The sequence below is a fragment of the Cryptomeria japonica genome, chromosome 5 (assembly GCF_030272615.1).
Source record: "Cryptomeria japonica chromosome 5, Sugi_1.0, whole genome shotgun sequence".
NCBI lineage: Eukaryota > Viridiplantae > Streptophyta > Pinopsida > Cupressales > Cupressaceae > Cryptomeria > Cryptomeria japonica.
The window spans coordinates 806817735-806889823 of NC_081409.1; the positions used below are offsets into that span (position 1 = coordinate 806817735).

The window sequence follows — 72089 nt, forward strand, 5'->3', positions numbered from 1 at the left end:
CTGAGATTCCGATGGATGTCCCAATTGTCCACCCTTACATTGATCCCATTCTATGGGGTAGGGAGTTTACATGGTCTAAGGGTCCTTCAAGTGGACGGCTTGGATTGAGAGAGTTGGGGATGAAAAAGACCTAGATGGGGATATTATCCATTGACCTCTTTATCATACTGTGGTAGTTTTTTGGTTGTTTTTTGTTCAATCCAAATAACACTTGTTCACACTAAACTATTCACTGTTGTATATGTAACAGTTGGTCTTTTTTTTTTACCGTCACTCATGATACTCTTTAGTTGTAATGCTACTCTCTTATAATTAATAATTCTTTTTTTTGGGAAAATATCCCAAATTTTCTAAATCATGAGAAAATCCCTATTTTGTAATCTCTTTCAGAATAGAACCTTTCAAATTGGGTGTTCCACTCCCAAATGGGCATGTGTCCTCAAGGACACATGTTATTCCTTCCAATGACACATGTCCTTCTTAAATACACATGTCATTTGCTTCCATGATACTTGCCCTTCTCAGCGATACATGTATTCCACTTATCGCTCTCCATATCTCCCTCTAGTCTATTTAAACCACCCATTTTCATTCATTGTTAATCTACTTTAATTTTATTTCATATTCTTATAATGCAGAATTGTTTATCCATTTCCATTTTCATAACCTCATAATGCACAAATATTTACTCATCCCCATGCATTTATGGTGCAGGGTAACCAAGACTATTTCAGACCCTTGAAGATCGCTAGCTTGTAGTAAGAAGTTAAAAGGGTGTAATCATGGTGTTGATTCTTTGGATCCACCTAATAATGTTTTTTGGTCCAACTTGTAAGGTTAAGAGTCCCAAGGGTACCTTAAGACAACCTTGGGCCTCATTAGACCAATACGACCTTAGAATAGGATGTCATAGGTGTTTTGATATTGTTTTAGTAAATAAATGACTTTAGAATAGGTCCTCACATGTTTAAATCTTGGAAGATGCAAATTGCCTAAAGTTGCAAAATTGTCAAAATGTTGTCAACAACTTTTTGCAATATTGCTCTGAGAAGTTGCATTTTGGTTCTAACAGTCATAACCATTCAAAAAGGTGGTTAGGTTCATTGGAAAGGGTCTATGTAAGCACGTGAAGTGAAGGTTAGAGTATATTGGATGATACTTTTGGTGGAAAATTAAATGAGAAGGACTGAATTTCCTGAGCAATTTTCTTGTTTCTGAGATAGTACGGTCCAGTACGGATTGCCAGACCAAAAATATAGGAATGGAATGTTAGTAAATTGAATCAAATCTTAATTTCCTATGTTTGGAGTTCACTTGGTGACCGGAGAAGAGATTTTATCTTTATTTTGTTCAAACTGGTCTAGAAACCCTTAATTTCAGGGTTAGTGCAGAGATGGAGCCCTAGCTTGCCTTTTCTGTATTGGAATCTCATGACCACTTAGAAAATGAAAGTTAGGAGAGTGTCTAGTAAGACCCTGAAGGCTCAAGACTAGAGGAGTTTTTCTATTGCCTCAACCAGCAAGTCCTAGGCTAAATATCTCTATGTATTTAGCCTAAGCAATGAGACCATTGTGTGGATAGTAAACCCAACAAGCAAGGTGATCAGTTTGATAGTGGATTCTATTCATTTGGAGGTAGGAGAACCTAACCAAAGTGATGCATTGGTTCTACTCACCCATTCCTTGATACTTACTTTGTTAACCAAGCCTAATTAGGCCTATTAGGTTTGTGAACATAGTAAGGGTTAGGGTCTGATGGAGTAGGGTAAATTCTTGCAATTTTGGGATCTTTTGTAAGTCTAAAAAGGGTATCCGAAACAATGATTTATTTGTCTAGTCCTTTGGAAGTTTACAAAGTTGTTGCCCATAAACAAGTTAAAGATACCTACTAGGATCCTCTACCCCTATAAAAGTTATTAGCCTTGTGGAAGTCCCAGAGCCCCATTTGTGGTTGATTATCATTATATTAGACATAAGTAAGCTATCCCAATCATCAGATAGAGAATTTGTAGACCGGAGGTCAAGTTTCCATATTTTTGTCAAATTTAGGGAAAGTGTCCCTAAATCCCAATCTTGGTTGGAGTTGTGTAAGGTCCCTAGAACCTATGGAAGAAGTGTGGGGTGTGAAAAAAACTTAGGAGATTAGTCCTTCCATCTAGGAAGCCATTGGACCACCTAGGAGTGGGAAATCAATCTTTGGGTGTATAAACAAAGAAGTAGGCCCATTAGAACATTTCTTGCTATGTACTTTGCATCAGGTGGTATTAGAGCCTCAGAAGAACCTTGGTAAAGATAAAGAAATGGAAGAAACAATAGAGAATAGTGAGGAGATTCCCACTAGACCCATTAAAAATATGGAGTTGGCCAAAATAGTGAGAGCGCAGGCGGCCAAGAATAAAAAGATGGAGGAAGAGATAGAGAAGTTGAAGAAAGAATAAGTAGGAAAAGAAGTTGCATCAAATTTTGATGGAGAAGGTGAAGAGGAATTAGAGAGAAAAGAAATGATGGCAGACCAAAGACAATTTTTTGAAGCCCTTAATAGAGTGGGAAGAAGAGACAATAGAGCAGAACTACCTACATTCTCTAGGAAAATGATTCCAAAAGAATGTATGGATTGGATAGAGGCAATGGTGAATTATTTTGAATGTGAGGAGGTACCTAATAACGAAAGGGTGAAGGTAGCTAAATCCAAAATGAAGGGTCTGACTCTTAGTTGGTGGAACTTCCTCCAAAATGAAAGAGATGAAGAAGGAAAGAAGCCTATAACTTCATGGAAAAAAATGGTGGTAGAGATCAAAAGATAATTTGTGCCTGAGGACTATGAAATCATTTTAAACAAGAGATTACAAAACCTAAGACAAAGGGATTTTGATTTAGTACCTACACTGAGGAGTTTCACTGGATGACACTCAAGACAAAGATTCCATAAAGTGAGACACAAAAGCTAGCAAGGTACATGAATGGTCTTAAGTTCAACATTCAAGATGAACTAAGTTTGTTTAATTTGGAATCAATGCACAAGTGTTATCAAATGGCACTTAGAATTGAGGAGAAGAAAAAGAGGAGAGGAGAACACAATAATAGAGGAAGGGGTGACAATTTCAAAAGTAAGGGTAGATTCAATGGTAGGGGACCATCTCCTAAACCCCAAGGAGAGTCCAATCATTAGGAACATGAAGGAGAATCAGGGGATAGAGGTAACTTTAGAGGAAGAAGGGGGAACGACAGAGGAATATTTGGTGGAAGAGGACCTAGTGTCTTCATCGGTAGGTGTTTTTCATGAAACCAAGTTGGGAATTAGTCATTTCGGTGTCTAGAGAAGTTGAGAAATATCGGCCAAGGAGGTGATAGAAGAGCACATCTAATACAAGAATAAGATAGTCAAATTATGACCTCCTACCACACATCTACCTCAAAGTCTGCTGACCTAGAGCAAGGAGAAATCTTGATGATTAAGAGGATCCTCTTGAAGATACCAACCACCAAAGAACCCCCTAAGATGAAATCACTTTTTAGAACCTCTTGCAAAGGTACAAGGCAAGGTATGTAAAGTCATTGTGGATTCAGGGTCCATAGATAACATCACTTCTATTGAAATGGATACTAAACTTAACTTGCAAAGATTACGTCATCCTCATCCCTATAAGGTTTCTTGGTGGAACAAAGGTCAATAAGCCTTGATTAGTGAACAAGTTGGGATAGAGTTTTCAATAGGTGAATACAAGGATAGAGTGTTGTGTGATGTGGTAGAGATGCTTATGTAATGGAAAGTCTCAAGAAGAGAGAGGATGAAAAAAGGAATAAACTCGCAAAAATTCTAAAAATAAAAGAGGAAAGAAGACAACAAAAACAAGAAAGACAAAACACGAAAGAGTAGAGATTGCAAAAATTAGAATTGGCGACTACTCCAGAAGAAGTGAAGAACCTAAAAAGGGAATTCAAGCTAGAAGAATAGAAATATGATGTAGATTCTAGGCATGAAGGTAGGAATAATGTATATACCATCACCAAAAATGGAGAGAACTTCACCATGAACCCTCTCTCGGATGACAGTAAGGATACGCATATTGTGACTAGTGTAATGCTAGTAGATGAGAAGGAGTTCATGAAGGTCTTGAAGGAGGAAGATACCCCTTCCTTTGCAATAGTTGTCAAGTCTAAGGATGAACCTAAGAAGCAGCCTAAGAGTTAAGAGGCAAGGAGAAAATTAGGCCCTAAGGAGGTTCAAGATCTACTAAACAAGTATAATGGAATACTTGCACACGGTACCACAGATACTTTACCTCCTCAAAGGGAAATCAGTCATTGTCTTGATCTTATACCAGGTGCTACATTGCCCAATAAAGAAGCCTACAAACTGACCCTTGAGAAAAATGCAGAAGTTACAAGACAGATCCAAGAATTGCTAGAGAAAGGGTTCATTAGGAAGAGTATAAGTCCATGTGCAGTCCCGAAAGTGCTAGCTCCTAAGAAAGAAGGAACATGGAGGTTGTGTATATATTCTAGGACTATTAATAGGATAACAATAAGATATAGGTTCCCAATGACAAGAATAGAGGATTTGATGGATTGTCTAGGAGGGACCAAGTACTATTCCAAGATAGACTTGAAAAGTGGTTATGACCAAATTAGGATCAGAGATGGAGACCAATGGAAGACAACATTTAAAACCAACAAAGGTTTATTTGAGTGGATGGCAATGTCATTTGGGCTTTCCAATTCCCCTAGTACATTTATGAGGTTAATGAATGAGGTTCTTAAGCCTTTTATCAATCATTTTGTGGTAGTATACTTTGATAATATACTGATTTTCAGTCAAGATAGAAATGAACATCTAATGCACTTGGATTTGTTGTTGAAGAGGTTGCATGAGGAGCAGTTGAAGATCAACTTGGACAAATTTGTTTTCTTGTAGGAAGAACTAGTGTTTCTTGGATTTTTTATTTCCAAAGGTAATCTAATAATGGATCCATCTAAGGTGGAGGCCATCCTCAATTGGCCAACACCTAAGTCTGCAAGTGAGGTAAAAAGTTTCCATGGCTTAGCAAGATTTTATAGAAAGTTTATTAATTATTTCAGTGGGGTTAGTGCACCTATGATCGACACCATTAAAGGAGGAAGGAAGTGTCAATTTGCTTGGAATGATGAAGCTAATGAGTCTTTTGAGTTCTTGAAAACAAAAATTGCCAAGCAACCCATCTTAATCCTCCCTGCTTTTCATAAAGTCTTCACTATTGAGTGTGATTCATCTAAGAAAGCTATAGGAGGAGTCTTGAATTAGGAGGGTAGACCTGTGGTCTTTTTCAGTGAAAAGTTAAATGAGGCAAAACAAAAGTATTCATCCTATGATCTAGAGATGTATGCTTTGTTACAATCTCTTAGGAAGTGGAGGCATTATTGATTGCCTATGGAATTTGTTGTATATACTAACAACCATTCTCTAAGGTTTTTGAATAGGAAGGAGAAACTAAATCATAGGCACATGAAGAGGATGGAGTACCTTCAATCTTTCACATTCACTATCAAGCATAAGAAAGGAGTGACCAATAAAGTTGTGGATGCTCTTAGTAGGATAAACTTGATCGTCCAAGAAGTTCAATTGTATAGCATGGGAATTCACTCCATGAAGGACATGTATGATGATGATGAAGATTTCAAAGAGGCATATCAAGTTTGCAGGTAAATGGGAAACAGGTATCACACTGATTTTTCTAAATTTATTTTGCAAGAAGGTCTGTTATTTAAGGGGAGTCAAATTTTTGTTCCAAAGGGATCTATAAGGGAAAATATCATAAAGGAAAAGAATTGTGGAAGTTTGGCTAGGCACTTTGGGGTTGATAAGACCCTTGAACTAGTTAGGAGATTCTACTTTTGGCCAAGGATGCAAATAGATGTGAGGAGGTATGTAGAGGGTTATTTGATTTGTCAAAAGACTAAAGGAAAAAAATCTAATGCAAGATTGTATACACATCTCCCAATCCCTACTAAACCATGTGATTCAATGAGTATGGATTTTGTAAAGGGACTCCCAAAGATTAAAGCATAATATATATGTTGTTGTAGATAAATTTTCCAAAATGGCACATTTTTTGCCTTGTAAAACCACAAATGATGTCTCTCACATTGCATGTATATTCTTTAAGGAGATTGTTAGATTTCATGGGCTACCATTGTCCATTATCTCAGACAGGGATTCTAAATTCATAGGGCATTTTTGGAAAACTCCGTGGAAAAGGCTAGGTAGAAACCTGTCATTCTCATCCGCCTACCATCCTCAGTTGGATGGTCAAATAGAGGTAGTTAATAGGTCCCCTGGTAATCTTTTGAGGTGTTTGACAAAAGAGCATGGAGCCACTTGGGATGTCATTTTTCCTCAAGCAAAGTTTTCATATAATGACTCGGTCAACAGGAGTATTGGTCTAATTCCTTTTCATATTGTCTATGGAACACACCCAAGGGGTGTCTTGGAATTGAGAGATGTTAGAGATTTGGACAAGAGGAGCACCCAAGCATAGGACTTTGCAGAGGTGATGGAAGATATCCATGAGAAGGTAAGAGCCAAATTACAACATACCTCTGAGAAATACAAAATAAATGCAGACAGGAAAAGAAGAGAGTTGCAATATCAAGTGGGGGATATGTCATGATTCATCTTAAAAAGGAGAGATTTCCTAAAGAGAATTATACTAAACTAATGATGAAAAAAATTGGTCCTTTCAAGATTCTCAAGAAATTTGGAAACAATGCTTATCAAATTGACTTGCCCTCTGATATAGTTTTATCTCATATCTTTAATGTTGTTGACATGTATGCCTACACGAATTTTGTGAATGATGTTGGTGATGCAAGTCCTGTTGATCCACCACCCCCTGATATGATGGCAGATGTCCTTTCTTAGCCTACACCTGAGATTGAATACATTGCAGATAAAAGAGTTAGAAAAAAAACAAGGAGACAAAAATATTATGAATTCCTTGTCAAATGGAAGGGAAAACCTTTGGAAGATTCCACATGGATGACGACAGAGGCCATTAAGTTGATTGGAGCTACAATTTTTGACATAGCAACTCAAGGGACTTAAGTTTTTTTTGACATAGGGAGTATGGTGCAGGGCACCCAAGACTATCTCAGACCCTTGAAGATCACTAGGCTGTAGTAAGAAGTTAAAAGGGTGTAATCATGGTGTTGATCCTTTGGATCCACCTAATAATGTTTTTTGGTCCAACTTGTAAGGCTAAGAGTCCCAAAGGTACCTTAAGACAACCTTGGGACTCATTAGACCAATAAGACCTTAGAATAGGATTTCATAGGTGTTTTGATATTTTTTTAGTAAATAAATGACTTTAGAATAGATCCTAACATGTTTGAATCTTGGAGGATGCAAATTGCCAAAAGTTGCAAAATTGTCAAAATATTGTCAACAACTTTTTGCAATATTGCTCTGAAAAGTTGCATTTTGGTTCTAACACTCATAACCATTCAAAAAGGGGGTTAGATTCATTATAAAGGGTCTACATAAGCACATGAAGCATTACATGTGAAGGTTAGAGTGTTTTGGATGATACTTTTGGTGGAAAATTGAATGAGAAGCCCTGAATTTCCTAAGCAATTTTCTTGTTTTTGAGATAGTACGGTCCAGTATGGATTGCCGGACCAAAAATATGGGCATGGAATATTAGTAAATTGAATCACCTCTTAATTTCCCGTTTGAAGTTCACTTGGTGACCAGAGTAGAGATTTTGTCTTCATTCTATTCAGACTGGTCTAGAAACCCTTAATTTCAAGGTTACTGCAGAGATGGAGCCCTAACTTGTCTTTTCTGAAGTGGAATCTCATGGACACTTAGAAAATACAAGTTAGGAGAGTGTATAGTAAGACCTTGAAGGCTTGGGACTGGAGGAGTTTTTCTATTGCCTCAACCACCAAGTCCTAAGCTAAATATCTTTATGTATTTAGCCTAAATAATGAGACCATTGTGTGGAAAGTCAACCAAACAAGCAAGGTGATCGGTTTGATAGTGGATTCTGTTCATTTTGAGGTAGGAGAACCTAACCAAAGTTTTGCATTGGTTCTACACACCCATTCCTTGATACTTACTTTGTTAACCAAGCCTAATTAGGCCTATTAGGTTTGTGAACATAGTAAGGGTTAGGGTATACCGGAGTAGGCTCAATTCTTGAAACTTTGAGATATTTTGTATGTCCAAAAAGGTTATCCAAAACAATGATTTTTTTGTCTAGTCCTTTGGAAGTTTAGCAAGTTGTTGCCCATAAACCAGTTAAAGAGACCTACTAGGATTCTCTAGCCCTATAAGGGTTTTTAACCTTGTGGAAGTCCCAGAACCCCATTTGGGGTTGATTGTCCTTATATTAGACATATGTAAGCTATCCCAATCATCAGATATAGGATTTATAGACCAGAGGTCAAGTTTCCATATTTTGGTCAAAGTTATGGAAAGTGTCCGTAAAACCCAATCTTGGTTGGAGTTGTGTAAGGTCCCTAGAACCTATGGAAGAAGTGTGGGGTGTGAAACAAACTTAGGAGATCATTCCTTCCATCTAGGAAGCCATTGGACCACCTAGGAGTGGGAAATCAATCTTTGGGTGTATAAACCAAGAGGTAGGCCCATTAGTACATTTCTTGTTGTGTACTCTACATCAATTTAGCATAGCATTTTGTATCACATCTTGCTTAGTTTCTACTTTGCATTCATTATCATGGAGCATAATTGGGTATCTATCATTCAACAAGCACACATCAAATTAGGGGACTATCAAGTTGAATGATAAATGTAGAGTTTGTATTTTAACTGCTATTATGTTGTTTATCTAGTTTTCCTTCTCAATCATCCTAATCTTGAGTGTTTGAATGGATTTTGTATAGTTAGATTGTTAAATAGATTTCATTTTATTTGCCCACATTTTCTCTCACTATATATATGCATGCTCCACATTTCAAATACAACCACTTTAGTAGATTTTTATGGCTTTTTGCAGCTCTCTTGTAAGGCAAGCAATATAGAAAATGATTTATAAGTTGAAATAATAAATATTAAAACTACAGATAAAAATACTTAGAAATGATATAAATGGTTTCTAAAATAAGAATTTAATATTTGTTTATTAGTATGTATTTTTTAAATATTAAGTATTTTATTGTGTCAATCTTGATCATACCATTGTGATATATCTTTTCCATAATCTTTATATTATCATTTATAGAAGATATGTAAATTCATAATAATTCCATTCAAAAAACTTCATCATTATGAATTTAACTAATTCAATTAATAGAACCTCTTTGAATTCATAATAAAAATTAGTATTTAATATATATATATATATATATATATATATATATATATATATATATATATATATATATATATATATATATAAAAGTTTGGACATTATGACATTTATATCCATCCTAAAACTTATTTAAAAAAAACAGATACATTATCTAAAATTATATAAAATCAAGAACAACTTGTAATGTGACAAGTACATGTCCAAGCATTCACTTTCTCTCTAATGATATTAAATTCTTAGTGACAATGACAAAAAATGACTATTCTTTTTGGGTTTGTGGAAACTGCCATAACAGTCCATACGGATACTGAGTATTTTTTTTAATAATAGATTAATTAATTTAAGAAATGAAATAGACTGAATGTATTAATTAATATTTTAATAATGGTTGTTAAACGTTACCTTGAGATGCAAGTTTACAAAATATATCAATATAAATTTGATGTTTCCTGCATAATCGAATCAAATAGATAGCGTTCCTAGATTCATTCAAGCACTAAACATCAAGGATTTATGTTTTGACTGAGTCCACCCAGTCATGAGCATTGTATTATGCTTCTTAGAAGTTACAGAAGGCATCCGAAAACGAAGAACCTTTAAAATTTATTAATTATACTATTTTAATATGAAAAATATCCAATCTAAGTGTGGCTCATATCATTTGACGAATTAAATGAAAGATTAATTGGATGAATCAAATGCAGAACCTTCATTGCAACTTCAAATTCACTATCTTGTACAATCATACATTCCAATGTAGTGTGCTAAGTAAGGTATATAATCTATAAATACTGTATAGAAAAATAGTACATCAGATGTAGTTTATTAATTGAATCTTTATATGGAAAGAAAGAATAAATCTGTCTTTTTAAAAAAATAAAAAATAAAATATGATGAGATCATTAGTCCAATAAAATTTCATGTATAATTTAAATGTTTATTTATTTAAAAAATAAATTAAAAGTGTGGTTTTCTATATAAGGCTTTGTCTCTTATTATTAAGAGCATCTATAGAATATTCAATGAGAATATTGAAGAACTTTTGACAATTTGATAGTTGCTGTATAGATTTTATAATCGTAGATAATATTATAAATTTTAGTCTAGAATTTATAAGATGTTGGTGGTAACATAATTGATTAATGAAATACCAAAAACTCTTGAAAATTCTAACCATTGTTTGGATGAGTGGGAATAATCCTTATATTATGACTTTGAATATTTTATTGTCAATAATGATTTACTATGTTTTACTTTCTACCTCATTCCAAACATCTATGAATTTTGGATCAATAAAAGTGAAAATTTCTAATACAACAAGTGGATGTAGATCTAAAGTCAGACAAATTGAATTTAACACATATATTTTACTTATCCAACATCTATTATATCGTGATTTGCCTCTAAATAGAAGTTACATTTTGATCTGCATAAACAATACAAAAATATGCTATTTATAGAAGTTTTAGCCTCTAAAACACAATAATTCACTGAATCACCAACAAAGAAATTTCTAAAACATGATAATTGCCATCTATGAAATTTTACCAAAACCACTAAAAACTAATTTAAAATCTTTGCCCAACACCTTAATTGAATTCTTGGAAATTACTAATTCCATTTCAAGTTACACGCTTGAATCACTATCCTGTCTCCACTACTTCTACCCTAAGGCCTTATGTACCGTTTGCCCCTTCGTTATCCTTGGGTTTCATTATGGAAGGAGGTTTTCCAAGCTATCATGTAACCATAAATCACAGAGGGCCTGATGTAAAGAAAACCCTTGCAAGTCTTATCTACCGCAATCTTAGAAAATATGGACTGCGCGTGTTCCTTGATGTGGAGGAGCTGCAAATAGGAGATTCTTCACCTCTTGCGATTGAAAGAGCAATTCAAAGCGCATCCCTTCATATTTGCATTTTCTCTGAGACCTATGCTGAATCTGCGTGGTGCTTGAATGAACTGGTTTGGATATTGGCCTGTGAGAATGCCAAGGTTATCCCTATTTTCTATGGCATCCAACCTTCAGATCTTCGCTATACAGTCACGGGAGCGTATGCCGAAGCCTTTCGCAACCATAGAATCCGCGGAAGGGTTGACACCCAACGACTGAAGATATGGCAAAATGCGCTCAACAAGGTCTCACATATTTCTGGCTTGGTATTCATCAAGGAGAAAGAGTAAGTATTTTACATTATGCAGCATATGTAGTAACCATATGGTTGACTTAACTAATACGCGCATTTTCAGTGTTTAAAATGCTAAAAGTTTAAGAGTGTTGAATCAGTTTGAGTCTGTTGGGTTCCTTTTCAATAGAGTTCATCTATAAGTCTGTTTTAAGATGACCCACAATCCCTTTTTCAGTAGAATTCATCTATTAATCTGTTTTAAGATGACCCACAATCCATTTTCAATAAACCCATCTATTAGTATGTTTTATGATGATCCATGTAAACTGAATCAGAATCAAATAAAAGTGTGATGGTTTAATTGAATGAATAAGAACTTGAGCAATAATCTTGTGGTTTTTTTCAATGTTTTAGTGACCTTGGAGAGCTTATGGATAGAATTGAAGACACCGTGCTGAGAGAGGTGAGAAGGGAAGCATTGGATGTAGCTAGATACCCTGTGGGCCTCGATAAAGCCGCAGAGCACTTTCAAAATGAGGTTCTCTATGAAACTGAATTAAGCGATATCAAGGTTGTGGGTATCGTTGGACCTGGGGGATCGGGGAAGTCAACTCTAGCTAGACATCTCTACAACGCAAAGCGTTTCGAATTCAGTAGATGTTGTTTCTTGTCTGAGGTGAGTGAAAAGAAATTATCATCTGTGCAGCAAAAGCTGGTGACAAAACTTGTGGGTTTTCAGCCACATGAGCATATTGACAACACCAGTGAAGGGAGAAGCACGATTCAACATCGTCTGGCTGGTTACCGGGTTTTCATTGTTTTCGATGGTGTGGATAACATGGATCAAATGGAGAATCTCTTATTCGTAGTGAAAGAAGTTATAGGATCTGGTAGTTTGATTTTTGTTACTTCTCGTGACAGAGGTCTGCTTGCATCTTCTGAGATAAAAACATTGTATGATGTAAAATTACTTAACGTAAAAGACAGCCAAAAGCTGTTCTGTTTCCATGCTTTCCAGCGCCCCGAACCATCAGAAGGCTTTCAAGATTTGGTGCATGAGCTGGTTAATCTGTGTGGTGGCTTTCCTTTGGCTTTGAAAGTTTTAGGTGGATATCTCTCTGGTAAAAGTGACAGAAGTTACTGGATCCGGCAGGTGGGAAACTTCCGAAAACAACTACCAGAGAACATTTTAGACAAGGTATTAAGACAAAGCTATGACTCTCTTGAAAGAAAGGAGAAAGAAGCATTTTTGGACGTTGCCCACTTCTTAGTAGGAGAGAATAAAGATCTGGCAATTAGGGTTTTGGAAGGATTGGGTCACAGCGGCAAAGACTGTCTGGATACTCTTCATCAGAAAGGCCTTGTGGAGTTCCAAAGCCTCAACGTGGACTTCAATATTAACGTGGAGGACCAATATATCATGCCATTCGACGAGCTGGGGAATCCAATATGCGTAAGATTTGTTACTCTTCTCTTTTACACAAGATTTAATTTCTCAGTGTTTCTTCTGCAATTCAGATATTAAATTACATTTATCTCCAGGTAAATATTATGTATATTTTTAGTCAAATGTAGTAAATATTCGTGATAGATAGACTTAGTCAATTTATATATATACAGATTTGTAGTATTTAATATTATATATATATATATATATAAAAGTATATAAGTTGTCTTTAAGTGAAGCATATGTCTTGATTTAAACATATTTACAATTAAATATTACAAACACACATGGTAGGTAAGACTACTGAAACCATTCATACAACTTAAGATTCATATGCGTTTACAACATTTGGCTATAAATTATTTGATGTTTAAATAGAGCCTACACCTCAATTTAGAATATGGCCATGTTTAAAGTCAAAGTCAATCATTTTTTTCATATAATTTAAATGTAATAGGTGTTTTCAATAGCTAAATACAAGCATGCATAATATTTAAATTGAAGGCATAGCCTCAATTTTAAAATCAATAACTAACAAATCTTTATTTGGATGCACCAGAACTTCACCCAACCTTTTGAATTGGAAGGCTTGAGGCAATCAATGGGAAGCTTCAAAATTATTATGCAGGATTTAATAAGGGAGTCAGCAAGACAAATTGGAAGAGAACAATCTTCCATTCGTCTTTGTTGCTCAAATGATCAAATCATCTGTACACAGGTATTGAATGCCATAACTCTTTATAATGCTTTGGCTTTAATTAGCTTTCTTTCTTCACAATTTATTTATTATCAACTTAGTTCATTTGTTTGAAAAACTTTCAGTTATCAATTCAACTTACATTCATGGTTACATATTTGTTCATCATTCTTTCCAGTCAGGATGTTTTCATGCATATATTTATTGATGTTAGTATTATTTTAAAATTATTAAAAACTTCTAAAAGTATTATCAAATAATTGACCACTTATAGATATTTATCACTTTTTTATCATATATAATATACATTTACTTTTTTGGAGTAATAATATGTCTTATTTAGTTGAAATATGAATTTTTATTTATTTTGGATATAAATAATAATTTTATTGGTGAATCTTTTATTTTTTTAAAGAAAATGTTAATTTTATTGGCAATTAGTTTTACATAAATTCGTATTAATTAATATTGCAAATAATTTCATTTTAAAAAATAAATCATTAATTTTAAAGGGAGGGTAGACGTTTAAAATTCATAAATCTTATGGGGCCAAAAAAATTTCTATACCATTGATTTCTATTGAGGTCAACAATTCAAAAGCAACTCAACCACAACTTGTAAGTACAATTTACATCATGGAATGCAATGCTTGTAAGTACAATTTACATCATGGAATGCAATGATGGTCATTAGATTATATTTTGAATCAATTTTGGCAACTAAAAATTGCCAATAAAACTCTAAAGTAATAAACTCTTCGGCCAAATAAATAAGACTAAACTACACTTTTGTAAAAATGTGGCGATTTATGTCACCTTGAATTATTAGCCCAGTTTTGATCTTTAAATTTAAAAAAATAGCCAATTGACAAATATTAACCAGTAAAAAAATCAATGATAATTATAATTATTTATATTGATTATTATATCAAAAATATTAAAAAAAAATTATACCTTCAACAATACACAAAGATCATAATAGTGTTCTGATAAATTTATATGATTATTTTCCTCATTTTATTTTTTAGAAATGTAACAATATCTTTCTTTTATATATATAAGCATTTTACAAGGACGTCAAATTTAACCTGGTCAGTGTCTGCCTGTTGGACCTTCTGGCAAGAAAACGCGTCTGCCGGCAAAATGACAGTTGGCAATTTGAGAGAAAACACAAATCGTTTGTGTTTTTATCGATGATAGTAAGCGATTACGATGAAAATTACTTACTATTGAGAAGACCTGGTATAAGGATTTTGTATGTATATTTAATTTGGTTGACTAATTAAACATACAAATTAATTATTGAGTAATAAGATAATAAATTATCAAAATTGAGGTATCAATTTATTTATATAGGGGTGTAGTTTTTATCATATGTAAATTTTATCATTGTATTATATAAAAGTAATCTTTAAAATCATATTTAAATTATTAAGAACATTCAAAAGTCTTATCAAATGTATCTATTTAAAATGATATATCAATTAAATAAATAAAATAAATTTAAAGTTGTAGTTTTCTTTATATATAAGTTTCATCATTTTGCAATATAAAAGTCATCTTTAATAATATATAAATCATTAAAAACATTCAAAAGTCTTATCTAATGTTCAATAAGTACATGTATTATTGTTATGTCAACCAAACACTATATAAAATGACTCTTAATAATATGAGCTGTGAATATATATGTCTATAATAGTACCTATAAATATTATTATTAATATTTAAGAATTTTATGAATGTGATAATTTAAGAGATATTTGATTATTAAATAAGAAAGATGTAACTTTCATAATATTTTTCATCTAGTAATATTGGTGATATTTTCCAACTTATCATCTCAAATAAAAACATAAAATAATTGATTTCTAACAATTTTATTGAACCATCTTATCTTAACATTATTTGCACATGATGGTGAAATATCTTATTTTCTAACTACATTGACAAAAAATTGATAGAGATTCATTTTGTATTTAAAAATCACCTTTTTCAATGATTTTACTATTCTATTATAGCATCATACCTTTAAACTGTCCTTTAAGTGTTTTATTTTAATGAGACCTTCTCCATGACATGAAAGTTAAAATAAGATTAAGTTAATAGCTCAAAATCAGTTGGTTACTCAAATTATTTGTACATATGTTTGATACATTTGGTACAACTACAAAAAGTGACACTAAAAATTGCAATGTGACCAATGTGTATTGGTGGGTGAAAAATGTGTGAATGAGAGATCAAGAGGAAAACTACCCTTTCTCTCTAAGAAGAAATGGAGTTTCACTATGGATTTCCATTCAAACACTTTTCACCTAAGTACATTGGAAGAGGAGAGGAAAATTCACTAAACTCAATTTCCAAAGAAGATAGAATTATGAGTGAAATGGGAATGATAAGCTAATCCCCTCTTCCTATTTGAAATGGAAAGAAATTGATTGAATAATGTGGTGCAAAAGTGACAAAAAATTGATTATAACTTGAGATCAAAGTATGGAATGAAGTTGTGCACCTGGATCTGGTAGTAATATGTCGAGACGAAGTCGCCCTGCGAATTTGAGGAAAAGTTGCCTGAACCGTGGCGGGAATTTACATGGTCCTCCAAAAAATCCGCGAAACAAAAAGGGTTTTTCCGCTTCTGCAGATGGAGCCCGAGTGTAAAAGTAGAGTTTCACACCTACAACCTACATACAAAAAAGAGAGGAAAATGGGTTGGGATTGGGGGTTTGCCTTTAGGTCGAAACCCAGTTTTGGAATTAACCAAGTAATGAAAGAAAGTACTTACAAGTAGATGTAAATGAAAGACTGAAATGTAAATCACCTCAAGGGAGGTTGTGATAGAAATGTTGATAAAAATTGTTGTGTGGAATTGAATTTTGGAATCAATCTTCTCTTCAATGGTTGAATCCTTGACTTGAATGCAACACCTAGCTTTGAAGGGAGACTTGAGAATGCTCAATGCAGGGAAGGAATGCTTGAATGCTCTTGAACGCTTGATCGTAAATTTTTACCTTATTGAACTTATTGAAATGAGAGGGAAAATTCTACTTACATACATATCAATTAGGGTTAATGAAACTAATTTTCATCACAGGCTTACATCGTGGAAGTTTCCTCTTCACTGCACAACCTACAATGCATGCTTAGGAAAGGTCCTACCCCAAAATAGGGTAGGGACAGGGGCGCCATGCCCCTATCCTACCCCTTTCTCTAGGGAAAAGTGCAGATAGTGTGGTGTAGAGGCCAAGGGAGAAGCAAATTTCGAGGGTTGAGCAATCTCTGATCTCCAATCAGGCTAGAGGATTTGATCTCACATGCATGAGGACCCTAATGTAGTCGAAAATTGCTAGGGTCACAATTTTATGACACTACAAAAATAAAAAAAATTTGTCATAATAATTTGATTTGGTGTGGTTCAATAGTTTTTTCTATTTATTTATTAATGATTAGTTAAGTTTAGATTAGAGTTTGTTGGTTTTTTGTCATTTTCTTTTCAAGAAGATCTACCTTCAAGAGAAGTAGCTATCCAACATGCTTATGGAACCATGCTATCTAATTATATTTATTTGCCCCATGTCAAGCTTGTAAGATACAAAACAATATTTTTGGTAGCAAGAACACAGGCTTGCTCGAACTCGAAGGGGTAGTTCGAGCAAATAGGCCTATTTCGCTCAAACCCCTCAAAAAATAAACTTCCCACTTTCGCCAAATTCCTTCATTGGTGAAAGTGGGAACCAGCTTTGTGAGTTCACCCACCTACCTTCTTCTTTTAAATTTTAGCATTGTTATGATTGTAATAATGGATCTACCTAAACAGTTGTTTGATGTAAGAATAAATTTCCCTCTAACAAGGGTTCACCTTTTCAAGTTGAATTATTAGATAAGAAACCCCAAAGATTTGATTTAGAATTTTGATGCATCCTAATTAGTTCAATCTCTACTACTACTTAGTTGATTGCCTCGTTTTAACATTTTTGTGTCGGGTAATGTTCTAGTACTAGTTTTCTATGGTTAATGTTTATGATCTGTAATAGGTTGGGGCTCTTCCCCACAATCAAGGACAATATAATTCTTGCATAAAATACTTTAAATATATTATAAATGAACTTCCACAAGAAGAAACATTATTTTTAATCATACTATAAGTTGCCATTGAAAAGTATTGTTGTGTTTTATAATAAATATTAATATCAATATTTATGTCAAACTATTGATTGTAATTAATTTTAAATTATAATATTATTATATAAATTTAATTTTAATTAAATAGTATCAAATTATAAATTAACTTTTTTATATTGATTATAAAACGTGAAAAAAAATTTAATGGTAACAAATGAAAAATAATCATTAATTGTTAAGATTATCAAAAGAACATAACTCATTCTCAAGTGTAATATTTAAGTTGGGTCTATTTGTATTATAAAAACTTTAATTGCCACATATTTCAAATATTAGTGTTTTATCTCAAGAAACATCTTAGTATATGTAAACATATATTGTATTTATTTATTTTTCAAATTCATGCTTACAAAATTGATCTCTACACATAAAATTAAAATTATTTTTTCATGCATAATTGAAATTATACTTGTAGAGATTGATTAATATGAAATATTGAATATATTAGTTGTGCATCATCTCATTATATACATGTTTAAAGTGAGGTTATGTCTATAGACAACATATACAATTTTTTTGCACAAGGATCGAATGCCTCCTTATTGAGCCACTAGGTGGACTAATTTATTAACTTTAAATAATGATTGAGGATAATGGACATGTGTATTATGCCTATAATATAAGGGGCACAAGAGATGGAATTTCATTAGGATATCTATGTAGTTTCCTCCTAGGCACCTACAATTTTCTCTATTGTCTACTTCACCTCAAATTTGAACCTCTTAAAATTGGCTATGGTTGATAAGCCACCCTTATAATGTAGGAAATCTCTCTCTCTCCTCTCTCTCTCTCTCTCTCTCTCTCTCTCTCTCTCTCTCTCTCTCTCTCTCTCTCTCTCTCTCTCTTCATATGATAGCTATAATGACTTTACCAATTGATAACACTAAAAAAAATATTAGAGCATAATAAAAGGTAAAATTAATGCTGAAGTAAAGCATTTAATGAAACTCAACAAAAAGGAAGCATTTCATCAATAATCAATATTAGAGGTTGGGGAAAAATTGCAAAATCCAATAGTTATCAATTCTATTGTAGGCGTAAACATAATAAATTTAGAGTGATCATTCCTTATCTCTTATGGATTGAAGATTTTATTACCATATCATACTTTAAGGGCATTCATTTTTCTTAGTCTGTCATACTTATTTGTACCTAGTTTAGCATTTTATTTCCTATGTGGGGCATTGATATTGTTCTCTCATGAATAAACTATATGCCATGTACTGTCATGGCATAACCATTTTTAAGAGTTATAGTATACTTTTCCCACATTGTCAATTACATGTTATTCCATGTCTCAAGACTCATTATGTAGGGGCCACTATGAGTCTTCCCTACCTTTTTAGCTACATTTATGCCATGTATCTAGATTTGTTATCATTAATAGGGACTATTTTCTTACTTATACCATTATTTGATCATTCTACCCCATTAGAGGAATGCATTTTTTCTTGTATGCTATATGCTTAGACTAGTTTTTATACTCATTGAGACACATGTAACTAGTTTTACTTGCTCATGTTAGGAGTAACATTATTTCTTGATGATATTCTTCATATGTTTTACCATGATTATAATTTTATCTTTATTATTTTCTTGAAACATGATTTATTAATTTACAACTATGAGTTTCAAGATTTATGTCGTTACATGAAAGTTACATTTACATTTGATGTACTATTTCTTCCTCTCCATAGTTTTGTGTATTGTGTAAAGGCAACCAATTATAGGTTGTCATATACATTCCCTACTACTCTCATGCTAAGTTTAGTATATAGCTATGGATAAATATAGACATCGATAATTTGTAAAAAACTCATTAGCACCCTATGCATTCTATCACCCAACAACTACCAAATTAGCTCGATCATCATTATAATTATATATGTAGAATATCTCTAACCATATTTTCCTCCTCTCCCTCACTTATGGTCATTGAAAGAGATTTATATATTAAAGATGTTCTTATTTCTACATGTATCAAAAACTAATAATCTAGATAACATGTTACCTTTCAATATAGTGGCAATCCCTAGAAGCATTTTCTTATGCCAATAGTTTTCAATATTAGAAAAAAGAAAAAAAAATGAGAGGTGAACCAAGAATAATAGAAATAAAAATCTTGCCAAATCATTTTTCATAAATACTTGGCATTTATGTAAGTAGAAATCTAAACTTGACTTGTTGATTCAATCCAACACAATAAACAATATTCTTCAAACTTAAAGTGAATTATACATAAATAAAACTTTTCTTGATTTCAAAGTGCAAAAAATGTAATACATAAACAAAATTTCTCTCTCATAATATAAACTAATACCTTCAATACTTTAATTTTTTTAAAAACATATACATACCCACAATACATTTATTTATTAATCTAAATTAACTAATAATTTGTACATTCAATTACATTAATCTATATATGCCTAAAAGATTTGCTTTCTTCCATAGTTTTCAATACATCATATTGTTAGAATTGCTTATGAGTTGTATATATGTGTAAAAGAATTTCAGTTTGAAACAATAACTAACTATAGATCTGTTGCTTAAAACTAGTTAGCTATCAAGAGTCATCTACTTGTACAACTTCATTAATTTTCTATCCAACATCAAATAGTTTGTTATCAAAGAGTCTAACAGATTTATAGGATTATTTTTGAGTTTCTTAAATCTATATATATATTAATTTGAAAATAACAAATTTTTCAACTAATAGTTCAGTTGTTTCATTTCTCAATATGGTGTCAGAGCTGGTCTGGGCCTGAGAGTGTGAGAGTCACTACTAGATGTGTTTGTGAGGAAGAGTTGTTTGATTTTCTATTCAACAAAGGATTGTTGTTGCTTCTCCAACAAGGGATTTTGTTGCCCAAAGTAATACTGTTGTGATTGAAAATTAGCTTTAGCGGCTAGTGACTAAAGTTGAACTAGCTGTGATTGGGACATTAGCTGAGAGTTTTGAGATGAAAGCACAGGAAAGGTGTATTGTGGCACATTAGTTTGTGCCCATGGGAGCAGAAAACCATCTCTTTGTTGAGACATTTTTTGTAGAAATGTTTTAAGGTAAATATGCTCATCAAGTACAAGGAGAGACGTCAATGGTTGTTGCAGAATAGTAGAACAAGGCAATGTAGGCTAAAGTTCAAGACCACTAAAGACAAAAGGATATTGAAGATTACTTAGCCACCCTCAAAGTGAAGTTCATGGTCAAAGTAGGAGATCATTGTTATTAAAACCACTTGTTAGGAGAAAATTGCAAGTGTTTGGTTGTTTTTAATGTGCAAAGTGAAGGAGAGATTGGCTCTGAGGCTAAAGCTATTAGTGAGATGTAAATCGTTGAAAATTCATCGATGTGAGAACAGTTGAAACAAATCAGTGGTCTGTGGGGCGCCTCTATGCAAGTGGCAGTGTCAGAAGGTGCGCCTCGTCTATTTGTGAGAGAAGGGCATGCTAGTTGTCTCAAAGCGAGATATTTGTGGTTGTTTGAGGAGTGGAGAAAGGTAGAAGAAAACAATTATTGCAAGGTCTGTTATCTTAGCCGTGTTTTTTTTTTCTTAATAGTGTTTGCGTTTGGTACATATTAAAGAAATTAGAAAATGTTCAGAAAGTGTGTCTATTAGTGTCCTCATCATAATGTAGAGGAAAACATTTATTGCAAGGTCTGTTATCTTAGCTGTGTATTTTTTAATTTTTTTTTCCAGTGTTCGTGTTTGGTACATATCAAAAAAACTAGAAAATTTTCAGAAAGTGTGCATTAGTTTCTTCATCATAATGTTTTGTGGTCATTGAAACTATTTTTATGTGAAGTTTGTGGTCACTCGAAATCACTTGTGTGCAGAGTTTATGGTTAGCTAGAAACCACTGGGGTGATGTTTCTTGGTGAGCCAAAACCACTTCAGAATTGTCTTGCTTAGGGATAAGCTACAAAATCCCATGGTGCTTACAACAGTACATTAAAGCCTAGTTATATAAAAACAAACATGAAGACATGACCTAGTTATACTCATAGAATGATTCAGAAAATGTAAAGATGTTCAATTTGAAATTCTATGATGTCTTAATGGGAAGTGTTAGAATAAGTCAAATAGATTTGGTTATGAATTGTACATATGCATTAAAGATTTTCAGATTGAAACAATAACTAATTGTAGATCTGTCACTCGAAACCTGTTAGTTGTCAAGAGTCATCTACATGTCCATCTTCATCAGTTTGCTGTCTAACATTGAATAGTTTGTTGTCCAAGAGTCTTAACAGATTAATAGGATTATTGTTGAGTTTCTCAAATCTGTATCCATGTAAATTTGTCAATGAATAAATTATTCAGCTATTAGTTCAGCTGTTTCATTTCTTAATACATATGTTATCAATCTTCCGTTTGAAACGAATGCGCCACTCTTTATGAACTTTACGATAATTACAAAATGTACTCTGTATCATATCTCTTAGATAGTACCCTAACTGTATCCAATGGGTTCAATGAAGTGTAAATATAGTACAATGAAGTGAAGTGCCGTCTATCAGTTTATTATAAGCTTTTAATTTACTTAAATGAACAATCCATTTCTTTCAACAACTTAATTTTCATTTATTTTTGTTCTTAAAAGCTGCAATCAAAGCCCTACTCTGTTCGGGGAATTTATAGTGATGAGGATCATGAGAAGCTTCAATTGCCAGAAGTTTTACAGGATGAGGAGATATGTGGATTAAATATTTTGATGCTTCGATGTCCACTTGACATCAATAATTTTTCTGGAGATTTAATATGGCTTCGCTTGACTAAGTGTAACTGCATCTGCATTCCTTCTAGTCTTTCACTGACAAGTTTAAGAGTATTGGAGCTTTCTGATGTCAATTTAAAAGACTTGAATATATTATGTGATGCTGGTGTGGTATGTAGATTGTTTCTCAACCATCATTTAAATATCAGTTAATTCTCTGTTAAAGGTGTATTAAAATTAGAATGTTTTCATCGCAGACGCCCTCACAGCCGTTTAGCAAAAAGTGCCTGCTCTTTAAGCTCTTCCCTTCAGGGCTATGCTTTCATCGTAGAAGAAATTACGAGGTTCTCTCTTCAAGCAGGCCAGAAAATAGATTTCAGCTGTTGTTTAGCAAGGTGAAGAAAATATATGCCAAAATAGTTTCCAAAAATATGAAAATCTTGCCGTCACTCCCAATTAAATTTCAGGAACTCAAAGCCCTCACACATTTAGATCTATCAGGGTGCAGTAATTTGGAAGAGTTGCCAACTTCCTTCACTCAATTATTGGAACTTCAATATCTATCATTGCGAGATTGCAAAAAACTCGTTCTCAAAGATCTCGGAGAAATCTCCACCCTGGAGTATTTAGACCTGGAGGGATGCATTTTGCTAAGTGAATTGCCCAGGGGAACCACACATCAAAGGTCCTTGAGGTACTTAAATGTACTTCATACCACTGTGGAACTGCCTGAGGGTCTTGAACAGCTGGAAAGCCTGGAACAGCTATTTGTAGGGAGCATAATGTTGAGAACTCTACCATCCTCTTTGAATAACTTGGGCCAGTTAAAGGAACTGATTCTATTTGAATGCTTCAATCTATCTGACATCGGGGATTCTATTGGAAAGTTGGTGCATTTGGAAAGATTGCGGATATCCCGGTGTTCAGCTATGAGGATGTTACCAGAAAGAATTGCATGGACGAATATTAAAAATTTGGATGTGCGGTGGTGTTTAATGTTTGAAGGGTTCAAAATTGAAAATGACTCAGGTAGAACTCCATCGGAGAGATTTCTAATCCGCAGAGCAGATCCTGGAGCCGATGATTTTAGCAACTCAGAGAGGAAAGCTTCTCACCATATAAGTTGTTTAACAAATCTGATCATAAGAGACAGCCGCATAACCCAAGTGTATATTCCTCAAGCCAAATCCCTTTGCCCCAATCTTGAAACTGTTGATCTTTCCAACAATCTATGTTTAACAAGGATTGAAGGTTTGCCAGACAGTTTGATAAGTCTAAAGCTGATGGATTGCCGAGCATTGAAGGCACTTACATGTCTATCTAATCTCACACGCCTTAAATCTCTTGATATTAGTGGGTGTGATGGACTGGAAAGCCTAAATGTGGAAGACCTGAGCTCAATAGAAGAAATTAAAGCAGACAAGTGTTGGAGGCTGAGCAGCATGCGAGGACTGGCCCAGTTGAAAAACTTATCATATTTTCAGATATCCACATACAACACAGTCTCGAGCTCTAAATGGAGAGAGATTTTGGTGAGTACTCAAATAATCTATCCAGGTATAAATATTTTAAATTCTTAAATAGATTATTTGGTAATAATTTGGAGATGTTTGAAACATGTTAATATATAAATGACTTTCAAATTAAGATTTTTTTGAAAGTAGGAGATAGTTTTCACAAGAAGTTAAATTATGATATTGCTACAGTTATTTAACTGTATAGTTATAAGTCAAACTCATTGACCCATGTTTCATGAGTAGTGGTTCACAATAACCCATCTCTCATGAGAATGAATGGTCCAGCACTCATTGCTTGTAGGTGATGTTGATAGAGGTGAAGCCTTGGGCCTTGCGAGGGGGTAACCCGTCCCGTTTAGGCACATAATTTATTTCAAATTTAAACCCACTTAGCTTGCAACCCATTTGCAAAACCTTCAACAAGTATTGTGCCTTATAAACCATTCATTATAGAACCCTTTAAAAAAATTTTTAACAAATTTATATTATTATACTCTACCCTTTATTATCATTATAGAATGTTTCTCGAAATTAATAATATTCTCCATGTGGAGTCTCGAAACAGGCTTTCTTGGTTACAAAATAATATGATTATGGCATTAAAACAGTTGTTTTCGTTACCAAATTTGATGAGTGCATTGGAATTGCTAAAATATAATTACACCCTTCACTTAGCATTTTAAGTTGAAACGTGGGCAGTCCTTTCCATCGAGTGTATCGACGGCCATTCTTTATGGAGCAACTGTCAACATGGAGGACATTGGTGAAATGGTAGTGGGTATTTAATATATGTTTTTCAAGATTAAGTTTTGACTTCTGATATTTGCATACTTATTAATGGACGATTTCATGATTGATATTGAATTTTGCAAAATTCGTAGGAAGGGTTAGCTCACAGCTATCAAGATGTTACAGTGAGAGGCATCCCCTCGGGCCTACTAGAAACAGGAATGCCAGTTTCTGTGAAGTTCGTATATGGGCATTTAGAAGGCGCAATCTTAGTGTGCCTTGTAGCACATAAGTGTTGCAAATTTGAAGTAACGGTAGGTGATCATACTTACAATAGCTCATGTGTCGTGGATGAAATGAACACCTCCTGTGTCATGGATGATGGGGACACCAATACAGTACACATGATGATGTGGACAAAAGACTCTCAAGTATTTAAAGATTTCAAATTCTCTAAGGATGAGACAGTGTTTTGCAAGATCAAGCTACTCAATTCCTTTGTGCACAACAGAATAGGATTAAATCAAAAAATGGCCGGACTAAAACAGGGATGGATCGTGACTGTAAAAAATTTAGAGTTATGTAAACGATTCGTCAGCTCAATCTTGTGAAGCTCCACTTTAGAATTAGAAGGAAAAGTTTCCAGTGAATTGTCAGGAACTGTATAAAAATAGCTATGAAGACATTTAAGTAATCAAGCCATGTTTTCTTCAAGGCTCTGTGTAAATAAAGTTTCTTTGTAGTTCTTCAATACAATTTGGGAAGACCGGTTAAATTTGTTTAGCTAGGATTGATAAAAGAGAAATTGGCTTTCAATGCACGGGTTGAAAAAAGTACTAGTGAAAATGAAACAGAACTTTATGTTAAAATGCTACATCTCGTTAGATTCTTCTTAAAAATTGAGGATGAAATCTTAATGGAAGGATTGTAAATGGCACTCAAATACACCATGTCACAACTATATAGCTGACAAAACTTGTAGTGTTGTCATTCCCCATCTTCCTATGGTTGATTAGCATAACACCAATGGCAACTCTACTCATTTGTTTAGACATGGCATCATAGGTTCCTTTGCATTTTGTCTTCCATTTTAGTTCTTAAACTAGCTCACTTTGCTTGGTGCATTTTATATCAGAGTCTCCTTCTAGATAGCTGGTTAACTCATGTGGGTGTTTCCAATCGTAAATATCTATTATGTCATTATATGGATTCCCTCAAACATATCTTCTAGTTTTGTCTTAAGCTCATGAAACACATGGAATTAAAGATCCATGAATTTTTCAAGCTATCGAGGCCTATTCATTTCTCTTAACATATGTTTATCACCAAATAAATTTATCTAGATTTGATATGCTTTTATAGTGAAATTTAATTTTAGCATTTTGACATATAAAGATAGTTCTCTTTGTTTAACTCTTCAACTAATGCTCATTTTTCATTGTACACTAAAACCATGATTTATTCTAATATACTGATATAGATAAAAGTTCAAACTTCTAAATGCCATTTTTAAGAATTGCTATTAGAAGAATTCTCTCTACACTGTTGCTCGAGCTCCATTTGATCCACTCTCTTGAAGATGAGTGTAGGCATGAGCAGAGCCAACCTATGGGATGAGGGCAAGTGAAGAATTGAAAACAACACCATAATAATGATAACTGAAATACATCAACAAACAAGAATAATAAACACTTGCAGCAGAATCATTTTTATACACAAAAAACATTCAACATGGTTCAAATAGTGAACGACATAAAAAAAGCCTTTTTATTATTCTGTATAAAAATTGATTACAAAAGTGAAACAAGGCAGCTTATCATATAAGCAACACTCAATACAACATTGCCAATGATGGACTATTTCCTTTTCACTCTTGGAAACATACTATTTCATGTTGAAGATTTATGAAGCAAAGTTCCTAAATGTAAACTAGAAACTATGAAAGAAAATAGAAACTGCAGAGAACAGTCTAAATTAGGCAGCAATGCATCAGTTTCCAACAGCAAGCAGTGATATACTGGATCTCATTGTAGGGATCACCATGATTCTCAGCCTTTAACTTCTAGGAAGACTATAGTTTACCTCCAACTTAGGAAGAGAAAAGGAATATTAATTTTCCTCACTTAAACAAATTCCCTTGTCTAGAGTTGGCCATCTTTTCAACGAAGAGATTAGTCTATAGATAATTGCCCTTAAGAGACACATTTTACACAAAAATTTAGAAAAACGGCATTGCTTTCTATAGATGCGCATGAGATGCAAGATCAGATGATGACATAAAACAAGAAAAGACCGATTACATCCATACTGTGCAGCATGGTCCGCAAAACATTTTTCTGGCTGAAGCCAGTGAATTATATCCAGGTAACAAATCGTGCACAACTCCATGATGAAGCACAAAAGATGCACATAGAGAATGAGAAGAAATGGGTTTTTCTCCTACATGGCGGCAGGAAACGGCAACTCATTTATTAAACACACATAGTTTTCAGTTAATTTGGAAAAATCAATGCTTTTACAGCCTTATTTGATGTCACTGGCACTTGACAACTAGTGTTGGAATGAAGAGGGAAATCATTAAGGAAACAAATATAGATTATATTAAACAACAAAAACATCACGTGTATCATCTGAGCTTCGGCTCTTCATAAAAGCACCATTTCATTCAGACTTAAGACATTCAAACTTACAACATCTTGTTAGTCTTTAATGCTACATATATGGAGGATACGAAGATGTCTCAAGCAGCTGACAAATTTAATTAATGAGATATGATTATATTGCTAACAACTACAAAATGAGAGACTAAACAAGTTATTAGATGGTACTCTACAATCAAATTTTACTACAGAGAATTAATTTTGATGAAGTTTATCATCAACTTGCGATCAAAGCCAACTCAACCAAACAATTTCGCTGAATAGAATTATAATTGCCATACAAAAGACTTCTTTCAATCGATATACTTATCTTACAAAGGAAACCCTTTGTGGAAAATATGCACCGCATGGATTCAACAATTACAGATTAATTTTTTTTTTTCGTCCGTATAGACTGACATTAAACCTCTAGATAGAATTTCAAAATTCATATCCAAAAGAACGCACTGCTCTAGTAAATCAACAAAGCTTAGAAGTTTAGAAGCTACCTGTGAAAATGAGCCTGGAATATAGGATCAGAACCTTGTTGTAATAAGGACTAGGAGGAGTTGTGAACGGCATTTCAAAGTCCGGCCCAGCATATACAAAGATTCATTTGTATAAATAGTTTCGATATAAACTGATGCATAGTTCTATGTAGTATTCCCGAGGAAAATTCACAAAAGGATGCAAATTTATCAACATTTGGTTCTAAGGGATGTTCTATTATAAATATATGGGATTTTTTTTGTTCATCTGAAATCAAACTAGAAAATTGATTTCTTTAATTTCAGATGAGCAAGTCAAAGCTAAACTATCCAACCCTAACTTCTGTTCTTAAAAAAATCAGTTTTAAGTAAATCATTTGTTTCAGGTTGAAATTGAAATGCATGATTCCTCATAAGAAAAACGTTTTATATAAAAATTCAGAAAAAAAATTCATTGCTTTCTATAGATGGCCATCTCATACAAGATGAGATGACTGCATTAAACAAGAAAAAAACGATTCGATGCATAGGTTGCAGCATGGTCGGCAAAACGTTTTCCCGGTTAGATCTGGCGAAGGACAGTTACGATTACGATCGGACAATCTTCTGCCAGGAAAACGCGTCGGCTAGCAAAACAACAACTAGGAGTTGAAGAAAATATAAACGATTTGATGAATATCAAACATGTGCATTCGACATATAAATCAGTCAATTGGAGAACATTCTGCCAGCAAAATGACAACTGTTATTTTAAAAAAATAAAAAAATTGTTGACTATTGCAAATTTGTGCGTTTGACTGTATTTTATTCAGGCAATTGGAGAACCCTCTTCCAAGTTCCAAGAAAACGCATCTGCCAGTAAAACGACAACTGGTATTTTGAAAAGAAAGATAAAGGATTTTTGGAATATTGTAAATCTTGATAGCAAGAGGCAGAGGAAACTAGTAACAAAAACAAAGGGTAGATTACATAAAGATAAAACAGAAAATGATATTTTTATGAAACTCATACACAGATCAAACATAAGGCTACTGCCCCTTTCTGAGTTCCCTACATTTGTTGGCTGCAATAAAAACAACTACTGCTTCTCAAGACCTATTTCTTACTACACAAAATTATCTGCTCTCTGGTTGCTTTTGCTACAGCAATACAGAGACTTATGCCCCTTTCAGTTCTTACAAAAACAATCTCTTTGTTTACGTATATGCTCAACAAGGAGGAAAAAACAAGAACATTAATTCATAGTATATAGATTTTAAGGGTACTATAATCAAAATATTTCAATTCAAAAAATCAGTCTTGTTGTGTGCACATGAAAGAAGGTTGAAATGGTAGAAGGTGCAGTAGAGAAAAAAGAAGCTACGGTCAATTTAATTCTGGTAGTTGGAATTATTATTTAGTGTTGGGATTAAGGTGTCTCAATCTTAGAGTCCAAACATGTTTATTTTATTTATTTTTGCACCCACTTTGGAAGCCCTAAATTTAGGGGACAAGTGTCATAGGTAGCTATGTTAGAACTATGACAATTTCTTTAATTTACTATGACAATTACTAGTTCAATGGAAGAGCCATTGAGAGTTATTTTTTGGTAATTGATATTTATGGTGGAGTTCACTTTCGAGAAGTTGTGTGAGGTAGGTGTTGCATATAACAAGGTGATCATTGTGGATCCATTGTGCATTGTTGTCTTGGAAGTTGCTATGTGCAATGTGTAATGGGTTTGGCAAGTTGTTACTTATGGTACCACATACCTCTTTGGCATTGGAGTTGGTTTTGGAAACCATGGGCACTTTCTACTTGTATTAAACTCTATAACTATGTGGCTTCTTAGTGTATTTTGTATGGTAGGTTGGATATCTTTTAAGAAGCTTTTATGTGCAAAATATTCTCTAGAATTTTTTGGTGCTGGATATACTCTTGAAGAGCATTGTCTCTAAGCATTGTATTGTAATTGTTGGTGTTGTTGATAATACAATTGAGCTTGGTTTTCCGAGTGTGGTTTTTTTCCCATAAGGGTTTTCTCATGCATATTTGGTGTTGTGGTTTTATTCGTTAAATTTGATTTTCTATGCATTTATCTAACTTGCAATGGTTAAAAAGTTTGTAATAAGTTTTTACATCATCTCTCTTATTAGATATAGCATTTGGAAGTGTTATTGCACACATTGGCTTCCTTTCATCTAACACTCCCCCTTAATCACAACTGCCATTTATGATACCCAAGTTCTGTTTGCATTATTGTCATTAAGTTGTCATTGATGTCAACCGGTTTGGCCAAGTCACCAGTAAGTAAGAAATGGTGACCAGTATAAGAAGAGAAAGACAAAAGGAAGGCTACCAGTAAAGAAGGCTTACCGGTAAGGCATAAACCGGGATGAAGGTTGTTTGTTTATTATGAAGGTGCAAGAACCGGTGAATTGAATAAAGAGGATGTTTGATGGTCATACCGGTAAGATAAAGTAAACTAGTAGTCAACCTTGGTTGACAAAGTATGTCAAATTGACATAGGAATCCAAGAAAAGTGGGTGTCGATGAGCATGACAGCTGGATGCTAGGTGGAGGTATTGCACAGGTCGGTGGAGTGTGCATCGATGTAACAAATCTGCAAGCAAGTCCATTTTTATGAGGAACCCACAAGTCATGGAGGATTCCAGAGCATTGCGGCTCGAGAAAGGAAAGCTGGCAAAGCAAATGAACTGATCCTGCAAGAAGATTTTATCTTTGTACCTATTTGGTGAAGGAAACATCAAAGCCATTAATGGTGAATGACAGAGAAAAGCAGAAAAGCGTGGTGCAGACCTCTAGATTTAGAAAATGCACATTGGAATGTGAAGCTTTGCTGGTGATTGAGCGATGTCACGAAGATCTTATCCATGGAAAATCATATCAAATCAAATCGGATGCAGATCGAGTTGGAGAAGGAAAAACCTAACACAACAGTGTTTGAATGAGTTCTTGGTGTGAATCCATGATTATAAATACATGAGCTCGAAACAGAAAAGGTAGATTCTTGAGAAAAAGATGAAGAGTGAAGAGAGCTTGAGCGAAGAGAAGGATCATCTCCCTTAGAATTTATTTTAAGAAAGTTGCAGAGTGAGTTAACAGGCAAACCGGTAAGAGGGTTTAACCAATAGTGATAGAGTACCAGTATATCTATAGCAAGTCTAACACATGAGCTAACTGGTGAAGTGTGATTGATCAAGAAGGCATCCAAGTGTGACACAGTGGGTTGTGAGCCTATGAGAGAGAGAAGAGAGGCAAAGAAACAGAGAGAGCTATCTATTAACCAATAGTGTGAGATCTAGTAAAGAAGAGAAGACTATTAATCGATAGAGACCTATTTGATCAAGAGTTGCAGAATTCATTTGCAACAAGAAGCAATAATTGTATCTAAATTGTATTTCAATAGACATCACCAAGTTAAAGCTTGGTGCAGGGGTTTGTGCTACTTGGGTTGGTGCCCTAAATCAGAAGGGGTTGGTGTTCCTTCGGTTGGTGCCCTAAATCTTTGTAATTCAGTGTTTCACTTGTGAGGCTAGATTGGAGTAGTAGTGATAGGGAGATTGAGTGAGAAGTTTCTAATAAGTCTAAAACTTACTAAAATCAACCAATTGGTTAATTTTTGTGTTCAATGTGTGTTTTCTATATCAACTTTGATTGTTAGCTATTCATCACTTCACTTCTCTTCTTAGGCAATCACCCTATCGTTTTAGTTCGCTTCCTTTACTCAAAACCATCTCCACCTTGCTCAAATAGATGCTTTTCCCAATCTTTGACTTCTGCTCACTTTGCATATGGATTTACTATTATTTGGGAGTTTTTAGGCTTTCAAACATGTTTTGAGGAATAATTGCAAGTTTACCCTTTTATCTTGGTTAAAACCCCTTATTTGGAGTTAGCTTATCAATGTTGCTCACATCCACCATACTAGGTCCAAACCCCCAAATTTCTTAACTGAAATTTTGAGGGCTTCACAAGGTTTCCAAAGTTTTTTTTAATTGATTTCAACAGGTTTTTCAAGGTCAACAAACCTTACTTCAATCGGGTTCTTAGTTTTTTCCAAAATAGGGCTACAAGGGAGGAGCCCCTTTTAGCCCTCCTGAAACACCATTTTGCTCATTACTTAGTCCCATTTTGGAATCTTTGAAAAGGGTAAATTTTTTTGAGTACCCTTTTGGTCAAATTCATGAATTTGTGCTAAGAGACATCTTGGGAAGGTCAATTTATGACTATCCTATTTTGTAGCCTCAAAACACAGGTTTTGTGAGGGTTTGGGTACTTAGAGTTTGGTAAACCACTCCATAGCCTTGAACCTTATCTCCCTACACAATACACACCTCTGCAAAATAATTTTAACCTATCCATCAACCATGCCCTTCAAGCATAATGTCAAACAGATGGCATACAATCTGGAAAACTAACAATATGACTATCAAAACCCTTCTAACAACAATGCACTGTGATTTCAGTATTTTGAGTGTTTGGAACTTCAAAAAAAAAATTTGACCTTGTTTTCTAATCATCCAAACACATTCTCAATACTGGAAAATAAACATTTATGGTAGTTCCATCGAACATTAACTCAACCACAAGGTGTCTTTGCCTCAAAACCATTAAAATCCCCTAAAATAGGGTACTCGCTGCCATGAACAAGAAATTGATTACTTAAGAAACTTTGTCACTATTTTGGAGCACCAATTATCTTCAACCCATTACAAGGAAGTGTGTAGACATCTTTTCTTTGTTTGCATTACTCAAATTGTGTTTTGAGTCCAAACCATGAGCTTTAAGGGCATACTAGCCAAGTTAGGAAAACTTGCCTAGTAAAAACTTTCATCTACCTTCCAAACAACACCCTTCGAAAATGTAGAACATATATACACTATAAATGTGCAAGTAAACTTGACTAAGTCCATTTTGGGAGCCCAGACCTAGAACTAGTCAAGTGTAAGCATTTTTGGATCCCAAAACCCTTGACAGGGCAGCCAATTTACAAAACTAAAAAGATTATTTACAAACAACTCCCAGATGTCAAATTGTAAAACTAATTACATGGAGAGCATGAAATATAAAAGAAGTTAACTATTCAAAAAGAACAGTATGGAAATGGCAAGAATCTGTATGGACTATTATTCCCAAGGAGAAAAAACCATCTCAAAAACCAGAAAAGTTGCTCTTTCAATTAATTTTTTTTGGAAGTTCAAAAGCTAACCATTTCCAAGAAGAGGAAGGTATTTAAATAGAATTTTGAATTAGTTACCAAGTCCTATATGGACACATAGCATGTTTGTCTTTTTTTTACAAGAAAATGTTCAAAATGACAATTTTGCACAAGCAAACATGACAACTTTTGTTGCTCCAAGTAGCAAAGTGAACAAGCAAACATATCCAACCTCCCTAAGACATTTGGACATGATAACAAGCACTTCCTAAACATAATCCAATAATTTCCAAAGTATAACTAAGCTTATAAGGCAAATGTTTTCTTTTTAGCCTTATTGGGTCTAGGAGCACAAAACTAACAACTCAAACCTTACAAAGAAAAACTTGATCTCCCAAGCACAAAATGAGATCAAACACTCATGAAAAGACTCATAACAACCTAAGGAAACATTAGAAACCTATGACAAGACTTAATCAAGAAAATACTCAAAAATGGAGAGCATGAGCAAAACTAGGTGCTCCTTCACCAAGTACTCTCCAACAACATTTCTCACCAAGGTTTTTCCCATATTGGGTTTTCCTCATACATCTGGTGTTGTGGGTTGCATTTGTGTGATTGTCTCTTTTGGCATTCTCATTTGTCTTACAGATTTGATTGTTTAGTGCTTAAGATAACAACTGGTATTTTGAAGTTGCTTTAAAAGTCAGAAGAGTTTAGGAACCACTGATTCACCCCCTTATCAGTGGTACTTTGTGTTTAACAAGTTCTCTATTTGATGATCAAGTGGAGGTTCTAGACATGCTATTGCCTCATAAAAAGCTATGCCGCTTATGCCCACTTTTTCAGGGTGTTTTGGGGCCTTTAAAGTCTTCAAAATCAAATTTAAACCTTTCATTAGACCCCTCCAAAATGAAAAATTTAATATCTTTAAAACGAGCTGTGATCTTGCGACGTAACTTTACTGGAATACTTATCTAACCAACTAGAAGCTTCGGGGAGAATTTCGCACCATTTCATACTCAAATGAAAACTTACTATAAATAGTAACCTCATGTAAATGAAATGTTGAGACACCATTTTTCCAACAAGATTGAGTGCAATTTCACTTGTGCATTTGGTTGACAGACCATCTGGTAGCTGACTAAGATAGAAATAAAGTATTGAATAGAGGAAAGATAGCTAGAGATTCAATGCTTAATCAGAACTCATTATTGCATAGTCAAATTCGAATTGAGAGTTCATTTCATTGTATTTCCTCATTGTAAACAAATTATAACTCAGTGAGACTTCCCTGAAGGTTGCAGCCTTCTGGGCAACTGTAGTTGAGCGGTGAGCTCTAGGTAGTGAGCCTGAATGTGAGTGCATTTGCCACTTATGTAATATTTATGTACTCCTGGCCATAGTATATGAATATTGTGGGTTCTAGCCCCACCATGGTTTTTCTCTTTCTGAGTTTCCACGTAAAAATTTGAGTGTTATAGATTTGTGTATTCTTTGTTGCATGTTTATCTTCTTTTATATTATACATTTATAATCGGTGGATAAAGAATAAGTGTGTGGATTTAAATTCTGGTGGATCACTGAATCATCCCCCCCTCTTAGTGATCTTGATTGTAAATGTTGGGACTCAAAAATTTAAGCCTGATTTTTGAAGTCCCATGTAAGTTTTTGCCCATCTGCACTCAGTTTTCCCTTGTTTGGACAAGCCTAAGTTGCCATGTTTGAGGGCTTCTAGTTTTGAGCCAGTTCATTTTCATGTAAAATCCTCTTCGAGGCTCAATTTACACCTTGTGGAGATGCCCTATTTCTATTCCCAACCTCCTATGATCAGGTGTGATGTTTTTTTGAAATCTCCTTTGGAGGGCTTGAAGTTAGGTTTGCATGTTACTCATGTTTCCATTTTTCTTAGTAGCCTACTTTGATCAAGAATAAATTTTTGATGGGTGACTATCATGCCAAACAGAGAGTTGTCTTTGATTATCGATAAATTTTTAAAGCCCTATTCCAACTGGTTTGACCCCATGAATCCGTTTGATCAAATTTCCCAAGACAGTTCCATTTGTAAAAAGTTCAGTTCTGCGACTGAACATTGTCAAACAACAGTCAGGAGCCCACTTTGAAAATTTATAATTCATGCCTAGCTGATCTGCTTTCCAAATCAATTGTACCCCATGATTCTCTGTAAAATTGTCTATCATGTCCCCAATTTGTAGCCCCCCACCTATTCATTTGACCCATTTTTGAAGCCCATTCCAAATGCAACTTTTTAGGGTTTCCAAGTGTCAGCAATTCAGTTATTCAGAGAAGCCAACTTTGAGGGTGAGTAATTTGAACATGTGACCTAATAAAGTGAAACCCTCTTGCACACATTTTTAGGGTATATTCATATAACAGTGTGCCAAATGGTGGCTCGTGAAGTGGTGATTTGATATTTTTTCAAATCAGGTTTCAGAGACTACTCATGTTGATCTAGTAGGTTCAACTTCACATAAGCTTGAGTCGGATGTCGTCTTGATGATCCCTACGTTTCTCCAGTTTCACATAGGCCTTGGTCGGATGTTTCAGTTAGTTTTTAAGGACAGTTCTGAAGGCTACTCAAGTGTTTTTGGCAGAAGGTCAAAGTTGCAGAGTGGTAAAAAATGAGAATCTTGGGCTAAATTTTTCATATCCAAGGCATAACCAGTTAGCATAGTAGAGCATTTTGGCCCAGTCAGTTGTTTGAAAACAAAAACTTTTTGATGGGGCCCACTTTGGGGCCCAACTAAGAATGACAAATAAGATGACTATTATCACTTAAAATATTTAAATATTTATAATTTTATTGATGAAAATAATATTATATTTACCTAGGGGATGATATATGTTTCATTTTAAATTAAATTAAATTTAAAAGTTTATGCCCCGGGTTAAATTTTACAAGGGAAAGCAAAGAAGTGAGTTAGCTCGGGGGTAAAATTTTACATACCAGAGGAGCCCCGAGGTACTTCTCCAAGTGGGGACCAAAGTGCAAGAAGTTTCCCCGGGGGTATTTGGAGCCCATTTTATAGGGCCTCGAGGTAACTATTTCCCTAAGCTGATGGCCATGGAAATTGCCTTGGGGTATTTGGAGCCCATTTTTTAGGGCCCCAGGGTAAATTTTTCCCTAAGTGAGTGGTCATGAAAGTTGCCCCAGGTAACTCAGGAAGGCCAAAATGAGCGCCCGAGGTAACTTGGAAGCTCGACAGAGGAAGCAAAAATTTTGGAGCCTCGTCGGGATAACTTTGAGACAAAAAATGAGAACAAATAAGTCACCTCGGGGGTATTTAGAGGGGCCAAAGTGAAGGCCTAGGGGATGAAACAACGAGGATTAAGTTGCCCTGGGGGTAAAAATATATACTCCAATGATGCCCGGGGGTAACTTTTGTGTCACATGCTGAAGTAAGTAAGTTGTCTCGGGGGTCCAAAGATGAACCAAAGATAAGGCTCAAGATTAGAAAAAAATGAAAAGCTAAAACCAAAATGTAGCCCATGTAAAATGCGAGAATAGGGCAAATATATTCACATGTATCAATTTTTTTAGGGATTTTGTAGTGTGATGCAGTGATTGAATGCATCATCCCGACTGTGTGACGATTGCGCTCAAACTATGTTTAATCCATGAAGGTTGGTTATCTTATGTGTGGATTTTTATGCCCAGTGTGAAGAAATTTATAAATCATGATGGGGCCCTTAGAGCATAATAAAATATCCACCAAAGCATAAAGGGTTTTTAACAAAATTATGTGGCTCTGATGGTTCCAGCAGATCTAAACGTAGTCGCAGAGAATGAAGGTTTAGGTGCCAAAGTCCATGACTTTTCTCTCCATCATTTTTGGCCATGCTAGAATATGGTTTTATCGAATTTCATAGATGCATCGATTGTAGAATACACACAGTGTGTTTGCAGGAAAATTATAGCGCTGATGGGGGGATGAAATGTATATATTTATGAGACGATACACTAGGTGGGTAAGGGTGGATCACACGACCTTTCCCAGCATCATCTCTGGATGAACTAGAAGAGAACCTTGGATATGACTATGAGAACACGTCAAACATAGAATGGGGGTTATTTTTTGAATGTATGCAAGTAATGTATAAAGTAACCATAGGGGTGTCATTTTCAAGAAAAGGATGTGTTCTTTGATATTTATTTGCAGAGAGTTGAAATGTGCACCTGAGTGTCAAAGGTGTCTTCTCCAAAAGGGGAAATTTTCAACTTCCAAGAAAGGAGGCTATTTTTGCACCTCAGGGACAAGAAGTTAGTTACATGTCCGAGATCAAGAGGCATCCAAATTTGGCAAGCAGTGAGGCATTGAATAAGGGTGGCTTTGCAGATATTCTAATGAAGCAATTTTTTTGATTTTCAGTGCATGCTTCCAATAGGAGTACAGTTGTAAATAGTGGGAATTTTGTGAGCAAAGGCAACTATGAATATGATAGATAACAACATGGTTGTTTCTCAGAGATTCAAGTGTCACGTTTTCAGTTATTTTTTGCAGATTATGGACCCAATTTTGGAAAAGATAAGGAAGATTCAAATCTGAGGACTCAGAAGAACAATGACAGGTGTCAATTCTTGATGCATTCTAGGGTTGAAATTGGGTTTCTTCTCTTGTCTATATATCAACTTTTCTTCTCATTGTAAAGGGCTCCAACTCTGATTTTCTGTTGTGGCAGACAATGTCTCATAAAAACTTTTGTCTAGTGTTCTTAGTTAGTTGTAGCGAGCTAAAAGCATGTTTTTTGTTGTTGAATCTTATGCTTTGCAATATATTTATTAGTCTTATGGTGTTTGATGATTGTATCCATTTTGAAATGTAAGTTTCTGAGTGAAATAATCAAATATTATCCTCAGTCTTCAAGCACATTTGTTGTCTTGAGTTATATTGTGTGATTGCCTTCCATTTACAGAATGGACTAAATGCTTTTCATGAGTATGATGGGATTTTTGTGTTTTCAAATGGATTAATAAGTATGATCAGATGTTATTGCTTATGTGACTATGCTATTACAAGTTAGTAGCATTCAAAGGTCTTCAAAGCATGTTTATGATGCAACAACTTAGATAATCTTTTATGTGACTCTGTTGCCCTCTCTTTCACACTAGTCATTATTTTTCAAATGCTAGTTTTGTTGGTTCTAAATCATATTCAAAGTTATTTCCTTTCTGCATTAGGAGTAGGAGTAGTATAGAAATCCCTCTTCCCTCAATGAAGTTCATAGATGCATAGAAACTAAGGTTAAAGCCATAATGAGGAGTTAATCCATCTTTCCTTGGTATATTTTCATTGAGAGGATCCATTGTAGCATTTAATGTCAAGAGTAGTTGAAGCTAAAATTTATGAAGAAATTGCATAAGTTAACACGCCATGGTTTTATTTAGCCAAAAGTGTAGGAGGTCTTAGTTATTGTGATTGAGTCTTGTTCGTTGGCCAAATCCTTTTCTAGGTCTAATCATGAGGTAGTGGCAATTCATCTAGGAATTGGACCTGCTGATTTGGGAAACAACACTAACAATTGGTATCATAGCTGTAGCATCCTAAAATTGCGACACTTGTAATTTCGACTTCATTTCGGTCTTCATGATGGTGACGCAACACACAACCTGAATGGAGACCCCGAAACCTAATTACGACATTGAAAACTGCATTTTTCAAGCACCCTGGCCTGAACCTCCTTTGCACCCTGTTGTCCTGGGAGGTGGGACCAGAGCGCCCAGTGCCCTGGTCCTTCAGGACCAGGACGCCCAGCACCCTAATCCCTGGGTCCTATTTTGGGCCCGGTCTCTTTTGGACTTCAGGTCTTTATGTTTGCAAATTGGAAAATTAACTTTCCTGGTCGGCCTAAGGTCGGGAAAAATCAGTCTATCAGCCCTAATTGACAAGTATATAAACTAAATTTTTCTCTTTCATTCGATATACATACATGAAGGGAGAATATGATGGAAAAGGCGTGGAAACTATACTCAAACATTCAAGCATTCAAGCATTCAAGCAATTGATCATTCCAAGTCTCCATTCAAGGCTAAGTGTTGCATTCAAGACAAGGATTCAACCATTGAAGAGGAGATCACATATTACTACATACTACAACATACAACAAACAACAACATCTATACCTTCGCACATAAGGATACAAACATCCTTACAACAAGGTATTAGTACTTGTTTTACATTACAGACATTTACATTTACAACATTTCTCATTTCTTGGTTAATTCCAAAACCGGGGTTTGACCTAAAGGCAAACCCCTAATCCCTAACCCCCCAATCGTCTTCGCTTTTCTGTGTGTAGGTTGCAGGTACACGGCTGAAATTGAAGATCTGGAATCCTTGTGCAGAGACGAACAGATCCCCCTTCGTTTCGTGGATTTTTCAGAGGATCGTGGCGCCGGGCGCCATCGTCCTGACAACTTTTGCTCAAATTTGCAAGACAACGCCGTATCGACATTTTACTGCTAATTCTAGGTCCGTAGCTTCATCCTATATTCCTATCTCAGTTTATAAGCGAATCTTTGTCACTTTCTATGCATTCCTAGCTTAATCATTCTATCAACATTCTTTAGAAAAGAGGGTAGCCTTGCTTTCTTAACCCTTGAAACGCATTTAGCATCCAATCTTGCATTGTGTGGGATTGGATCTTGTGGGTTTCAACCCCTCTTTTGAATGTAAAGTCTCTCCCTTAAGTGAAAACCATCAACCTTAGCGACCTCCCTTCTCTCTCCTCGGAGTTGGAAGAGGGGAGAGCAACTAGGGTTCGATTGCGATTTTTCGCTTTACATTTTGGTGAACCTGACATGAACATCCTTTCTGATTATTCATGGTTAGATCTGAAAATTGGATTCCTTGATTACATTTCCATGTTTGATCTTTTGCAAAATTTTAGAGGTGATTGCATAAAAACCCTAAAATTTCTTTTTAGTAATTGAACTTGTGAAATATTTAATTATTAATGCTTGCTTCAGATCTGCCCTTCTGTTACAAATCATCAAGTCATATTTGTGCTTTAATTTTGAAAATTAAGTGGTTATGTGTCAAAACCCTAATTTTTGAAACCCTCTTGATTCAACCTTTGTCCGACAATTTCATTGATCAAAACATCTCCAAATCAGCTGTAACTTTGGATTCCACAGTAAAATCACAATATCTTTCATCCCTGAAAATTTGGAAAAAATTTGCAAGGACCGTGTGCACTCCGAGCGCCATCGTCCCCGACATTTTTTTTGAAATTTCGGGAGCAAGATCTTACTGTATTTTCCTGCTAAAATCCAGAATTTTGGCTGATTTTATCAATTATAACACTTTCAAAATTACAGTCAAAATTGGTCTTGTGATTGCTTGGATTAAGGCTTCTAAACATTCAAAAATCATTGAAACTGAAATTCATGTCAAAATTGTGTTTCTTACTGTCCTAAATCTGAAAAGTGTGTTTGCATTCATTTGAAATTTCAGTGCTTTATTCAAATTCTTGCATTTTGTGACTTTTGAAATTAAGTGCTTAATTACAACAACTTTAATTTTCGCTTTCAAAATTGAATTTCGCGTGAAATTGAGTCAACTTTTGAATTTCAAAATTTGCATTGCCTTTGACATTCCCTCTAAAATCATAAAATTCAAAATTTCAGTTTCCCTCTCTTTTTCAAAATTCAAAATTTTGCATTTTTCGACAATCTTGGTAGTGTTCAAATTTGAGATTGCAACTTTAATTTGGCCTATCTACAGATCGTAATATCACTCAATTTTTTTAGATTAGCTTTAAAATCATCATACCTTTCATCCTTGCAAATTTCAAAAAAAAGTTGCAAGGACCGTGTGCACTCCGAGCGCCATGGTCCCGGACATTTTTTTCAAAATTTCGGGAGACTGTCGTGATTGCATTTAACAGCTTAAATCTGGAAAATTGGCTGATTCTACTAAAAATTGCTACCTCTAAATTCAAAATCTTCTCTCCCTTTCTAGTGCATGAGTTTTACAACAATAAGCCCTACTTACACTATTCCCGTTAGACAAAGCCGTAGAATTAAGTCTTTTCGAGGTTTAATTACCGAGGAGATGGAACCTAATTTGAATAACCTTTTTAACGAGGACATGGGTAATTCCTCTAATCCTCTTAATGATGAAGAAGCTCTCCATGAGGTTTCTGTAGAACAACTTGCGAAATTGGATAACCAATTTGATGATTTTCAACAATGGATGTCTCAAGAATACCCCGATAGTCAAGCTCTTCCTTTAATTGAGGGTCTAAAACATATGCTTCAAAGTGATAAGAATGGAATTGATATTTCGCATGGTATTACACACATTGTGAATTCGAATGTGATGCCTATGAAGAGTTGTGCCGAAACTTTAGGTTATACACAACCTCCCCCTCAAGTCAATCATTCTATTCCTTTGACAACTTCTATTGCTAGCATACCTACCTTTACATCAAACATAATGGCTACTTCTATACAAGACATTCTGCCTGTGATCACTAGTTATGGGGGCAATCCCTCTTCTTCAATTAACCCTCTTCCTTCATTCAATCCGACTTCTTCATTCATTCCTTCAATGAGTGTTCCTATTATATCTCCGCAAATGAACATGACGCAAGGGGGCAATTCATTCAACCATTCCATTCCTCCTTTTAGTGTTCCTCCTGTCCAATCATCTCCTATGACTAACTATCATAGTGTCCCACCACCTTACTCTCTACCTTCTTTCAATAACATAACACCTCCATCTCATTCTAACACATCTAATATGAATTCTTCGACTGAAGCGACCATTAATAATCTTGCACAAACTGTCTCTTCTTTACAGCAACAAATTGCCTCTATGAATCAATCTAAGTTTAGTGTGCCCACATTTGATGTTGCGAGCCCACTTTCTCTTGATATTGTTCGAGCTATCCCTCCTAAACATGTTGAAATCCCGCATTTGGAACTTTATAATGGTAGAGGTGATCCTCTAACACATGTTAAGACTTTTCAAACAATTTGTACCGATTTTGCTTATGACCAAAGGTTGCTTACAAAACTGTTTACTAGAACATTAAGAGACAAAGCCCTACAATGGTATTGCTCATTGCCTTCTTATTCTATTACTTCTTTTGAACAACTTGCAAATGCTTTCATTCAACAATTTCAAAACAATATAAGTCCTAAAGTTACTTTGATTGATTTAATGCATTGTAAACAAGGTGTTAAAGAAAAAGTGACTGATTTCATTGGTAGATATAAGCATTTGTATGCTCAAATTTCTTTTCCAGTGCCTGATAATGATATTCAAAAAATATTTATTTCTAATTTACAAAAAGATATTCGAGACAAACTTCTGTTTTCTGAGTTAACTTCTTTCCAACAGTTGTGTGCAACTCTTCACAATTATCAACTGACTGTGAGTCAAATGGAACAATCACATCCTATGGCTCCGAGTGATAAGGGTGATAGCAGTCAACAACCATTTGGGAAGTTTAAACCGAACAGAGATTCCATCAAATTCAATGAAAACATCATCAACAACAATGTGAATGCAGCATCAGGTGTGCTTCCTATTTCTAAATTTTTCAAGAAAGAAAGAAAGTATACTCCTTTGAATGAATCATTGCATAGTATTATGAATAAGTTATTGGAACAAAATGTGCTTACTCTTCCTCCTATAAGGCAAATTGATCCTGCAAAGATTACTTCACCTTATTTTGATAACAAATCTTTTTGTCACTTTCATCGTCAACCTGGTCATGATACTGAAAAATGTTTTTCTTTAAAGGGTAAAATTCAAGATTTGATTGATAATAATACTATCTCTATTTTTGGAGTGAATGATAAAGGCAACACATCTGTAGCTCCTCCTAACCAAAATCTTCAGAGTTTTACTGATCCATTACCTTCTCATACCTCTAATGCGATTGAGGCTAATGATTCTTCTCTCTCATCTGATGGTCTTGTGTCTATGACTCCGAATGTGATTAACTTTGTAGAGCAGTAAGAAAACCCTAAAGAACCTTCCATCACATTTGATTCTAGTGAAACCATTAGAGCACCTGATGGTCCTTTATACATAGTTGCAAAAGTCAAGAATACACCTTGTCGTGGAGTGCTTATTGATCCTTCCTGCATGGTTAATGTTATTACTGAAGAATTTTGTTTTACTTTGCAATTGAATCAAGTGATTTATGACAAAACAGATGTGGTTGTGAAATTATTTGATGCATTTTCTTCTCCTGCAATTGGTTCTATTACATTACCTATTGAGGTCCATAACAAATCCCTTGATGTGAACTTTGCTATTATTCCTTCATCTGAACAATTTCGTGTGAAGCTTGGTTATCCTTGGCTATCTTCCATGAAAGCTATTGCCTCTCCTATTCATAAATGTTTGAAATTTCCCCATAATGGTGAAGTTGTTACTGTCAATCATAGTCTCTTTAAACCAGCTGAAAGAACCTCTAGTGTTCCTATTGATTACTTTTGGCCTAAACAATTCCAATCTCTTCCTCCGCGAAGTGATCATCTTTTCAAATCTTATCAAAAGTGGAAAACAGATATGATCCTATCTCTAAGTGAACCTAGAACACCTAAACTTGACATTCCTATTGTTCTTGAGAAGGAAGTTCTTCCTTTGAAAGATAAAACTAATGTCTTTCCTCAAGAATATTCCCAACCCATTCCTATGGATGTGACTATGTCTATGCCTAAAAAGCTTTCTAAGAGTAGACCTATACCTCCTCGTCATGATGGACTAGGTCTTCTTCCTAAACCAAATATTCCTCCTTTATACGGAGCAGTTCCTCCTCCTTCTTTTTATAGAGAGAAGAGACCTTCTTCTTCTCCTATTATCCAACCTAAGAGACCACAACCTAAACACCCAAGTGATAAGGATGAGAACATTCCTCCTCCTCAATCCTCTCCACTTCCTACTAACACTAGATGAAATCGTTCTACGCGCGAACGCCAACGAAAGTGTCGTCTTAGAGCTCAAGCAACTGCTTCTTAAACTTTACAATCTTCAAAAATACCTTCAACAAGCATTATTCCATTTTCTCCTTAGCCGGACATTGAGCCTAAGTCTCCTAAACATAAGATGCATGATGGTCTTGATCCTGTGCGAGTTAAAGATCCTATTTTTATAAATCTTGATGATGACATAGATGAAAATGTTATTCATGATGAAAATGTTACTCCTCTTGCTTCTGATAGTGAATATGAACTTGTTGATATTGATAACCATTTATCTAATGAATTTTCTAAAGCATTTATCCTAGCTCCTAGACAAGAACAACGTGACTTGGAACATGAACATAGCCCTTGTTTGGATCTTGTGATAGCTCCATCTGTTGTGTTGGATGTTCCTCCTCTAGCGTGTTCCCTGCCTTCCCGAAACATTGATCAGCAAGATCGGGGGGTAGATGACATGCTAGACTAGTTACATTAGCATAGCAGATTCTCTCCTCCTCTCTTTTGTTACTTCTTCTATGTGTTATTCTCATTCTTCTATTTGTTGTCCTTAGTGTTGTCTACTTGAGGATGATGCAAAGCATTGAGATCTCTTTTGGTCTCTCTAATGTTGACTCAAAAGACACATGTGTTCCCTTCTTCTAGGTGACCTTCCTTGATTGGGGAATGAAGAACAATTATGCATTAATACATATGATATACATGAATTATCATACAGCATACTGACCCTGAGGAAAGCGAAGTCACCTCGTGCTTTGTGTCTTGTATCTATTATCCTTGGGTTTATCTCACACTTGCAGGCTAAATCTTTGTGATAATGTGCTCCTTTCCCTTCTCATTTCTTATGTGTATCACTATGTTAAAACAATCACCCCCGTTGAGGCGTGTGCGATCGCTTTAACGTAGGGGGGCATACACCCTGTCTATCCCTTCAAGATACTTGAAAATTTCTTGGCGAACTTAGCTTTGCCTTGAAAATTTTCGGTATTTCTCTTGCATGACTCATAGTGAGGGAACCTTACTACTGACAGTCATGGTTCTCCCTCGTGATCTTCCCTTTTACTTTGTCAATCGAAGTCGTAAGATCCTTAGTCCACTGGGGGCTTGGTGTATCTTGCCTCCTTGACGTGGTGAAAGTCTTTCAATGTTGTCTCCTTATACTTTACCGGAAGTATGACCATACATACTCCCGCTAAAGTGGGGGCTAAATGTAGCATCCTAAAATTGCGACACTTGCAATTTCGACTGCATTTCGGTCTTCACGATGGCGACGCAACACGCAACCTGAATGGAGACCCCGAAACCTGATTACAACATTGAAAACTGCATTTTTCAAGCACCCTGGCCTGAACCTCCTTTGCACCCTGCTGTCCCGGGAGGTGGGACCAGAGCGCCCAGTGCCCTGGTCCTTCAGGACCAGGGCACCCAGTACCCTGGTCCCCCAGGACCATGGCGCCCAGCGCCCTGGTCCCTGGGTCCTATTTTGGGCCCGGTCTCTTTTGGACTTCGGGTCTTTATGTTTGCAAATTGGAAAATTAACTTTCCTGGTCGGCCTAAGGTCGGGAAAAATCAGTCTATCAGCCCTAATTGACAAGTATATAAACTACATTTTTCTCTTTCATTCGATATACATACATGAAGGGAGAATATGATGGAAAAGGCATGGAAACTATACTCAAACATTCAAGCATTCAAGCATTCAAGCAATTGATCATTCCAAGTCTCCATTCAAGGCTAAGTGTTGCATTCAAGACAAGGATTCAACCATTGAAGAGGAGATCACATATTACTACATACTACAACATACAACAAACAACAACATATATACCTTCGCACATAAGGATACAAACATCCTTACAACAAGGTATTAGTACTTGTTTTACATTACAGACATTTACATTTATAGCATTTCTCATTTCTTGGTTAATTCCAAAACTGGGGTTTGACCTAAAGGCAAACCCCCAATCGTCTTCGCTTTTCTGTGTGTAGGTTGCAGGTACGCGGCTGAAATTGAAGATCTGGAATCCTTGTGCAGAGACGAACAAATCCCCCTTCATTTCATGGATTTTTCGGAGGACCGTGGCACCGGGCGCCATCGTCCTGACAACTTTTGCTCAAATTTGCAGGACAGCGCCATATCGACATTTTACTGCTAATTCCAGGTCTGCAGCTTCATCCTATATTCCTATCTCAGTTTATAAGTGAATCTTTGTCACTTTCTATGCATTCCTAGCTTAGTCATTCTATCAACATTCTTTACAAAAGAGGGTAGCCTTGCTTTCTTAACCCTTGAAACGCATTTAGCATCCAATCTTGCATTGTGTGGGATTGGATCTTGTGGGTTTCAACCCCTCTTTTGAATGTAAAGTCTCTCCCTTAAGTGAAAACCATCAACCTTAGCGACCTCCCTTCTCTCTCCTCGGAGTTGGAAGAGGGGAGAGCAACTAGGGTTCGATTGTGATTTTCCGCTTTACAATAGCCTAGTTCCTTTGAGGAAGATTAACTACTTGAGGAAGATATAGGAGATTGATTCAATGGATTCTGGTTTTTAGAGACAACTCAATGTGGCACTTGAGGATCTTGATGCAGCTAGAAGTGAGGTCTATAGCTTGAAGAAGAATCTGAATGCTGCTATTGAATTTATTAGTGAGGGGAAGGATCAAGCAAGTATCTGTAGAGAAAAGAGGAAGGAATTAATGGAAAATTTGAAGGAGAAAGAAGATCATATCATGGAATTCCACGATAAAGTTGATGAAGTTAACAAACTTGAGAGCGAGAATGTTGCTTTGAAGAATGAGATGCTATCCATTGTGATGAGACTAACTAAGGAGATTGAGGATCGAAACAAGAATGAAGAGAATCCATCACACTCATTGAACGAACGAGCTAATGAATTCTTCATGCTTACCTATGAGAATGATCAATTGAAGCTTGAGTTAACACAATCAATCAATAATGCTCAAGAACTTGAAAGACAAATTGCTACCTTGAGGGATGAACTTCCTACTACCAAAGAATATAAAGAAAAATTTAAAGCTAGCTCAACAAGACTTGATGAGATGCTGGAAAGTCAGAGACATGGAAAGGATATGCAAGGCCTAAGATTCGAGAAAGGAAAACCCTCTGGATCTGGACAAGGCAATGCAAAACCTGATCAGAAGTAGAGAAAGAATCCATTGCTAAGACAACTTAATGCCCATAAATTCAATGGTAAATGTTTTAATTCCAACAAGTTTGGTCATATGGTGAGTCAGTGTAGAACTAGGATGAATAATGGAATGATGAACAATAACAATATGATGAACAACATGAATAGTGCTCCTACCTTTACTGGTAAGTGTTTCATATGAATAACTTTGGACACACTTCAAATGTGTGTAGAGACGTAATGAATAATTTTTATAACAAAAGATACTATGCTTGTGGAATGTTTAGACATATTTCTAATTAGTGCAGGACAAGACAGTATCATATAAACTTTAGAACCATGAAGAATAATGTTGTTTGTAGAATAAGGCAATCAAAGTTTCCAAGTGACCAAAGATCTAAAAGCAATTTCATGAAATTATCTATGACATCCATCAGTTGGTTAAGGTATTTCTCAAATGGCATCTGCATCTTCCATTGCTATTACACTAGTGGTTGAGGTTAAGGATAGGACTCGTCCTGTATTTAAGAAACACCCCTACAAGTCCATGGATGACAACCTAGTTGGAGAATTTTATTTCATTTCACATGGTGTATTACACGCTAATGACATTTGAGCCTATATTCACTATGAAATTGAAGAAAATGGCTTTGAGGATATCTTGGACCTATATATTGACAAAATCATGGATGAAATTGGTAATCCTAAGATGGAATTTGCATAGCTACAAAGAAAGGGTTTTACATAATTTGTGAAATTTCCAACTTTCAATGAGAAGGAATGGGTAAGATATGTGTTAAGGAGGATCCATGTTGAATTCATATGGCTTGAACAACCATACAAGATCACTACTGATGCAATTAGGGCAGTAACCTATTTGAACCAAACTAATGAAAAGATAGGTTTGCAAAAGGTAACAAACCCTACCATGAACAAACTAACCAGTGCAAAGCTTGAAGGGTGATCAATGAAGATCAACACAATAAAAGAGGATGATGTCAAATTTGTTTTAATGGTGATTGGCTACAAAGTGTAGTAGTCTAAAAAACTGAATTTTGTATCCGACACTACTATTCATGCAGCCTATCGAATCGTCAAAGAAGATGGTTATTATGAGCTATGTAGTGTGTTATTGGAGGAATTATTGATATATTTGAAGAAAATTAAATAGGATAAAAGGTATGTCTTCAAACTTGGTTTTTGATTATCTGTTTGGTGCTCTATTTCATGAATTAGATCCCCAGAACTGATAGAGTACAATGGGCCTTTGGCAGACTGCTGGCTCAACAAATAAAGCAGGGGCTCGACAGACTTGGCAACAAGGACAATCATAATGCTACTTTGTGGGATTTCTTTAAAAATTTTCAAAAAAAATTGAAACAAAGAGTGAGAATCCCCAAAGAAATTGTAAAGAAATATGAGGGGTAATCTACTTTATGGTAAACAAGGATGATTGTCTTATGGAAGCAATTCAACCCCAGATGGTATGGATAATGCCTATGGGGTATGAAGTTGATAAAGCTACGTTCGATGCCTACAGAAAACATTTATTACAAGCTCTGGTAGACACCAAGTAGGAAAGGTTTGGGACCTGCAAGGAGAAATCAATGGAGTTTCACTCCAAGTTCTCCGAACTGGCATGGAAGAGGAATTTCTCCAAATCGACATGGAAGAGGAAGGTGGCAAAGATTGTAAAAGACATTCTTGTTGAAGGAGGTCATCCTTGAGAGAGATTTAGATCTGATAGAGCTGTTAGGGATGTAGTTGAAAAAGAAAAGAAACAAAAGAGTGCACCTGCTCCTGTTAGAGTGAAGGTGATAAGACCTTCTCCCGCTTCGGTGAAGAAACCTCTTTTTGAAGCTAAACCCTCTGATGTATCTGCAAAGGGAAAAGGTGTTCTCAGGAAAAAGTAGAAGACTCAAAGAGAGTATGTAGTAGTCTCTCTGGTGCAATCAGAGATTGAATCTCATTCAGATATTCACAAGGCACCGAAGAAAGGATAATTTTATAGGGTGATCCAAAAATCCCAATCTGGACGTAAGAAGGAAGAGCCAAAGGAGAAAAAGGTGAGATTTGATCCTGTACTGACATGCAAGACCAAGAGAGGAAAGAAGACAAAATCAGATCTGGATGAGGCTATAGAATTCAATAAGATGAAAACTTCTAAAACATAATATCATATTGTTTCTCCATTATCTACTTAAAAATTAATTGATGAAATCATTAAACATGGTAATTTGAAGAAAATTTATGTATATTATGTAAATATGGATGATAAGAATCAAAGGCAGATTGAGGAAGCTATAATTTTGTACATGGATGTATCTAGTAAAGCATTTATTGAATTCAAAAAATATCTTCCCAAAGATTTGTACATCTTAATTGATGCTAGAAGAAAATTTGCTTGTCAAATGGCTAGAGAAATAAAGGAGAGTGAACCGATTAATTAGTGCACTAGTATCCCTATAGAGTAAATTGACAGATTAATTTTGTTGGTGACTAAAAAGGAATTCAGAAGCAAGAATAGGGTCAACAGTTTGATGGTTGGCCACCTTGGAGAAATAAGGAGATAAACAAGTGAAATCTAGAAAAAGTTTCTTACTAAGAACCAACTTGTAGAAACTATTTCACAAGATGATGCCACTTAGTTAGAAAATTCTCCAGTAGATGATATAAATAAAGCAGAGGATACTAGGGATGTTGGGGAATAATAAAGTTTGGATTCAGTCGATGTTGAGCCTACAAAAGAAAATGATAAATTAGTAGAGGCTAAGGATGGTGCACCAAGTGGTGACACTGGTGCATAGGATGAACCTAAAGATGTCAAATCTTTACTAGTTGAGACTAAGAAGAAAGAAGAGGTGAAGCAGGATGAACCAGATAGAGGAAAGAGTAAAGAAATGGAGACTCCAGTACTTGTGGCAATTGACACCTGCAAAAACCCAAAGCCAAAGTAGTTTTCCATAGTTCAATATCAGTTTTGATAAACCCTTTAACCAACTATCTCTGACAGATAGAATGATTGCTGCCGCTACTTTTCAAGCACAAGCCATTCAGTAGTTAGCATAGTCAAAATATGAAGAGAACAGACATTGAAAAATCAATTAAATTTTTGGAATAGGTGGTACCAGAACTGCAACTTGATGAGATGCTGGAAAGGATATGTGAGGTCTAAGATTTGAGAAAGGTGAACCCTCTGGATATGGACAAGGTAATGCAAAACCTAATCAGAAGTAGAGAAAGAATCCTCTGCTAAGACAACTTAATGCCCATAAATTCAATGGTAAATGTTTTAATTCCAACAAGTTTGGTCATATGGTGAGTCAGTGTAGAACTAGGATGAATAATGGAATGATGAACAATAACAATATGATGAACAACATGAATAGTTGTCCTACCTTTACTGGTAAGTGTTTCATATGCAATAACTTTGGACACAATTCAAATGTGTGTAGAGTCGTAATGAATAATTTTTAGAACAAAAGATGCTATGGTTGTGGAATGTTTAGACATATTTCTAATTAGTGTAGGACAAGACAGAATCATATAAACTTCAGAACCATGAAGAATAATGTTGTTTGTAGAATAAGGTGATCAAAGTTTCCAAGTGACCAGAGATCTAAAAGCAATTTCATGAAATGATCTACGACATCCATCAGTTGGTTAAGGTATTTCTCAAATGGCATCTACATCTTCCATTGCTATTCCACTAGTGGTTGAGGTTAAGGATAGGACTCATCCTATATTTAAGAAACACCCCTACAACTCCATGGATGACAAATAGGTTGGAGAATTTTCTTTCATTTCACATGGTGTATTACATGTCGATGACGTTTGAGCCTATATTTGCTATGAAATTGAAGAAAATGGCTTTGAATATATCTTGGACCTATATATTGACAAAATCATGGATGAAATTGGTAATCCTAAGATGGAATTTGCGTAACTACAAAGAAAGGGTTTTACATAATTTGTGAAATTTCCAACTTTCGATGAGAAGGAATGGGTAAGATATGTGTTAAGGAGGATCCATGTTGAATTCATATGGCTTGAACAACCATACAAGATCACTGCTGATGCAATTAGGGCAGTAACCTATTTGAACCAAACCAGTGAAAAGATAGGTTTGTGAAAGGTAACAAACCTTACCATGAAAAAACTAACCGATGCAAAGCTTGAAGGGTGATCAATGAAGATCAACACAATAAAAGAGGATAATGTCAAATTTGTTTTAATGGTGATTGGCTACAAAGTGTAGTAGTCTAACAAACTGAATTTTGTATCTGATAGTGCTATTCATGTGGCCTATCGAATCGTCAAAGAAGATGGTTATTATGAGCTATGTAGTGTGTTATTGGAGGAATTATTGATATATTTGAAGAAAATTAAATAGGATAAAAGGCATGTCTTCAAACTTGGTTCTTTGATTATCTGTTTGGTGCTCTATTTCATGAATTAGGTCCCCAGAACCAATAGAGTACAATGGCCCTTTGGCAGAGTGCTAGCTCAGCAAATAAAGCAGGGGCTTGACAGACTTGGCAACAAGGACAATCATAATGCTACTTTGTGGGATTTATTTAAAACTTTTCAAAACAAATTGAAACAAAGAGTGAGAATCCCCAAAGAAATTGTAAAGAAATATGAGTGGATAATCTGCTTTATGGTAAACAAGGATGACTATCTTATGGAAGCAGTTCAACCCCAGACATTATGGATAATGCCTATGGGGTATGAAGTTGATGAAGCTACCTTCGATGCCTATGGACAATATTTATTACAAGCTCCCATAGACACCAAGTAGGAAAGGTTTGGGACCTACAAGGAGAAATCAATGGAGTTTCACTCCAAGTTCTTCGAACTGGCATGGAAGAGGAAGTTCTCTGAACTGACATGGAAGGGAAAGGTGGCAAAGATTGTAAAAGACATTCTTGTTGAAGAAGGTCATCCTTGAGAGAGATTTAGATCTACTAGAGCTGTTAGGGATGCAGTCGAAAAATTAAAGAAACAAAAGAGTGCGCCTGCTCCCATTAGAGTGAAGGTGATAAGACCTTCTTCCGCTTCGGTGAAGAAACCTCTTGTTGAAGCTGAACCCTCTAATGTATCTGCAAAGGGAAAAGGTGTTCTCAGGAAAAAGGAGAAGACTCAAAGAGAGTATGTAGTAGCCTCTCTGGTGCAATCAGAGATTGAATCTCATTCAGATATTGACAAGGCACCGAAGAAAGGATAATTTTCTAGGTTCGTCCGAAAATCCCAATCTGGTGGTAAGAAGGAAGAGCCAAAGGAGAAAAAGGCAAGATTTGATTCTGTATTGACATGCAAGACCAAGAGAGGAAAGAAGACAAAATCAAATGTGGATGAAGCTATAGAATTCGATAAGATGAAAACTTCTAAAACATAATATCATATTGTTTCTCCATTATCTACTCAGGAATTAATTGATGAAATTATTAAACATGGTAATTTGAAGAAAATTTATGTATATTATGTAAACATGGATGATAAGAATCAAAGGTAGATTAAGGAAGATGTAATTTTGTACATGGATGTATTTAGTAAAGAACTGATTGAATTAGAAAAATATCTTCCCAAAGATTTGTATAGCTTAGTTAATGCTAGAAGAAAATTTGCTAGTCAAATGGCTAGAGAAATAAAGGAGAGTGAATCGATTAATCAGTGTACTAGTATCCCTATAGAGAAAATTGATAGATTAATTTTGTTGGTGACTAAAAAGGAATTCAGAAGCAAGAATAGGGTCAACAGTTTGATGGTTGGTCGCGTTGGAGAAATAAGGAGATAAACAAGTGAAATCTAGAAAAAGATTCTTATTGAGAACCAGCTTGTAGAAACTGTCTCACAAGATGATGCCACTTAGTTAGAAAATGCTCCAATAGATGGTATCAATAAAGCAGAGGATACTCAGGATGTTGGGGAATAAATTTTTTTGGATTCAATCAAAGTTGAGCCTGCAAAAGAAAATGATAAATTAGTAGAGGCTAAGGATGGTGCACCAAGTGGTGACACCGGTGCATAGGATGAACCTAAAGAAGTCAAATCTTGACTATTTGAGACCGAGAAGAAAGAAGAGGTGAAGCAGGATGAACCACATAGAGGAAAGAGTAAAGCAATGGAGACTCCGGTACTTGTGGCAATTGACACTGCAAAAACCCAAAGCCAAAGGAGTTTTCCATAGTTCAATATAAGTTTTGATAAACCCTTCAACCAAATGTCTCCAACAGATAGAATGATTGTTGCTGCTACTCTTCAAGCACAAGCCATTCAAGAGCTAGCACAGTCAGAATCTGAAGAGAACAGACATTGAAAAATCAGTTAAATTTTTGGAACAGGTGGTACTAGAACTACAACTTAGTGAGATGCTCGAAAGTCAGAGACAGGGAAAGGATATGCGAGGCCTAAGATTTGAGAAAGGCGAACCCTCTGGATCTAGACAAGGCAATGCAAAACTTGATCAGAAGTAGAGAAAGAATCCTCTATTAAGACAACTTAATGCCCATAATATCAATGGTAAATGTTTTAATTCCAACAAGTTTGGTCATATGGTGAGTCAGTGTAGAACTAGGATGAATAATGGAATGATGAAGAATAACAATATGATACACAACATGAATAGTGTTCCTGCCTTTACTAGTAAGCGTTTAATATGCAATAACTTGGGATACAATTCAAATGTGTGTAGAGTCGTAATGAATAATTTTTAGAACAAAAGATGCTATGCTTGTGGAATGTTTAGACATATATCTAATTAGTGCAGGACAAGACAAAATCATATAAACTTCAGAACCATGAAGAATAATGTTGTTTGTAGAATAAGGTGATCAAAGTTTCCAGGTGACTAGAGATCTAAAAGAAATTTCATGAAGCGATCTACGACAGCCATCATTTGGTTAAGGTATTTCTAAAATGGCATCTGCATCTTCCATTGCTAGTCCACTAGTGTTTTAGGTTAAGGATAGGATTCATCCTGTATTTAAGAAACACCCATACAAGTCCATGGATGACAACCCGGTTGGAGAATTTTCTTTCATTTCACATGGTGTATTACACATCGATGACGTTTGAGCCTATATTCACTATGCAATTGAAGAAAATGGCTTTTAGGATATCTTGGACCTATATATTGACAAAATCATGGATGAAATTGGTAATCCTAAGATGGAATTTGCGTAACTACAAAGAAAGGGTTTTACATTTAATTTGTGAAATTTCCAACTTTCGATGAGAAGGAATGGGTAAGATATGTGTTAAGGAGGATCCATGTTGAATTCATATGGCTTGGACAACCATACAAGATCACTGTTGATGTGATTAGGGCAGTAACCTATTTGAACCAAACTGGTGAAAAGATAGGTTTGCGAAAGGTAACAAACCCTACCATGAACAAACTAACTGGTGCAAAGCTTGAAGGGTGATCAATGAAGATTAGCACAATAAAAGAGGATGATGTCAAATTTGTTTTAATGGTGATTGGCTACAAAGTGTAGTAGTCTAACAAATGAAATTTTGTATCCGACACTGCTATTCATGCAGCCTATCGAATTGTCAAAGAAGATGGTTATTATGAGCTATGCAGTGTGTTATTCGAGGAATTATTGATATATTTGAACAAAATTAAATAGGATAAAAGGCATGTCTTCAAACTTGGTTCTTTGATTATCTACTTGGTTCTCTATTTCATGAATTAGGTCCCCAGAACCGATAGAGTACAATGGGCCTTTGGCAGACTGCTGGCTCAAAAAGTAAAGCAGGGGCTTGATAGACTTGGCAACAAGGACAATCATAATGCTGCTTTGTGGGATTTCTTTAAAACTTTTCAAAACAAATTGAAACAAAGAGTGAGAATCCCCAAAGAAATTGTAAAGAAATATGAGGGGATAATCTGCTTTATGGTAAACAAGGATGACTGTCTTATGGAAGCAGTTCAACCCCAGATAGTATGGATAATGCCTATGGGGTATGAAGTTGATAAAGCTACCTTTGATGCCTACAGACAACATTTATTACAAGCTCTGGTAGACACCAAGTAGGAAAGGTTTGGGACCTGCAAGGAGAAATCAATGGAGTTTCACTCCAAGTTCTCCGAACTGGCATGGAAGAGGAATTTCTCCAAACCGACATGGAAGAGGAAGGTGGCAAAGATTGTAAAAGACATTCTTGTCGAAGGAGGTCATCCTTGAGAGAGAATTAGATTTGATAGAGCTATTAGGGATGCAGTTGAAAAAGAAAAGAAACAAAAGTGTGCACCTGCTCCCATTAGAGTGAAGGTGATAAGACCTTCTCCCGCTTCGGTGAAGAAACCTCTTTTTGAAGCTGAACCCTCTAATATATCTGCAAAGGGAAAAGGTGTTCGCAGGAAAAAGTAGAAGACTCAAAGAGAGTATGTAGTAGTGTCTCTGGTGCAATCAGAGATTGAATCTCATTCAAATATTCACAACGCACCGAAGAAAGGATAATTTTATAGGGTGATCCAAAAATCCTAATCTAGACGTAAGAAGGAAGAGCCAAAGGAGAAAAAGGCGAGATTTGATCCTGTACTGACATGCAAGACCAAGAGAGGAAAGAAGACAAAATTAGATCTGGATGAGGCTATAGAATTTGATAAGATGAAAACTTCTAAAACATAATATCATATTGTTTCTCCATTATCTACCCAGGAATTAATTGATGAAATTATTAAAGATGGTAATTTGAAGAAAATTTATGTATATTATGTAAATATGGATGATAAGAATCAAAGGTAGATTGAGGAATCCATAATTTTGTACATGGATGTATTTAGTAAAGCATTGATTGAATTAGAAAAATATCTTCTCAAATATTTGTACAACTTAATTGATGCTAGGAGAAAATTTGCTAGTCAAATGGCTAGAGAAATAAAGGAGAGTGAACCGATTAATCAGTGCACTAGTATCCCTATAGAGGAAATTGACAAATTAATTTTGTTGGTGACTAAAAAGGAATTCAGAAGCAAGAACAGGGTCAACAGTTTGATGGTTGGTCACGTTGGAGAAATAAGGAGATAAACAAGTGAAATCTAGAAATGTTGGGGAATAATTAATTTTGGATTCAGTCGAATTTGAGCCTGCAAAAGAAAATGATAAATTAGCAGAGGTTGAGGATGGCACACCAAGTGGTGACACTGGTCAAATATTGACTGGTTGAGACTGAGAAGAAAGAAGAGGTGAAGTAGGATGAACCAGATAGAGGAAAGAGTAAAGCAATGGAGACTCTAGTACTTGTGGCAATTGACACTACAAAAACCCAATGCCAAAGGAGTTTTCCATAGTTCAATATCAGTTTTAATAAACCCTTCAACCAAATGTCTTCGACAAATAGAATGATTGCCTCTACTACTCTTCGAGCACAAGCCATTCAGGAGTTAGCACAGTCAGAATTTGAAGAGAACAGACATTGAAAAATCAGTTAAATTTTTGGAACAGGTGGTACCAGAACTGCAACTTGATGTAAGCACCAGTTCATCCGGTAACACTCAAAACTTAATTGATGATATATCCACCTAGTTTGATTCTTTGACAAAAGTATCATCCTAAAAAGCCATGGAGAAATTTAAAGATGCTAAAGTTCAAACATTTTTGCAAATGATTAGTAATGATAAGGCAGGCTAGATAAAGAGTTAAAACTAATTGATGAGGCCTTAGCGGAAGGTGGTAAAATTTACAAGTCTTGTCTAATTATGACCAATGTTACCACTAAGATAAACAAGAAAATAGAGAATTGTAGAGGGCAGTTAGCTTAGATTTCTCAGGCCTATGATCCTACAAGTAACTTAACCAACAATATTGAAGGACAAATTTTGAATATCACTGAGAAGATTAGGAGTTTTGAGAAAGAGAAGGAGAGGATGATCAGGTGAACAGGTGAACTCTGGAACCTAATTGGTCCCCGGTTGGACACCTTAGTGTATTATAAGATGGACTGCATTTAGAACATATCTCAAGAGACTCCTACTGAGATTGTGGCTATAGAATTTCATGCTTATGCTTTGAATGGTTTTGTTTGAATTTTGGAGAAGTTGTGAGTAGGTTAGAACACATATCTTGGGTTCCTTAAGATGGCATATCCAAATATACTGAAACATGTATAGATTTAATCATCTGGTGAAGGTGTATATATGTACAGGCAATTTTGATACACACCCTACCTTTGGCATTGTTGTCAAAGTGGGAGAGATGAGGTGAAAAATGTATAGGATGATTGTATGTATGGAGTAATGCAGATTCTTGGATTGTTGATCAAAGGGGGAGCCTTAGAATGCTTTAAATATGGTGTATAGGTTTCAACACTTAGTCATTTTTTGCAGGTGTTTCCATCAATGCCAAAGGGGGAGATTGTTGGCAATTGACACTCATTTGGTGATTTTAGATGACATCTGGTAGTTGCATATTTGTCTAGGGTTGTCTTTAATGGAAACTCTTCTTGGTGAATTGATCTGGCAGTCGTGATTCAGCTTATCCAGAAGATGGAGGTAACCGGTAGGCAGTTAACTAGTAAAACAAGGTATTTCAGTAATGTTTTGATCCAGAATGATCTCTGGTGATTGCAGTGTTTTTGGTGATTGTTTTTGTGATTTTAGTGATTGGGAAGACTCTTAGGAAGCATGTGATTATAATATTTTATCCGGTGCTATGTTTTATTCAACATTGAAGTCCACTTGGAGCTACACGTTACACTTCTTGAAGCCAACTTAAAGGAGATTGTTTTTGTGGTAAGATCAGATATATAAAATCAATTTGGCAATTGATTTTTGGTGTGTTAGAGTTATGGTGATTAGTTTTGGTGTAATAGACCATAGTTTCACTTATGCATTTGGTTGACAGACCATCTAGTAGCTGACTAATGTAGAAACAAAGTATTCAACAAAGTGAAAACAACAGAGATTTAGTGCTTAATCGAAACTCATTATTGCATAGTCAGGTGCTAATTAAGAGTTCATTTCATTGTATTTCCTCATTGTAACCAAATTGTAAGTCAGTGAGACTTCCCTGAAGGTTGAAAACCTTCTAGGCAATTGTAATTGAGCATTGAGTCTGAATGCAAGTGTATTGCCCACCTATGTAATATTTATGTACTCTTAGCGATAGTATATGAATATTGTGCGTTCTAGGCCCTTTGTGGTTTTTCCTTTTTGGGGTTTCCACATAAAAATTCCTGTGTTGTGGATTTGTGTATTCTTTGTTCCATGTTTATCTTCTTTTCTGTTATGCATTGCTAATCAGTAGATAAAGAATAAGTTTATGGATTTAAATTCTGATAGATCATTGATTCACCCCCCCTCTTAGTGATCCCTGAGGAGTATGAATTCAATCATAATTTTTGTAAAGTACAATGTTTCATATTGAAAAACTTTCACCAAGTCACTAAGAAGACAAGATACACCAAGCCCCCAGTGGACTTTAAGATCTTACAACTTTGATGACAAGATAAAAGGGACATCACAAAAGAAACAAAGAACCAGTACTACAAAATAGTAAGGTTCTCTTAATATGAGTTGTGAAAGGAGAAATACCAAAATTACAAAGCAAAAGACTTAATTCGCTAAGTAACTTAAGTATCATGATATGCAAGAGAGAGAATCATTGAGTTGAGTGTATGGCCCCACATTAAAGCAATTGCATATGCCTTATTGGGAGTAACTAATTTAAGGTAGGATACACCCAAAAAGACAAGAATGTTATTGAAATATTATTCCCTCAAGAGAGAACAAAGAGAAGGATAATGATCACAAAACACAAAACAAAAGGTAGTTTCTCTTAACTCTAGGGTTAGTATGTTTTTAATGATAAATAATGTATATCATGTATATATATATATATATATATATATAGAATTGTCCTCACCCCCCAAATAGAGAAAAACCACCATGGAAGAAGGGCATATGTGTATTTTGAGTCAACATGGGACATACCAAAAGAGATCTCAACACTTTGTATTATCCAAGTAGACAACACTAGGGACAACAAGTAGAATAATTGAGAGACAACTAGATGAAGAGAACAAACAAACAAGAGAGGAGAGAGAATCTATAGTACGAGTGAAGCTAATAATACAAACCATCTACCTCCCCATCTTTCTCATCACTATTTAGGGAAGATCAATGACATGCTAGAGGAGCAACATCGACCACAATAGATGAATCTATCATAAGTTCCAACCAAGAACCATGTTGTAATGATGAGTCACTTTGTCTATTACTTGGAGTTAGGATTAATTCGTTTGAAAATTGTTTACATAAATCATTTTCAACATCAACATATCCATATTCATCATCTAAAACATTAGGATCGGAATTTTCATCATTGACAACATTCTCACCTAATTCTTCATCAAGATTAACAAAATAGGAGCTCTTATAGGAATAGAACTTGAACCATCATTTTTCTTAATTGTTTTATGTCTTGGAGATATAGGTTGAACCTCTTGGTTAGGAGATGGTATTATGCCAACATTTGGTGTCTTGGGAGAACAAATGTTTTGAGAAGAAAGTTCACAAGCTCTAGCACAACATCTCCATTGGTGTTCTCTCGCACAATGGTTTTGTTTAGTTTTAGTTGAAGCTTGTGAAGGTTTAGGTTCATCAAGTATAGGATTGTTTTCTTCTTTTAAGGAAGGATGTGTAGGAGAAGGTATTTTAGATTGAGAAATAGGAGATTCCAAGAGCTTCCCTTTGTAATAAGTAGGAGGTGGAACTACACCATATAAAGGAGGAATGCAAAGTGTAGGAAGGATGCCAGATCCATCATAAGGAGGGGGAATAGGTCTATCCTTCAGAGGAATAATATGTTTATCCTTAGAAGGAGGAATAGATTGAGCCTTAGGAGGAAGATCATTTTTATCCTTGGTAGGAAGAATAGATTCATCCTTAAGAGAAGGAATAGATTCTTCCCTAGGAGAAATAATATCTCTATCCTTAGGAGGTAGAATAGACTTATCCTTAAGAAAAGGTGTATGATAATTAGTTGGAGGAAGAATAAGTTTTGGATTTATAGGTTCAATCAAAGATAAGATCATCTCATTCTTTCATTTTTGATAAGATAGAGAAAGAGGATCACTTCTAGGTTTAAGAGGTTGAAATTGTTTGGACCAAAAATAATCAAGACAAACATCTGTTTGCTTAATTGTGGGCCGATATATTCTATTATTAATAGTTATGATCTTATCAAAAAGAGAGAATTTCAAGAATTTATGAACAGTAGAAGGAATTGCTTTCATGGAAGAGAACCAAGGATGTCCCAACTTCAAACAAAATTGTTCTGATGTAGGAATCATAAAAAAATTAACATCTAAAGATTTAGTACCAACCTCAATGGGAAGAGAAATAGAACCAATGGTGAGACAAGAGAAACCATCAAATATTTTAATCACCATATCATATTTCTCATATTTCACTTGATACAATTGTAAGGTATAAAGAAATTATTTAGTTATCGTATTAACTACACAACTTGTATCAATGAGCACCCCTCGAGAAGGTTTTCCTTTGACTCTCACAAGGATATATAATGGGCCATAAAGTGCTTTAATAATATCACTAGGATCAAATGCAATACATAAGTCCTTAGGAGGCTCATTTTTATCAATAAGGTTCACCACATTATTAGAATCAAGGTCAAGATCAATGGGAGAGAAGGCAAGATGATCAGTCTCAACCACATTAGTGGAATGAGAAGGTAAAGGATCAGTAAAAATTTGAAGATTTTGATTATGAGGAGCTACTGATTTATTTTCTTTATCGATCGAACCCTAGTTTCTCTCCCCTCTTCCAACTCCAAGGAGAGAGAAGGGAGGTTACTAGGGTTGACGGTTTTCACTTAGGGAGACTTTACATTCAAAAGAGGGGTTGAAATCCAGAAGATCCAATCCCACACAATGCAAGATTGGATTCTAAATGAGTTTCAAGGGTTAAAATAGCAAGGCTACCCTCTTTTGTAAAGAATGTAGATAGAATGATTAGGCTAGGAATGAATAGAAAGTGAGAAAGATTCGCTTATAAACTGAGATAGGGATATAGGATGAAGCTACGGACTTGGAATTAGCAGTAAGATGTCGATACGGCACTGTCCTGCAAATTTGAGCAAAAGTTGATGGGACGATGGCGCCCTGCATGCACACGGTCCTCCGAAAAATCCGCGAAACGAAGGGGGATCTGTTCGTCTCTGCACAAGGATTCCAGATCTTCAATTTCAGCAGCGTACCTGCAACCTACACATAGAAAAGTGAAGACGATTGGGGGGTTAGGGATTAGGGGTTTGCCTTTAGGTCAAACCCCAGTTTTGGATTTAACCAAGAAATGAGAAATGTTGTAAATGTAAATGATTGTAATGTAAAACAAGTACTAATACCTTGTTGTAAGGATGTTTGTATCCTTATGTGCGAAAGTATAGATGTTGTTGTATGTTGTATGTTGTATGTTGTAGTATGTGATCTCCTCTTCAATGGTTGAATCCTTGTCTTGAATGCAATACTTAGCCTTGAATGGAGACTTAGAATGATCAATTGCTTGAAGGAATGCTTGAATGCTTGAGTATCGTTTCCACCTTTTTCCATCATCTTCTTCCCAAATGAGAGAGGAAAATGTAGTTTATATACTTGTCAATTAGGGCTGATAGACTGATTTTCCCGACCTTAGGTCGACTAGGAAATGATATTTTCCATTTTGCAAACAAAAAGACCCGAAGTCCCATTGGAGACCGGGCCCAAAATAGGGCCGGGGAACAGGGCGCTGGCCGCCCTAGTCCTGGGGGACTAGGGCGCTAGGCGCTCTGGTCCCACCTCCTGAGACAACAGGGTGCAAGGAGGATCAGGCCAGGGTGCTTGAAAAATGCAGTTTTTGGTGTCGTGGACAAGTTTCGGGGTCTCCATTCAGGTTCAATGTTGCGTCACCATCGTGAAGACCCAAATGTGGTCGAAATTGCAAGTGTCACAATTTTAGGATGCTACATTTAGCCCCCACTTTAGCGGGAGTATAGGCGTACGCTCATACATCCGGTAAAGTACTAGGAAACAACATTGAAAGACTTTCACCACGTCAAGGAGGCAAGACACACCAAGCCCCCAGTGGACTAAGGATCTTACGACTTTTATTGACAAAGTAAAAGGGAAGATCATGAGGGAGAATCATGACTGTCAGTAGTAAGGTTCCCTCACTATGAGTCATGCAAGAGAAATACCAAAAATTTTCAAGGCAAAGCTAAGTTCGCCAAGAAATTTTCAAGTATCCTGAAGGGATAGATGGGGTGTATGCCCCCCTACGTTAAAGAAATTGCACACGCCTCAACGGGGGTGATTGCTTTAACATAGTGATACACATAAGAAATGAGAAGGGAAAGGAGCACATTATCACAAAGATTTAGCCTGCAAGTGTGAGATAAACCCAAGGATAATAGATACAAGACACAAAGCACGAGGTGACTTCGCTTTCCTCAGGGTCAGTATGCTGTATGATAATTCATGTATATCATATGTATTAATGCATAATTGTTCTTCATTCCCCAATCAAGGAAGGTCACCTAGAAGAAGGGAACACATGTGTCTTTTGAGTCAACATTAGAGAGACCAAAAGAGATCTCAATGCTTTGCATCATCCTCAAGTAGACAACACTAAGGACAACAAATAGAAGAATGAGAATAACACATAGAAGAAGTAACAAAAGAGAGGAGGAGAGAATCTGCTATGCTAATGTAACTAGTCTAGCACGTCATCTACCCCCCGATCTTGCTGATCAATGTTTCGGGAAGGCAGGGAACACACTAGAGGAGGAACATCCAACACAGCAGATGGAGCTATCACAAGATCCAAACAAGGGCTATGTTCATGTTCCAAGCCACATTGTTCTTGTCTAGGAGCTAGGATAAGTGCTTTAGAAAATTCGTTAGATAAATGGTTATCAATATCAACAAGTTCATATTCACTATCAGAAGCAAGAGGAGTAACATTTTCATCATGAATAACATTTTCATCTATATCATCATCAAGATTTATAAAAATAGGGTCTTTAACTCGCACAGGATCAAGACCATCATGCATCTTATGTTTAGGAGATTTTGGAGAAAATGGAATAATGCTTGTTGAAGGTGTTTTTGGAGATTGCAAAGTTTGAGAAGTAGCTACTTGAGCTCTAAGATGACGCTTTCGTCGGCGTTCACGTGCAGAATGATTTCGTCTAGTCTTAGTAGGAAGTGGAGAAGATTGAGGAGGGAGAATGTTCTCATCCTTATCACTTGGGTGTTTAGGTTGTGGTCTCTTAGGCTGGATAATAGGAGAAGAGGAAGGTCTCTTCTCTCTATAAAAGGACGGAGGAGGAACTGCTCCATATAAAGCAGGAATTTTTGGTTTAGGAAGAAGACCAAGTCCATCATGACGAGGAGGTATAGGTCTACTTTTAGGAAGTTTATTAGGCATAGACATAGTCACATCCATAGGGATGGGTTGGGAATCTTCTTGAGGAAAGACATTAGTTTTATCTTTCAAAGGAAGAACTTCCTTCTCAAGAACGCTAGGAATGTCAAGTTTGGGTGTTCTAGGTTCACTTAGAGATAGGATCATATCTGTTTTCCACTTTTGATAAGATTTGAAAAGATGATCACTTCGCGAAGGAAGAGATTGGAATTGTTTAGGCCAAAAATAATTAATAGGAATGCTAGAAGTTCTTTTAGCTGGTTTAAAGAGACTATGATTGATAGTAACAACTTCACCATTATGGGGAAATTTCAAACACTTGTGAATAGGAGAAGCAATAGCTTTCATGGAAGATAGCCAAGGATAGCCAAGCTTCACACGAAATTGTTCGGATGAAGGAATAATAGCAAAGTTCACATCAAGGGATTTGATATGAACTTCAATAGGTAATGTAATAGAACCAATTGCAGGAGAATAAAATGCATCAAATAATTTCACAATCACATCTATTTTGTCATAGATCACTTGATTAAATTGCAAAGTAAAAATAAATTCCTCAGTAATAACATTAACCATGCACGAAGGATCAATAAGCACTCCACGGCAAGGTGTATTCTTAACTTTTGCAACTATGTATAAAGGACCATCGGGTGCCCTAATAGTTTCACTAGAATCAAATGTGATGGAAGGTTCTTTAGGGATTTCTTGCTGCTCTACAAAGTTAATCACATTCGGAGTCATATACACAAGACCATCAGATGGAAAAGAGGAATCATTAGCCTCAATTGCATTAGAGGTATGAGAAGGTAATGGATCAGTAAAAATCTAAAGATTTTGGTTAGGAGGAGCTACAGATGTGTTGCCTTTATCATTCACCCTAGAAATAGAGATAGTATTATTATCAATCAAATCTTGAATTTTACCCTTTAAAGAAAAACATTTTTCAGTATCATGCCCAGGTTGACGATGAAATTGACAAAAAGATTTGTTATCAAAATAAGGTGAATTTATCTTTGCAGGATCAATTTGCCTTATAGGAGGAAGAGTAAGCACATTTTGTTCCAATAACTTATTCATAATACTATGCAATGATTCATTCAAAGGAGTATAATTTCTTTCTTTCTTGAAAAACTTAGAAATAGGAGGCACACCTGATGCTGCATTCACATTGTTGTTGATGATATTTTCATTGAATTTGATGGAATCTCTGTTCGGTTTAAACTTCCCAAATGGTTGTTGACTGCTATCACCCTTATCACTCGGAGCCATAGGATGTGATTGTTCCATTTGACTCACAGTCAGTTGATAATTGTGAAGAGTTGCACACAACTGTTGGAAAGAAGTAAACTCAGAAAACAGAAGTTTTTCGCTAATATCTTTTTGTAAATTAGAAATAAAGATTCTTTGAATATCATTGTCAGGCACTGGAAAAGAGATTTGAGCATACAAATGCTTATATATACCAATGAAATCAGTCACTTTTTCTTTAACACCTTGTTTACAATGCATTAAATCAATCAAAGTAACTTTAGGACTTATATTGTTTTCAAATTGTTGAATGAAAGCATTTGCAAGTTGTTTGAAAGAAGTAATAGAATAAGAAGGCAATGAGCAATACCATTGTAGGGCTTTATCTCTTAATGTTCTAGTAAATAGTTTTGCAAGCAACCTTTGGTCATAAGCAAAATCAGTACATATTGTTTGAAAAGTCTTAACATGTGTTAGAGGATCTCCTTTACCATTATAAAGCTCCGAATGCGGGATTTCAACATGTTTAGGGGGGATAGCTCGAACAATGTCAAGAGAAAGTGGGCTCACAACATCAAATGTGGGCACACTAAACTTAGATTGATTCATAGAGGCAATTTGTTGCTGTAAAGAAGAGACAATTTGTGCAAGATTGTTAATGGTCGCTTCAGTCGAAGAATTCATATTAGATGTGTTAGATTGAGATGGAGGTGTTATGTTATTGAAAGAAGGTAAAGAGTAAGGTGGTGGGACACTATGATAGTTATTCATAGGAGAGGATTGGACAAGAGGAACACTACAAGGAGGAATGGAATGGTTGAATGAATTGCCCCCTTGCATCATGTTCATTTGTGGAGATGTAATAGGAACACTCATTGAAGGAATGAATGAAGAAGTCAGATTAAATGAAGGAAGAGGGTTAATTGAAGAAGAAGGATTGCCCCCATGACTGGTGATCATAGGAGGAATGTCTTGTATAGAATTAGTCATTATGTTTGATGTAAAAGTAGGTATGCTAGCAATAGAAGTTGTCAAAGGAATAGAATGATTGACTTGAGTGGGAGGTTGTGTATAACCTAAAGTTTCGGCACAACTCTTTATAGGCATCACATTCGAATCCACAATGTGTGCAATACCACACAAAATATCAATTCCATTCTTATCACTTTGAAGCATATGTTTTAAACCCTCAATTAAAGGAAGAGCTTGACTATCGGGGTATTCTTGAGACATCCATTGTCGAAAATCGTCAAATTGGTTATCCAATTTTGCAAGTTGTTCTACAGAAACGTCATGGAGAGCTTCTTCATCATTAAGAGGATTAGAGGAATTATCCATGTCCTCGTTAAAAAGGCTATTCAAATTAGGTTCCATCTCCTCGGTAATTAAACCTCGGAAAGACTTAATTCTACGGCTTCGTCTAACGGGAATAGTGTAAGTAGGGCTTATTGTTGTAAAACTCATGCACTGGAGAGGAGAGAAGATTTTGAATTTAGAGGTAGCAATTTTCAGTAAAATCAGCCAATCTTCTAGATTTAAGTTGTTAAATGCAATCACGACAATCTCCCAAAATTTTGGAAAAAATGTCAGGGACCGTGGCGCTCGGAGTGCACATGGTCCTCGCAACTTTTTTCGAAACTTGCAGGGATGAAAGTTATGATGATTTTAGAGCTAATCTGAAAAAATTGAGTGATTTTACGATCTGTAGATAGGCCAAATTAAAGTTGCAATCTCAAAATTGAACCCTACCCAAATTGTCGAAAAATGCAAAATTTGAATTTTGAAAAAGAGAGGGAAACTGAAATTTTGAATTTTATGATTTTAGAGGGAATACCAAAAGCAATGCAAGTTTTGAAATTTAAAAGTTGACTCAATTTCACGCAAAATTCAATTTTGAAAGCGGAAATCAAAGTTGTTGTAATTAAGCACTTAATTTCAAAAGTCACAAATTGCAAGAATTTTGAATAAAGCACTGAAATTTTGAATGAATGCAAACACACTTTTCAGATTTAGGACAGTAGGAACACAATTTTGACACAAAATTTCAATTTCAACAATTTTTGAATAATTAGAAGCCTTGAACCAAGAAATCACAAGACCAACTTTGACTATAATTTTGAAAGTGTTAGATTTGATAAAATCAGCCAAAATTCTGGATTTTAGCAGGAAAATACAGTAAGATCTTGCTCCCGAAATTTCAGAAAAAATGTCGGGGACGATGGCGCTCGGAGTGCACACGGTCCTCGAAACTTTTTTCCAAATTTTTAGGGATGAAAGATATTGTGATTTTATTGCAGAATCCAAAGTTACAGCTGATTTGGAGATGTTTTGATCAGTGAAATTGTCAGACAAACTTTGAATCAAGAGGGTTTCAAAAATTAGGGTTTTGACACTTAACCACTTAATTTTCAAAATTAAAGCATAGATATGAATTGATAATTTGTAATAGAAGGGTAGATCTGAAACAAACATTAACAATTAAACATTTCGCAAGCTCTATTACCAAAAAGAAAATTTTAGGGTTTTTATGCAATCAACCTCTAAAATTTGCGAAAGATCAAACATGGAAATGTAATCAAGGAATCAAAATTTCAAATCTAACCATGAATAATCAGAAAGGATGTTCACATTGGGTTCACCAAAATGTAAAGCAGAAAATCAATCGAACCCTAGTTGCTCTCCACTCTTCCAACTCCAAGGAGAGAGAAGGGAGGTTACTAGGGTTGATGGTTTTCACTTAGGGAGACTTTACATTCAAAAGAGGGGTTGAAATCCACAAGATCCAATCCCACACAATGCAAGATTGGATTCTAAATGAGTTTCAAGGGTAAAGACAGCAAGGCTACCCTCTTTTGTAAAGAATGTAGATAGAATGATTAGGCTAGGAATGCATAGAAAGTGAGAAAGATTCGCTTATAAACTGAGATAGGGATATAGGATGAAGCTGCGGACCTGGAATTAGTAGTAAGATGTCGATACGGTGCTGTCCTGCAAATTTGAGCAAAAGTTGATAGGATGATGGTGCCCGACGTGCACACGGTCCTCCGAAAAATCCGCGAAACGAATGGGGATCTGTTCGTCTCTGCACAAGGATTCCAGATCTTCAATTTCAGCCACGTACCTACAACCTACACACAGAAAAGCGAAGACGATTGGGGGGTTAGGGATTAGGGGTTTGCCTTTAGGTCAAACCCCAGTTTTGGAATTAACCAAGAAATGAGAAATGCTGTAAATGTAAATGATTGTAATGTAAAACAAGTACTAATACCTTGTTGTAAGGATGTTTGTATCCTTATGTACGAAGGTATAGATGTTGTTGTATGTTGTATGTTGTATGTTGTTGTATGTGATCTCCTCTTCAATGGTTGAATCCTTGTCTTGAATGCAACACTTAGCCTTGAATGGAGACTTAGAATGATCAATTGCTTGAAGGAATGCTTGAATGCTTGAGTATCGTTTCCACCTTTTTCCATCATCTTGTTCCCAAATGAGAGAGGAAAATGTAGTTTCTATACTTGTCAATTAAGGCTGATAAACTGATTTTCCCGACCTTAGGCCGACCAGGAAATGATATTTTCCATTTTGCAAACGAAAAGACCCGAAGTCCCATAGGAGACCGGGCCCAAAATAGGGCCAGGGACCAGGGTGTTGGGTGCCATGGTCCTGGGGGACCAGGGTGCTGGGCACCCTAATCCTGGGGGACCAAGGCGCTGGGCACTCTGGTCCCACCTCCTGAGACAGCAGGGTGCAAGGAGGATCAAGCCAGGGTGCTTGAAAAATGCAGTTTTTGGTGTCGTGGACAAGTTTCGGGGTCTCCATTCAGGTTTCGTGTTGCGTCGCCATCGTGAAGACCCAAATGTGGTCGAAATTGCAAGTGTCACAATTTTAGGATGCTACATTTAGCCCCCACTTTAGCAGGAGTATAGGCGTACGCTCATACTTTTGGTAAAGTACTAGGAAACAACATTGAAAGACTTTCACCATGTCAAGGAGGCAAGACACACCAAGCCCCCAGTGGACTAAGGATCTTACGACTTTGATTGACAAAGAAAAAGGGAAGATCATGAGGGAGAATCATGACTGTCAGTAGTAAGGTTCCCTCACTATGAGTCATGCAAGAGAAATACCAAAAATTTTCAAGGCAAAGCTAAGTTCGCCAAGAAATTTTCAAGTATCCTGAAGGGATAGATGGGGTGTATGCCCCCCTACGTTAAAGAAATTGCACATGCCTCAACGGGGGTGATTGCTTTAACGTAGTGATACACATAAGAAATGAGAAGCGAAAGGAGCACATTATCACAAAGATTTAGCCTGCAAGTGTGAGATAAACCCAAGGATAATAGATACAAGACACAAAGCACGAGGTGACTTCGCTTTCCTCAGGGTCAGTATGCTGTATGATAATTCATGTATATCATATGTATTAATGCATAATTGTTCTTCATTCCCCAATCAAGGAAGGTCACCTAGAAGAAGGGAACACATGTGTCTTTTGAGTCAACATGAGAGAGACCAAAAGAGATCTCAATGCTTTGCATCGTCCTCAAGTAGAAAACACTAAGGACAACAAATAGAAGAATGAGAATAACACATAGAAGAAGTAACAAAAGAGAGGAGGAGAGAATCTGCTATGCTAATGTAACTAGTCTAGCACGTCATCTACCCCCCGATCTTGCTGATCAATGTTTCGGGAAGGCAGGGAACACACTAGAGGAGGAACATCCAACATAGTAGATGGAGCTATCACAAGATCCAAACAAGGGCTATGTTCATGTTCCAAGCCACATTGTTCTTGTCTAGGAGCTAGGATAAGTGCTTTAGAAAATTCGTTAGATAAATGGTTATCAATATCAACAAGTTCATATTCACTATCAGAAGCAAGAGGAGTAACATTTTCATCATGAATAACATTTTTATCTATATCATCATCAAGATTATAAAAATAGGGTCTTTAACTCGCATAGGATCAAGACCATCATGCATCTTATGTTTAGGAGATTTTGGAGAAAATGGAACAATGCTTTTTGAAGGTGTTTTTGGAGATTGCAAAGTTTGAGAAGCATCTACTTGAGCTCTAAGACGACGCTTTCGTCGGCGTTCACGTGCAGAACGATTTCGTCTATTCTTAGTAGGAAGTGGAGAAGATTGAGGAGGGAGAATGTTCTCATCCTTATCACTTGGGTGTTTAGGTTGTGGTCTCTTAGGCTGGATAATAGGAGAAGAGGAAGGTCTCTTCTCTCTATAAAAGGATGGAGGAGGAACTGCTCCATATAAAAGAGGAATTTTTGGTTTAGGAAGAAGACCAAGTCCATCATGACGAGGAGGTATAGGTCTACTTTTAGGAAGTTTATTAGGCATAGACATAGTCACATCCATAGGGATGGGTTGGGAATCTTCTTGAGGAAAGACATTAGTTTTATCTTTCAAAGGAAGAACTTCCTTCTCAAGAATGATAGGAATGTCAAGTTTGGGTGTTCTAGGTTCACTTAGAGATAGGATCATATCTGTTTTCCACTTTTGATAAGATTTGAAAAGATGATCACTTCGCGGAGGAAGAGATTGGAATTGTTTAGGCCAAAAATAATTAATAGGAACGCTAGAAGTTGTTTTAGCTGGTTTAGAGAGACTATGATTGATAGTAACAACTTCACCATTATGGGGAAATTTCAAACACTTGTGAATAGGAAAAGCAATAGCTTTCATGGAAGATAGCCAAGGATAGCCAAGCTTCACACGAAATTGTTCCGATGAAGGAATAATAGCAAAGTTCACATCAAGGGATTTGTTATGAACTTCAATAGGTAATGTAATAGAACCAATTGCAGGAGAATAAAATGCATCAAATAATTTCACAATCACATCTATTTTGTCATAGATCACTTGATTCAATTTCAAAGTAAAAATAAATTCCTCAGTAATAACATTAACCATGCACGATGGATCAATAAGCACTCCACGGCAAGGTGTATTCTTAACTTTTGCAACTATGTATAAAGGACCATCGGGTGCCCTAATAGTTTCACTAGAATCAAATGTGATGGAAGGTTCTTTAGGGATTTCTTGCTGCTCTACAAAGTTAATCACATTCGGAGTCATAGACACAAGACCATCAGATGGAAAAGAGGAATCATTAGCCTCAATTGCATTAGAGGTATGAGAAGGTAATGGATCAGTAAAAATCTGAAGATTTTGGTTAAGAGGAGCTACAGATGTCTTGCCTTTATCATTCACCCCAGAAATAGAGATAGTATTATTATCAATCAAATCTTGAATTTTACCCTTTAAAGAAAAACATTTTTCAGTATCATGCCCAGGTTGACGATGAAATTGACAAAAAGATTTGTTATCAAAATAAGGTGAATTTATCTTTGCAGGATCAATTTGCCTTATAGGAGGAAGAGTAAGCACATTTTGTTCCAATAACTTATTCATAATACTATGCAATGATTCATTCAAAGGAGTATACTTTCTTTCTTTCTTGAAAAACTTAGAAATAGGAAGCACACCTGATGCTGCATTCACATTGTTGTTGATGATGTTTTCATTGAATTTGATGGAATCTCTGTTCGGTTTAAACTTCCCAAATGGTTGTTGACTGCTATCACCCTTATCACTCGGAGCCATAAGATGTGATTGTTCCATTTGACTCACAGTCAGTTGATAATTGTGAAGAGTTGCACACAATTGTTGGAAAGAAGTAAACTCAGAAAACAAAAGTTTTTCTCTAATATTTTTTTTTGTAAATTAGAAATAAAGATTCTTTGAATATCATTGTTAGGCACTAGAAAAGAGATTTGAGCATACAAATTCTTATATATACCAATGAAATAAGTCACTTTTTCTTTAACACCTTGTTTACAATGCATTAAATCAATCAAAGTAACTTTAGGACTTATATTGTTTTGAAATTTTTGAATGAAAGCATTTGCAAGTTGTTCCAAAGAAGTAATAGAATAAGAAGGAAACAAGCAATACCATTGTAGGGCTTTATCTCTTAATGTTCTAGTAAACAGTTTTGCAAGCAACCTTTGGTCATAAGCAAAATCAGTACATATTGTTTGAAAAGTCTTAACATGTGTTAGAGGATCTCCTTTACCATTATAAAGCTCCAAATGCGGGATTTCAACATGTTTATGGGGGATAGCTCGAACAATGTCAAGAGAAAGTGGGCTCACAACATCAAATGTGGGCACACTAAACTTAGATTGATTCATAGAGGCAATTTGTTGCTGTAAAGAAGAGACAGTTTGTGCAAGATTGTTAATGGTTGCTTCAGTCGAAGAA

General features: G+C 35.6%; 1 protein-coding gene across 1 annotated transcript; it reads left to right on the plus strand.

The window, feature by feature from the left end:
- Positions 1-11026: 11026 nt before the first annotated feature.
- On the plus strand, positions 11027-27204 carry LOC131042686 (disease resistance protein RUN1-like). The gene is made up of 8 exons (XM_059221033.1): positions 11027-11490; positions 11854-12892; positions 21127-21288; positions 22370-22654; positions 22741-24015; positions 24676-24771; positions 24882-25043; positions 27094-27204. The coding sequence occupies exons 1-8, from the start codon at positions 11027-11029 to the stop codon at positions 27202-27204; spliced, it is 3594 nt and encodes a 1197-aa protein (XP_059077016.1).
- The last annotated feature ends 44885 nt before the right edge of the window (positions 27205-72089 follow it).

Excerpts from the sequence above, each read along its gene's own strand:
- LOC131042686 (XM_059221033.1), top strand. The coding sequence starts at position 11,027 with ATGGAAGGAGGTTTTCCAAGCTATCATGTAACCATAAATCACAGAGGG. Across the intron at positions 24,016-24,675 it reads CTAAATGGAGAGAGATTTTG|CATTTTAAGTTGAAACGTGG; the intron begins GTGAGTACTCAA and ends CCCTTCACTTAG. Across the intron at positions 25,044-27,093 it reads GTTGCAAATTTGAAGTAACG|GTAACAAATCGTGCACAACT; the intron begins GTAGGTGATCAT and ends AATTATATCCAG.